Genomic DNA, 72,089 nt, shown 5'->3' with positions numbered 1-72,089 from the left:
TTGTGAGTCTGGCAGAGACGATGAAGACACTCAGACTGAGAAAGAATGCCGTGAAATACTCACTTTACAGGCACTTTACCAATACCTTGATTTTTGCTGTAGTAGGTAAGATTGCTTGTTTTATTTATCTTTTTCTGTTTCAACAGGGTTGAGGAATATTATTCTATGTTTTTGTTTGTTTTTTTACACACTCCTTCCTTGATATTTTAGCATCTGTGATATTTATGGCATGGACCACAAAGAAATTCCAACTAGCAGATTGTCCATCTGTGAGTATGATAGTTTTCCTTGTTTACTGTGGAGTGTATTATTGCGGTTTCAACAATGTGGTTTATGGCTGAGAATGAACATACACAATAATGTAATATGTAAATGGCCTGCATACCCTGTGGTTCTTAAGTGTAAAGGAGGCCATCATTAGTAGAATAGTGAGGGGCTATTGAGAATGCACTTCAGTGGTTCTAATGATGACCTAATAAACGCTGTTCAAAAAAGGAAGTTTATTCCAAAAAGCTGGTGTTATTTGCCAGCACACATTTATATGTTTATTGTCGTTTGTCAAAAATAGCAAATTAACCTGTTGTGACCTTCCAGGTGTCTTGTCATTAACTGTAATGTGTTGTACAGGACTGGATGGAACTCTGGGTAGACGATGCTTTCTGGAGATTCCTGTTTTCCGTTATCTTGTTAGTTATCATGTTCCTATGGAGACCTTCGGCAAACAATCAGAGGTACTGTGGCGGTAGTTTGCTGTTGATTGCTTTTGGCTGTGATGTGTACCAGAGTTGTGTTATTAGGCATGTGTACTATTTAAGGAGCGGAGCATATTACCTGCTGCTTTCAGTATTGGCTGTAGCTGACATCGCTAGTTCCTCCCGCATGCAGTTGTGTTGCTGCTGTACTGAAGAGCATGGGGACGCTGTAGTCTTTCAGAGTAACCTGGAACAGTCCTTTTTAATCCCCTATTGACTCGTCTAGGAAACAGTCCATTCTAAAGCTTTTGAAGAGTACAAACAAGTACTAGTAAATAATAAAAAATTATTATCTGCAGAACACAACTCCATGCACATGATATACTAACTAGTCTTGTGAAAATTGACCAAAAACGATTCAGGCAAATGTTTAGTTTTGTTTTTGGTCCATTTATTTTCGGCCAACAAATCGTGTTTCCTGTCCTTTCGGTTCGGATGTAACTCAGAGGGCTTTTTACATACGGAAACAAAATTTGTTGCCAAGCAGCCAATCGGTAGCAATAATTATTGGACCACTAGGGAAGAGGGCAACTCCTGCTCCGACCTCATGTAAGTGATGTCATTTTTAAAGAAAGTATATTGATGTACTCACAGACAGGGTATTCTTTCTTAGTGGGGCAGTTAGTGACATTAAACTGTAACTTTTAATATCAGTATAGTCAAGTATGTTTAGTAATCTACATTAGCAGTTACATATTACTTTTATCACTGATGTTATGTGTTTCTTTTCAGATACGCTTTCACGCCTCTGATGGATGATTCTGATGATGAGGTGGAGGAGTTTCTAGTAACAGATCATTTGGGTAAGGTGACAAATTTCAAATCACATCAAGATTACTTGCCAAATCCTTCAGCTGATGATTAAAAAAATATATTTTTTCTTCTTTGTAGCTGAAGGTATGAAATTAAGAGGATCAAAACCAGAATCCAATGGGACGACAAATCCTACTGCTGCTAACACTGTAAGTATAACACTGTTTAGGTGTTCATTGAGGTAATTAAAAAAGAAAAAAAAAAAACAACAAAACCATACAAATCACAATACATTTCGAGTTTGAAATTGTGTTCATGAAGGGCAAACAGGGCATGACCACGCCATAACTACCCCAGGAATTATGAGTGTGCTGCTCACTTCAGAAACTATATAACCAAACTCGGTGCCTTAAAGGCAGCACATGCATTGCATTTGTAAGATGTGTGTATTTCCAGTTATTGTCATCCACTTTTACTTTTTGCTCAGATTAAGAAACTGAACTCGGAGATTTTAGGGTTCAGTGAAGCAAGTACAGTTTGCTTTACTGATTTCTGGTGTTTGAGCAGGCAGTCCAACTGCAGTATGACATATTAGTTTCGCTACCTGAAACTTGTTTTTTTCATTTTTAGGATGAAGATTTGAAGTGGGTAGAAGAAAATATCCCATCCTCCTTTGCTGACATGTAATTATACATATATATATATATATATTATTTGCTATTTATTCACTTACATTTATAATTGGAGTCTTTACATTCAGTTATTGAGAATCCATTTGGTATTCCCCACATGCCCATTCACAAAAACAGTGCTTGGACTCCTGGAGTTATCACAGAATGTGATGAATGTTTAAACCTTAATGTAATTGTTATTACATTTTTCTTTTTAGCGCAATGCCAGTATTAATGGACTCAGATGAGGTGAGTTTTTGCGTTTTTAATAATTTTATTTTGGGTGAAATGTACTGCGGTAAAAAGTTGTTCATGTCAAGAACTTTATTTTGGGAAACCTGAAAATTGAAGCCATTTAGCTTGTTTAATGTTTCACCTTGACCTTTTCCTTATAAAAAGGTTGTGGTAAAAGAGTATTGTAAATCAGGGCAGTAAGAGGGCAGTTCTCGTATTGCCTATTTAACCCTGTATATTCTTTCATTCAGGAAATCATGATGACCAAATATGAAATGTCCAAAATTGAATGATCTCTGCAGAGACTGTCAGGAGTTATGGAACCATAAAAACTTCACTGAAAGTCCTGCATTTTTCTATATATCATCAGTGTTTGAAAAGTTTAAACTCTATGGTGTGTTTAAAACACTATAAACTTGAGTGATCTTCCAAATCCTAACTTCCAAGAAACTTCTTTGTGCCGATGTTTTTTTTTTTTTTTTTTGGTACGTTTCCACAAACGAAAAAAAAAAAACGAAAAGAAAAAACTCAAGCAATCAATGTAGTATTGCATGATTAATGAAGAAAACATGATGTTCTTTTAAATAAATGTTGCAGTAATAGGAATGTACAATGGATGATCTGAATGTAATTGTGTGGTCACTTTTACAATGAAGGAAAGATAACGGGCATATAACAGGTAACCAAGTTAAAACAACCCATATAGTGTAAAAAGGCACTAATTTGATTTTTTCCTGTTTTGGATTTGTATCGTTTAAAGGGGTTGGGAGTTTTACTTGTACTCAGAACTGCCTGCCATTGCTTCTAGTGCTGCACAGAAGCATAGTTGTTTCTCTGAGAAAAAGTGCAACTCTTCCTCGAATGTTGTATTGCATTCATAATATATTGTTGTGCTCTTCTTTTTGTATTATTTAAAGATAATTATTATCTAGGTTTTTTTTTGTGTGTAAGTAAACTTTTTAACATATTCATAACATTTGCAACTTGTATATCCTTCCATACATGCTTTCTCTATTTGAGAGCAATAATACCAGTTTAGTTCATTTCAGAGTCCCGAAATCTGTGCTTCTTATTTTCACATCTGTTTGTAAATGTGAATCATAATTCAGACAAAACTTTAATTTGTGAAAAAAAATAATAAAGTACTGGGCATAGCCAGCTAGCTTTACTTTAATAGATATGTTAAAGGTGCAAAAACGCAGTTTTGTTTTTTTAATAATTTTTTTTTTTTTAAGCAAAGAAAACCGTTTACCTTCTTTTACGTAAAAAAGCAAGATTCCGCTTGCTCGCTTTCCCACTGGATGCTGTCTATCTTCTCAAAGGCGGCACCATAGGGTCTACTGTGCGTGCGATGCTAAATGCTCATCGCAGCCTTTGGGGTCAGTAGCCAAGCATCTGTGTCGTGTATTTCATACAGAAATTCTCAGTAAGTGGAGACTGAGGCTAAGTAAAAGAACAGCTGTGGAAAAATTGTGACTTGGATTAATTCATTAATGGTAGATTTAGGACTCCTATGTAGGAGTTCTAGAATAAGACTACAAAGTGAGCTCTAGATGCCACAGGCTGCAAATCACAACGGTTACCCATTTGTAATCTCCAGTGGAGATAATTTAAATTTATTGGAGTAATCTGTGTAAGACCATAGCAAATTAACAAGAATAAACAAATTTAAGATGAGACACCTGCCAGATGTATTTGTTAACACAGCCCTATGGTATCCGCTCATCTTCTCAATGCTTTATGATTTTGTAATATTAAATGTATTTCAGCGTGAAGAACTTTTGTTATTTGTGCTATGGGGACAGAAGATAATAATGTTTAAATTATAAATTGTAAAATGTCCCTAGCACCAAGCTGGACTAGTTGCTGATACTTTCTTTTTATTCTAATTTTTTAACTTTACAAAAGCTTTTTTTTCTTTGGCACACTCTGTATTTTTTACATACTTCTAGTTTTACCATTCTCTGTGGTAAGCGCCTGCTCACACAATCATCTTATTTTCATATTTCATTATTTTGCACCGCACAGGTTTATTTACTAAAGAAGAGTTAGCAGGAGTTTTGGTCTTAACTTACCAACTTCACTATTCATTACGAAGGGCCAACCTCGGCACGTTTCTCCGGCAAACGGCTTAAAGTTGACCTTACTTAATGAGTGTTTCAATACTGGTAGTTCTTTCTCACACACTCACTCTCTCTCACTCGTGTCACAAATGAGCATGTGTTGTTGAGGGGATAGACTGTCTCAAGGCAGGAGATTCTGGAGAACTTAAAACAAGGAAATGGCTATAAGCTTTTTAAGTGTATCTTACTATACATTTATGGATTTGTAGCTGGAGTACTCAAAATGACGATTCTCAAAAATGGCTCTCGTGCCCCTCTCATGCGAGCATTCAAAATCCGTATCACTTATTAGATCTGGGAAACTGACCTTTTATACAGAGCCCAGAGTATTATAAAGTTTTACTCTACAAGTTCAGAAATGTTTTCAAGTTGGCCATTTTCTTGTATTCGTAATGTAAAACACTATTGTTTGGGAGCCTTTTCTAAAAAAAAAAAAGTGAGTATTTGTATGTTATGTTCTACTTAAAAAATGTATAATATTGCTTCTCTGCAGTGAAGTGTTAATCACATTATAGAAACTGTTAGGAAAATGACTGCATGTATATAGCATAATCCTTCACAACACTCCCTTTATAATTCAGTACCATTTCAACCCTTATTGTGCGGTGTCGAAAACTGTTTATATGATGCTCTGATAGCAATGAAATGAAGATAACCTTCTGTAACATGTCATAGCCGGATAAGATCACTTGTGTGAATGTGAACCTGCCGCACACATTATCCTGTTATATCTTACCTCAGAAGATAGAATCATTACTGTATGCTCCCTTTTATTCGCATTTTGTGAAAATAAAAGTTGGCCGTTTCAAGCCTTTTTGACACAGTGGGGTCCTGCAGATTTTGTTGGTTTTATAGCATCTAATTGAACTATCCAGTCAGCTGGTAAAACCCACTTTTTTCAAACTTTGCATCAGAATCAATTTTTATACATTACCTCGATTGTGTGAAACTAACCATAGTTGTGTGGCTTGTTTGTTTTTTTTAAAACACTTTTTCATAGCATTCATTGGCAGCCTTTTTGTCTTTTTTGTTGTTGTACATATTGTCATTCCCTATAACCTCTGTGTTTTTATGGCATTTGGCTTCTAGGCCCTTGAAACAAAATCACCAATGATTTACATTTTTAAGGTTTTTCTTTGTATTATTTTTAACACATTGTAAAATCCAATTAACATACGGGATGATGGCCGCTTAAAAATAATACAGAGAAAAGAAATGGTGTTTTTTTTTTTCTTCTTTTTTTCTGGGTACTGCTCGTTGATTGTGCCATTTACTGATAAATCAAATTGGTAAATCTGATTTACGAAAATAAAAAAGGAATACATTCCTTATGGAATACCTGTGTGAATACATCACATTTACATGTAATAGGTATTTAATGTCCTGTACAGAAAAAGCAAATATCTGTAACACCTATCGTATTTATGGTATTTAAATTTATTGCTGCTTCTTTAATTTAAATATGGGATTTGTCATTGTACCTTACCTGTAAATACAAAATTCCTGAATATAATTTGCCCTGTTCAACTGTTAAGTTTGGTATGTTTACGTTTTTTTTATTTTTTTTCTTCATTTCTTTAAATTGGAACAAAATTATAAGAAGTTTCATTGTCTAAAAAACAAGACGTTACCATGTGAAATATGTTTTAACAAACCCATTTATAATACTTATTGCACTATGCTTATTGCAGAAGAAACAAAATAAAAGTTAAGTCTATAATACTTTATTTAAATTAAGAAAATGCACACATTTTATAATCAAAAGTGCTTTAACTGTTCAATGCTTTGTTTTAGCTTTTTACTAGAAACACAATGGAATGTTAATTTTGAAGAAATATCATACTTGAAAATGTCTGTGTTACTGTGCCTTAAAAATACTTATTCTGACTGAATAAACACAAGTTTCTAAGTATAATCTGAGTTTTTTTTATTATTATTATTATTATTTTAACGCATTGCATGTCAGCAATATAGTCAAATAACCTAAACATTTTATAATTGTGAAATCACTATCATCAATATGTCCGCTTCCGGGGCCCATTTGTGGACTTAAAAGTCCTAGTGCTTCCAAAGGCCTGTAAAGGCAACCATTCTAAACCTTAAATATGCTTGTTATACGACAACCCTAAAACCTGTCAAACTCCCTGCATTTCGAGCTCCCTCTGAAGAAAAATGAATCTATTAAAAAAATCTGATCACGGAAAAAATAAATAGTCATTTTGTTCATTATTCTTCTAGTGGTGTTTATTTTGAAGTTGAGACTTTTTGCATGGTTACATTCTTAAGAGAGGTTATTCCTGAAATTGGTGAAACTATTTTGCTCTGCTGCGGATTACACCCTGCACCTACACTTCTTCACCTTTCCCCCCCCATAAACCACAACAACAACTGTTAATACAACCTTTTTGACCCGACAGCAGCATGTATCGAACACTGCTTGGCACCATAGGAAACGATTGTCATTTATTGAAAGTATTAGATATCCTCTTGTCCACAAAACTCTTCGAGCTCAGGTTCTTGCAGATTTTACTCTTAACTGTGTCTTTTTTATTTTAATACATTTCCTTGTTTGAATAAAGAGATGCTTATACAAAACAGTGCTGTTGGAACCTGAAACTGTACTGCAAAACGATAGCGCTCCTTTTCATCACTTATTCTGTAAGGCTGATCCTGATCGTTCGGAGTCATTCCTGTTCAGGTTTCTCCTGATTATGAATAATTGAAATGTGTCCTGTTTTTATTTTTGAACCTAGCAGTACAATAGTTGTGGATGGATAAACTGTTTTCCTACCCACTGATTCAGCTCCTTGGTAATCAACACATGAAACACTAGATAGCACCTGCCAAACCTGGGGTCATTTGACGCAGTGGCGGGCTAAGCAATGTATGACCATATAGTGTGACAGAAATTTCCAATATAAGCTTTAAGTGTTTTTTGAATAGTGTTTACTGGGTATGCCCTGGATTTTTGCTTTGTATTTGGTGGCTGCAGAGGTAGGTTATTAAGACCTGGGATACTTTCCTTGCTCACCCAACCTCAAAATCATCACTGCTGGCAAGGGATATTTTGTTATTTACAAAATAGCGGTCAAGTAGAATGTAATCCAGTGTTTTAATAAATTGTATGGTACTACATACACCTGTAGAGGGAGCCAAAAGCACATAGAACAGACTAAATTGTTCTTTGGAATGGTTAAGAGACATCCTAGGCTTGTACTAGCTTGGTTCTAGACCAGTCTTAAAAAGCAAGCTCAAGAGATCCTGCATCTTTCATTTTAACGGTCACATTCCATGAACCATACATTGTTGCAATGCAATTGATATCCCCATCTCTGATCTTCAGCACAGTTTCTACTCGGTGTACATGAATCTCTTTAATGGAACAGCCATATTTTGCTTTGGTCATGGCTGTAGCATTTACTGAAATATATAAAGGTTTCTATGCAGGTGTCAACGTTTGTGGGGCGCCACTATAGCCCTCTGCAGTCACCCCCAGAGCTATTGCTACTATGCACGTCTTCTCTGCTGAGAATCAATACATGAAATTGTATTCTGGCTCTTGAAAGGATGTGTGGTCCAGGGGTATAAATGATACAGAGACTGTCCTGCATACACACAGACCTCTGCAGTGTAAATAGGATCTGGATCTTTGCTGGAATTGTGCACCTCTGGGGGTACTTTAATACTACATACCACCACAGAGAATGAATGATAATGGTAGCTTTCAAGAGTTTCTTACTGGCTCATAATTATTATTATTATTTATTGTTTTATATAGCGCCATCAAATTCCGTAGCGCTTCCTAGACTTGTGCATAAGGCCTAACATAGCATCATTCCGGATGCGTTTTTGTTTCTTTTTTGGTTTATTCATTTTTGGACAACGCATTTAATTTCCTTCCATTTTAGAAATGTTTTATTTGCAAAAAAATGTGTTGCTCAACAATAAGTTTCTCTGTCTGTGCCCTTGCACTCTCCCCCCTAGGTCTCTCTGTACCCCCTGCGCTTATCCCCTTAGTCATTTGTCTACCCATTCCTCACAACATTTTCTTCCTTACGTTAAATAAAAGTAAAAATCCCAGGGGTTCTGTGGACCTCAAGCTCCTAGTTTGAAGTTGTTGTCTGTGCTGCTGCTGTGGAAGCAGCGCAAGATTCCCCAAAAATAAAAACCAGTGGCTTGAAAAGGAACTAATGTTGCCTTACTCAGCTGCCCTAAAATATAATAGAATCCTTGCTTGGCCACAGAGGTTAAAGAATGGCATGAAGCCGTGATGATGATCGCATGACATTTTTGCTTTTACTTAATGTAAGGATAATTTGATTTACTGAGAGGGTGGTGGGTATGTGAAACAACCTCCCAGCAATAGTACCTTGCAGTCCACAGAACCCCTCCTCTCTATTATAAGTTGGTGTTTGGGCTGAGATTTTGAAATAGATTATAAAAAGTTTAGTTTTAGAGTGATCGGAAGTAGGATTTTTTTTGTATAGCTATCGCTGGTGTTGCAATGGTTTTCCCTGTGTGTAACCTCTTGCAGCCTGGCCTTGTTTCCTGTGGTTATCATTTGCTTAACACTTGAACCTTAACCACATTTTCTGGGAACATTGCCAAAATGCCAATCACAGCTTGTTTAAGCATATGTGACCTCAACAAAAGTAACATCTTCTTATTTACTGGCAACCATCCCAGAAAATGTGGGAGATGGAGGAGGAGAGATGACGCAGCTACAGTAGGCAAACAAATGATCTTAATGAAATTTTGGATGTTTTGCCATTAATTTTCACCTATTTCACTGGGGGTCCTTCTCGTTATCTAAGATTTGTACAAATGCACAAAATTGATAAAACATGTTAAAAATAAAGTCTGGACGAATCCAAATGCTCAAGTCTAATGCTTACCTAACTTAACTGATACGTTAAGTTTGTATTTTGATATATGTCCTTAAAGTAACATTGTTTTTTCCCCCAAGGATAAGCTAATCAAACTATGCGCATAACTGTAAAAAACATTAAAGCAACTGACTCATCCTTAACCTGTTAGGAAGCTGTCCCAAAGTTCCTTTACATGCCCTAACAATATTCCACCTGTATGGTTCATTAAATGTACTGTGATCAGATCCTTTATGAAACACTTATCATTTACCACTAAAAATAGTTTGTAAAGTATGATAGGAAGACATATTTTAATACAGCTTGTAATTTGACCACACTTATGGGAATCATATTCCACCAAAGGAGTCATCAGCAATATATGCACGAAAGAGCATCTTTATATCAGGTTATCATAGTTACACGTATGAGTAGTACCCTACAGCTAAACACAATAACCAATGGTCTCTGCAGTTTTACGCTTGTAATATATAACTATGTAGAGGAATTCCTGAGTGGAGAGGAATTCAAAGTTATCCTGGAGACCACAACACATGATAGACTGACCACTCACCAAACTAAGAGTCCACAGGCAGCCCCAGTGAGTTTTTTCCCCCACAGTGAGGGCCATAGGTATAACCCTCCAAGCTGTGTTGAGGGGCCTCCCTCTCTTCGTATTTATTCTATTGTGGATATACATGCCTGTGCCTCTGAACACGTCATTCCACATGGGTGACATTCTAACTCAACTATGTGCAGTTATTTCTGGAGCTGATATACCATAATTGCCCTTAATTTCACACAAATGAACCAGTGATATCACAAACACCTTGCATCTGTCTTATGTAAATAATTACAAATTCATTAGCATCAAAGGATCTGGGGCTGGACTGGGTTTGGCTTGTCGGCCCTGGCACTTTAAGGCTCACTCGTACATTACATGTTTATACTCACTCAGAGTGTGGCCGCACCAGACAGCACTCGATCTGGTAAGTATGGAAAGCAGCAGGCCAGTGGTCCAACACACATGTTCCCAGTGTGCCACATGGCCAGTCCAGGCCTGATGGATCCACTTTGGGCTGCAGGGGCCTATACACCCCTGAGAAGGGCTGAGCTATGACACTAACCAAATGATACGTTATTCAAGATGTATTTGTCCCTTCTTGCGGCATAGGCTCCATCGTGTTTGGTCCTTCAAAACGTACAGATTTTAAATAAAATTATGCAGTTTACCAAATATCCTTCAAAATGAAAATAAAATTCCAATAGCTCTCTTGTAGAAGTCTTTGGTGGACACCTCTCCTTCAATCACTGTGTTAGATATAACTCTGGACATTTTGGTAACAGAATATTAATAAATGTGTGGCATCTTAAAGAGCACATCAGGAAACGGGGATATCAAACTGTTCTAGCAGACTACAGCTCTAGGATTGCCGTTGTGATCATGTTTCCAAACACATACAACATTCTGCTGAAACACAGTAAACAGTAGTACGCTGTAAAGAACTCATAGGAGGCCTCTTGTAAATGACCAATATTACAACCAGAAAGGTACTGAATGGATGATCATTGGTCCTGCCTGCATTCACATTATAACCCTTAACAACCCCAATGAGCAGTTTTATGGTTCCTGGCAACCTAACTATCCCACACATCCTGTAATCCGGTCTTCCTTTCCCAGTATCCTGCAGTTCCAATACTGTCTCAGGATCTTATTTCTATGGCACTTGTAAAATCTTCTTCAAGTTATATCCTTAACCCATGAAAGTTATAATGTTACCCATATATTATATTCTACTGCCCATTTTGTTGAGTATTTTATCATTCGGTAGCAGAGGCACTTTTATACTCGTGTCATTCTCACATTGAATTAAAAGTAAATGTTTTGATGAAAGGTGCATAGGCAAGAACAGTACTCTATATACAAATGCTAGAAGAATAGACCCTCTTTAAGTAATGTATTGGTTTGTCTCAGTCTGGTTAGTTTTGTCATACCCTTTTAACCCCTTAATGACAAAGCCCATACATGTACGAGCTCAAAATGCATTGTTTTCAATGGGTTTTGGGACCGCCCATTGTCCTTAAGGGGCTAATTGATGTACTGTGCTTAAATTGTTGAAGAAAGAAGGAGAAGAAAGAAAAAGAATGGATAAATCTACCATTAGCCTCTATAACTTCTTTTTTAAAAAATACCTGCCTAATTTCTTTATTGCGTTTGCAGTTTATCTGCCAGTGATCATACATGCCCAAAAAGTGCTTTCTGTTGTAATTTTGGCAGAAAGTTTTCAGTCTGAGAAACTGATTGAAAGTTATTTAGAGTTTTGCTCAATAAAAATGGTAATTCCTGTAAGAGGTATATGATATGCAATTATGCATATAGAACCCTAGTAATAAAAAGAAAGTTAAAGTATTTGCGAAAGTCAGCTAATGGCAAGACAGGAAACCACAGAAATGTCCAGGAAGTAATTGGCTACAAACAAAAATTCAAAGAATCTGAAATTGGGAACATGTATCCCTTCTGTTTTATAGTGTTTGTTACGATACTATTTACATCAAGATGCAAATACATATACCAATAAACAAGCTATTCAAATTATACTTATTTGATGAGGTTGGAGATATTGATATAAATATTATATATTGGAAGTTGGAGGCGCCCCCAACTTGTAATGTAATGGTAATCACAACTTAACATAAGATATATATATATATATATATATATATATACCTTCCATGTATTCATTCCAGGGGTGCAGACATTTTAACTTCCCGGTTTGAGATAAGGCATGATTTTTTCTCTCCATTAGGTTATCTGTACCCTATTGTAAACTATGATTATGTTGATTGACACAAATTAGTTATAGTAAATTAAACTAACAACGCAATTCCATAAAAAGGCTGTGATTCCACTATCCCATTGCATTTCCCTAAGGATTATTTTTGTCTCCTGGTGAATGTTTATATGTATCAACTACACATCTATTACACAACTGAAATGTATAATATTATTTTGATACATCAAACAAAATATAAGTAAATGATACCCAAGGGGTAAATGATACCCAAGGGGATAAAACATGTACTCATTGTCTACTGGCATTAGGACAGAGGGAATACAATCAAAACCTGTTTGGGAATAATTGCACAGCTTCATCTTAATATAGACTATTTGTTGTGCACCACAAATGGTTAAATGTGTGTATCTTGCCATGTAACAAAACTACACTATGTGTGATACACAAATAGAAAACATAGGAACTCATTGAAATAACCCTTTCTGCTCATTACATGTAATTGAAATACTTTATGCTCAACAGAGGATAGGCTCCTATGAATGTGCATTCTGTCTTTTCACTGCAGTCTTTCTGAGCTGAATTCCAAGGATTTATGTGAACATAAGGAGCAGAAATTTGCTTCTCACTTTAGTGAAAGGGTTGCTTTAGAGATGAACGGGGATTGTCTACAGACACTGGCTAGTCTTTCTAGAGGGAATTCTATTTACACCTTCTGAATGTTTCAGGAAGGAAAAAAAATGTGGGAGGGATAGAAAGACACAGTAAGGTAAAGACAGCTACTTGGAGGTGTTGACAGCACTCCCTCAAAGCTGTTCTCAGCAGCAGTATTGGGATCCACTATAGACCTGGTGTAGATGACTTCTGATTCTCCAGCATGATCAGCTTAGATCCTAATCAGTAGTCATGCAGTTTGATTTGAATGTTAATGCATGCTTTTGAAATATTTGATTGAGGATCTCAAAGGACACTAAAGAAGAAAAAGAAATATCTTTTTTTTGGATTTCATCAATTTGACTTATTCTTGCTCTGTGGACCTGTCAGCATGACCTCTGGAGTACAGTACACTGTTCTTCTGTTCCTTTGTCTTATAGCCTTCCAGGAGTCTAAGGCTGCTCAGGTATGGTAAGGCAGATCCACTTTCTGACATACTTTTTTATTATAAATGTTATGTTTTATGTGTAGTTGACTTAAAGGGCAGAATACCTGTAAATTACATAAGGTTTAATCATCTACAAATAATTTATTTCCTGCTACAACTTTGTTGATGAACTCATCCTTATTTTTGTTCTGTCTAAAATGTATTTTTTGGGAGCATCTATCTTACCCTTTTAGCAGACTTTCTTTGAGTTTATGTTGACAGTTTGGTATCACTTTAAAAATGCCTAAATTATTGTATTTCTTAGAAGGGGTTCTTACACTCACTGGTAAGAGAACTCTCTTTCAGTACTGTGTACAATGCTGGATACCCCATATCCAAATGTATAATGATACCCTGGGAGTGCAGGGAAGTGCTACCAAGTATAACTAGTCTGACAAAGGCAGAAAAGGAGTGTGATAGTAACATTTTAATACATAAAGGGATTTAGTGTGCAGGAGAAGAAATGTTAGGGTAAGGCATCATAGTTTAAAGCCAGAGGGTCAGAAGCTTAGATCCAACTTAACAAAAGTAGCACTTGAGAAGGTGGTGTATAGGTGGGAAGGTGGGAATTGACTTTCAGCAATTTGGGAGAGGGTAACACACTGAGGGGACAGATGCATGGATGGGATTAGGTTAATCTTATTTTCAATCAGTGTGAGTTTTTGATTGATAAATGCTGATTTAATATCAGATGTAAAAGCATTTTTGTTCTTTTGCAAGAAATAGTTAATTACAGACATATACCTTGATTATATAAAACATGGATGAGCAGCATAAGAGCCTTGCATTATTATGCATTTTAGCGGATTGCTTGACTTAGGTGAAATACATAACATGACATTGTTAACAGTGAAGCACAACAACCTACTAGTATGTTTCAGTCTGTTAATTCTAGTTTTGTCACACACCTTGAATATATTGGGGCTATATAAAGATGATAATAATACTAAGAATACTAATAATATGCACTTTAATGCATTCCATTGCAGGAGTTTGCAGAATCCCTCCATATGCATTTGCCCTCATTTGCCTGCACGTCACCCCCATCTATTTTCCATGCACAAGATCTTGTGCACATCTCCATTTTCATAATATAGTCACTGCCAGTCAGCTCCAGCATTGGCTTAGTGAATGCTGCAGGCAGGGGTCTACCCAGACCCCACACAAATGAACAGAAAGTGCTCACATTGATTTTAATGGGAGTGCTTTAATCAGCCAATCAGTGACTGGAATCACTGGACCTCAGGCAAATGTTTCTAGTGTCTCAGGCAGTATCCTCAACAAAGTATGCATAAAGTTTATGGACTCCAAGACTTCAGTAGGTCTCCTCTAGGGGAGATCCGGCCCACCCAAGGCTTTTGCCTAAGTGGGAAGGAAGGAGCTGCATATCCCTTTGGGAGAGTGCAGCCCCAGAAAACACATATATTGGGGACTCGGCTCCACTGTCCTACCACTGTTTGGAGCACCGACCACTCTTTTTTTACTGGCACTGTAGTTGAAGTCAAAGAACACAAATCCTTGGGCTCTCAAAAAAAAGAAAAAAAAATGCATCATAAAGTACTTTAATATAAATGAGATATTAACCTATATATAGCATAAAATGTATCTTAATATTAGGAAATTAGCACACCCACTGATAAATGATTTGTGTCAATAATGCATTTGCTTGAAGAACGCAATCAATGCTTTGTCACATGCAGATGATGTATTGGGTCATTTCACCTCTTGTGTGATATACACCAACCTCCTTCCCCACCTTTTGTTTCTGTAACTCTATTACATGGTTATGTTCTGTTTAACAACTGTGCAGTGTTGCAGAAGAATGATGGTGTTATATACCGTAATTAAATATATATTAATTATATATAAATTACATAATAATAATCTAATCATAGCAAAAGTCCAAAAGCTTCACCGACTTGATGCTTAGTTTATAATCTGACTTTTTTTTTAGATTAACCAGATGTTTTTACTGTACAAAGGGGGAATTTACAATGTTTTAAAAAAAAAACACAGATGTTCAAAACAATTCACTTCTTAACACTAGGTTGCAGCTTTAAAGTATCAAGATGATTTCTGATGCATCTCATCAAACCACAGCCTCTCTGTGTTTTAGGCAGATATAATAAATCATAATATAACATCCACAAGATGCTCAGATTCCTCTGCTTTGCACATATCTTTTTTGGCTTTCTAGCTTCAAGAAGCAAGATTCCAGAACAGCCATTGGTAAGATATCAACACCATACTACCTAATAATGTCTACTGATGTAGATCAAAGTACAACACCCCCACAAAACCCTTGGAAATATCACAGTGCAGTAAGAAGTATGCCAGTATGCGTTAAACATGATAAGAGGACTGGGGTGCTTTTATTCTTTATCTTTTTCTTTCATTTTATTTGAAAAGAAAAATTCTAGAAAATTGAGGATCTCTTATCCTCTGCTACTTTAATGGAATATTTCTGGCTCTATGGCTGTCAAAAACAATATATATACCCTACATAGAATAGATTCCATGGCTTCTACTTCTAACATCATGGCTGTCCTTTCAGAGAGTATATTTTGAACAGTAAACCGAGGTGCTTTTTTTGACAAGGTAGTGTTTATAATGGCCTGGTACTCTTGGCAAAGCTATGCACTGATGAAGTTAAATATAGGTCTTTAACAGAGGGTTCATTATTAGTGCTTTTCTGGATGGCTAGGAATTCAGTTGACTTATTTTTTTAAATGTATTTCAAATTCTGTACTTACATATTTAAAAATAAAACAGTATGAAGTCATGAAAAACAAAGACATGTTTATGTCAGTAAACATACTGAGACTGGAGTCTCACGAAGTAGACCAACCAGCTCTAGGACCTTGGAATATAATAGTTCTTTGAGTTATGTTTAGCACTTAAATGTAAAGCACCAGCACCCAACTCTATTTACGAAATCTTTGTGGAAGAAGGGATCCCGTTCAAAGCCGGGAAACAATCAACCAGTAAGCCTAACATCCATAGTGGGAGAACTGTTTGAAGGAATGTTAAGAGATACAATCCAGGACTTTGTTTCAGACAACAATATTATTACACACAGTCAACAGGGATTTATGGGTAATAGGTCATGTCAAACTAACTTATTTCTATGAAATGATAAGTTTCAATCGATCAAGGTAATGCAGTGGATATAATATCGTGCTACACAATAGACGTACTGGATAAGAAAAAAGTATTCATACTTCGATAGGGAGCTGGTTGAAAGACAGATTACAGAGCGTGGTTGTAAATGGCACATTTTCTAGCTGGAAAAGGGTCTTAGGTGGAGGACCTGTCCTGTGGCCAATTCGTTTTGATTTATTTATCAATGGTTTGGATGAAGGTACTGGAAAGTTAAACGATGTCTCAATTTTTGCAGATGGCACAAAATTATACAAGGTAATAAAGTCTCAGCAGGAAGTTATTTCTCTACAAAGGAATTGAGACAAAATAGGAGAGTGGGCAGTTAAATGGCCGATGCGTTTTAAAACAGATAAAAGTAAAATTATGCACTTGGGTAAGAAAAATAAATCTCAATTATGCTCTTAATGGTTGTGTGTTGGGTAAATCCTCTGTGGAAAAGGATTTGGGTGTTCTTGTTGACAATAGACTCTGCAGCTGGGCACAATCTCAGACAGCTGTTGCTAAGGCAAAGCAAGATGCTGGCATGTATTAAAAAGAACAGGTTTAACAGACAGATCAGAACATGATTTTGTCTATTTATAAATCATTGGTAAGACCGCATCTAGAATACACAGTGCAGTTTTAGGCACCGGTACAACAAGGAGATACTGGAAATAAAAATGTTTACAGGCCTACAAAAAATTCAAGGAATGGAATATTTCAGATATGAAGAAAGTCTGTCCAAATTTGGATTGTTTTCAAGTATGTTTAAGGTCAATGCAGAGATCATTTTCTAGATTGGAACAAAGGAGCCTTCGTCTAAAGTATAGAAAATATTTCTTTACTGGTAGGGTGCTAAATAGACTTCCATCTGATGTAGTTTTGGCAAATTCAATCAATATATTCAAAAAACCTTTGGATGTTTTTCTATATATGAAATGCATAAGGGGTTATCACGAGTGAAAAAACAAGGTAAGGATGAGTCACACTGCCTTGGAGTCAAAGAGGATTTTTTTTTCCCTTTGAGAAGATGTTAGTGTCACAATGTTTTTGTTTTTTTTGCATTCTTCGTGATCAACTAATATTTCGTAATAATAATATTTTGTGGATTGGTTGGACATAATGGACTGTATGTCTTTTTTCAACTTAAAAATTAAATATGTAACTATGAACCACCCACCAAGATGAACTTGTGAGAAATGAAATATAAGCTGTTGCTTGATGACCTTATCAATATATAGTAAAGTGTGTGTGTGTTTTTTGTATATTTGGTCTGATTCCCATGCTTGATAAGTTCTATCTCTCTTTAAAAGGTACAAAATGGAATGTGGTTCCAATAAGGTGTGGACTCCAAATAGATTTGAAAGGAGTGGGTAGTGACCAAACACTGCTCCACAGGTAGGGTGACCACATTTCCAGATTGCCCAGTGCAGGCACCACTAGAGGGTCCATCACAACACTACTGCTATGAGGAGGTGAAATAGAAGAAGCAGTGAGTATGTTATGTGCTTACTGTAGCAGGGCTGGAGGTTAAGTTTCTTAAAGCATTAAGTGTTTTTAATGGGCTATTGTAAATAAAGAACTTTTGGAAGATACCCTGCCGGCCATTCATTTGTATCCAGCAGATGACCGGTTTTTAAAACTTTGAAGTGGTTTTAAAAGTTCCAGCAAACCTCCAGGATTCCTAAGATACAGGCTATCTTAAAGGCGCAGTACCTACTACAATCTTGTGAGTGTGGCACAACTAGTGGGGGCTGTTTTAAGCCTTTTAAACGTTATTGCACCATTTGTGTTTTTATTTGGTTTTTTGGGTTTTTATTCTATTTACAGAGTACTTTTAAAGCTGTATCCCCAGAATTTGTTCTGTTTTTCCATATATCTGTTGTAAGGGGCTTTTTGAAGGAAGAGTTCTTGGGGAAGCTACCACATATGTGTTCCGATGAATGAATAGAAGGGTTAAAAAGCTAAGTACCCTGTTTTTATATTATCTTTCATTCTTGTAGAACACAGTTACAATTTTATTGTAAACCCATCTACTGTCTGGAGCAGTCTGGTCAGAAGCGGTCTTTATGGAACCTCCGACGTGGAAACAAGGCCAAGAGACTTAACTATTCATAAAAACACAGGAACTGGGGGGAAGAAAAATTGCAGCAGGCGCTCTAAAGTGACGAGTCAAAATTTGAAATATTTGAATGTGGCAGAAGGCAGTTTGTTTGCTGAAGGCAACCTACCTGCCTAGCTCCTTAAAAAAAGTGTACCTAGAAGGACAGGCAGCCTAACTTACCTGAAGGGCCACCCAGCTTTAGAGGGCCATGAGGTTGTATAATCAATGGATGTAGAAAACCCCAAACAAGATAGTATTGTTTTCTCCAGCAGATACAAAAGGAAAGCAACAGTAGCATTCCTAAAAGGGGGCGGGGGTGGCGGTCCACCCTGGGTGCCACTCATCAGGGGAGTGCTGCGACGGTCATCTAATGCAGGCCCGCAGCTTACCCTAATGGCACCCGCACACTGTGAGAGAAAACACTTTTCCCACACAGGTTCAGGCTCCACCTGGGCGGGAAAAGGGTTTCTTCACACAGTGTGCGGACACCACAGCAGTGAGTTGCGGACCTGTGTTAGGGTGCCGCCCCAGTAATGCTTGGCTGGCCCTTGGACCAGTGAAATCTGCAAGAGAGGTAAATGGGTGTGGGAGAGTGAATGGGTGAATGAATGAAGTGAGTGAGTGTTTAGGGGCAGAAATGGGACAGGCGGGCTGTTTAGGGGCAGAGGCGAAACGGGCAGGTTGTTAAAGGGGAAGAGGTGGCATAGGCAGGTTTTTAAAGGGGCAAAGTTGGCACAGGCAAGCTGTTTCAGGGGCAGAGTTGGCACAGACAGGCTGGTTTAAGGGGCAGAGGTGGCACAGGCATGCTGTTAGTGTGAGTAAGTGTTTAGGGGCAGAAATGGGACAGGCAGGCTGTTTAGGGGCAGAGATGGCACAGGCAGGTTGCTAATAGGGCATATTTTAAACAGGTAGGCTGTTTCTGGGGCAGAGGTGGCACAGGCCTGCTAAAGGAGCAGAGGTGACACAGGCAGGCTGCTAAAGGGGCAGAGTTGGCAAAGGCAGGCTGTTTCAGGGCAGAGTTGGCACAGGCAAGCTTTTTCAGGGGCAGAGTTGGCACAAGCAGGCTGTTTCAGGGACAGAGTTGACACAGACAGGCTGCTAAAGGGGCAGCGGTGGCACAGACAGGCTATTTTAGGGGCAGAGGCCTACCACATCAAAGTCTTGCTTAGTGTATAGTGATAGGAGTTAAGGTGTACCACCATCAATATCTGGCTCAGTATATAGTGATGGGGGTTATGCTGTACCACCCTCAATGTCTGGCTTAGTATATAGTGATAGGAGTTAAGCTGTACCATATCTGTTCAGTAAATGTTATTTATTTTATTTACATTAAAAATAAATTAAATAAGTTTAAGTATTTTTTTTAGATTCCTAGTTTTTTTGTGGGGGTGCTACATATAGGTTCCCCCCGGCGGCAGATACTCTAGGTACGGCCCTGGCCGAGTGTTTTTAAAATGTCTAGAATAAAGGAAAACATAGTTTAGACAACTATAGAATTCTGGGCTTAAGAAATGCGTGTAGACAGATCACATTATGTGGCAGATGAAAATGTACTGACCGTACAAGTAAAAGCGTATATTGGAAATCAACATTTTTTCCATAGGTATTTCCAGGAATAATGTGAAGATCAGGATTCTTTTCAGAAATTCCAAACGCTAGAGTAACTTCCAGAGAAATTCTGGAATGCAAATCTTTAATGCATATGTGTTGGCCTCTCTAATTAACATCAGATGCTTTTAAGTATTAAAACTAGACTTGTGCATTCGTATTCGGGCAGACATGAAAACGAACATGAAGGGTGCATTTTTGTTGTTCAGGCCGAATTCCAAACATATGAACATGGCGGCGGCAAAACGTATACGAAGACACACGACACGAAGTATCTTTGTGTTCATCTTCGTTTACTAATCTCCCTGGTCCCTTCCCCATCTATCCTACCTTATCTACGCAGCATTGGTCCTCTGCCAGTGGAGGCACTTTGCAGAAGACCAATAGACTCACTCGTACGGCCCTTTAACTCCTGACGGCACAACTTGGCCTGGGGAGACCAGTGGTCTCTCCCGGCCAAGTTGCGGCACCAGGATTTTAAAAGTCTGTACGAGCGACTCTATTGGTCGCCAGCAGGGGGCTCGTCTGCCAGCAACCAATGAAGTACAGGTGCACTTCATTGGTAGGTGGCAGAGGAGGCCCCTGTCAGCGACCAATAGAGTTGCTTGTACGGACATTTAAAATCGTGGCGCCAAAGCTGCTACGCAGTGCGTACCACATTGACCCCGTATTAACCCCTTCTACAAAAAACGACAAAAAACAAAGAAAAAAACTGAACATGAAGAATGTACACAAATATTCGCCCTAACCGAACACAGGAACGGGTGAATATTCGTGGAATACAAAGATTTTTCCCCCCATGAAGACAAACATGAAGACAAACACAGGGAGTTCTCCCCCGCATCAAATAAACAAACAAAAAGGCAGCGTTTAAAAGCCACTCACTGGTGCCCGCTGCTTCACTGCTGAGCGGCGAAATATGATGTCATATTCCGGCGCTCAGCAGTGGGCACCGCAGCAGTGCAGGAAGACAGAAGCCTCATGCTCCCGTCGCTGGACCTCAAGGTGAGAGAACTACAAATGGGAGAGGGTAGATAGTGAGTAGGGGGAGGGAGAGGGGCTAGAAAGTGATAAGGGAGGGAGAGGGTGTAGAAAGTGATAAGGGAATGAGAGGGGGTAGATAGTGAGAAAGGGGGTAGAGAGGGTAGATATTGAGGAAGAGAGTAGTAGGGAAAGGGGTCAGAAAGTGACAAGGGAGGGAGAGGGGTAGATATAAGTAAAGAGTGTGAATTAATGTGTGGATGCATTGAGTGAGTGAATGAGGTAGAGCATGAGTTAATATGTGGATGAGATGTCCGAATAAGGGAGAGCATGAGTTGTCTGAATGAGGGAGAGCATGAGTTAATATGTGGATGAGTTGTCTGAATGGGGGAGAGCATGAGTTAATATGTGGATGAATTGTCTGAATGAGGGAAAGCATGCGTTGTCTGAATGAGGAAGAGCATGAGTTAATATGAGGATGAGTTGTCTGAATGAGGGAGAGCATGAGTTATTTGTGGATTAATTATCTGAATGAGGGAGAGCATTAGTTAATATTTGGATGAATTGTCTGAATGAGGGAGAGCATGAGTTAATATGTGGATGAATTGTCTGAATGAGGGAAAGCATGAGTTGTCTGAATGAGGAAGAGCATGAGTTAATATGAGGATGAGTTGTCTTAATGAGGGAGAGCATGAGTTAATATGTGGATGAATTATCTGAATGAGGGAGAGCATGAGTTAATATGTGGATGAATTGTCTGAATGAGGGAGAGCATGAGTTAATATGTGGATGAGTTGTCTGAATGAGGGAGAGCATGAGTTGTCTGAATGAGGAAGAGCATGAGTTAATATGAGGATGCGTTGTCTGAATGAGGGAGAGCATGAGTTAATATGTGGATCAATTATCTGAATGAGGGAGAGCATGAGTTAATATGTGGATGAATTGTCTGAATGAGGGAAAGCATGAGTTGTCTGAATGAGGAAGAGCATGAGTTAATATGAGGATGAGTTGTCTGAATGAGGGAGAGCATGAGTTAATATGAGGATGAGTTGTCTGAATGAGGGAGAGCATGAGTTAATATGTGGATGAATTGTCTGAATGAGGGAGAGCATGAGTTAATATGTGGATGAATTGTCTGAATGAGGGAGAGCATGAGTTAATATGTGGATGAATTATCTGAATGAGGGAGAGCATGAGTTAATATGTGGATGAATTTTCTGAATGAGGGAGAGCATGAGTTAATGTGTGGATGAATTGTCTGAATGAGGGAGAGCATGAGTTGTCTGAATGAGGAACAGCATGAGTTAATGTGTGGATGAACTGTCTGAATGAGAGAGAGCATGAGTTAATGTGTGGATGAGTTGTCTGAATGAAAGTGTGAATTAGTGTGTAAAAAGTGTTTGTGTGTATCATAGATGTATAATTGTGGAAGGGCAAAGATGGCACTAGCAGGAGGCTTGAGCCTTGGGGACCAAGATGTCACAGCCAGGGACAAAGATAGCACTGGCCGGACTGTTTGGGGACAAAGTTGACTTGTGCTGGGCTATTTGGGGACAAAGATGGCAAATCTTATGTGTGTTATCTGGGTGCTGGTCAGGTTCTATGTGGGCAGTGTGGACGCCAGGGGTGGCTTTGGGGTGTGCAACCTGTGATCTATGCCTGTAATTTAGGGGGTTTTAAATATACCTTTACTGCTGTGTTTTATGTGAATTCCAATTGATCTATACCTGCAAAGCTGGGTTTTTGTGTTATTCTGTAGATCCAAATCTGCTATGCTATGTTTCCATACATTATTATGTATACCTGCAAATACAGGGTTAATATGTCTTATTCAGTTTATTTGATATATACCTTCAGTGCTGAGATCACAAGTGAATTTCAATTGATCTGGGTTTGTGTGTTTATCTATACCTGCTATCGGCAGCAGGGACTAATATTTATATATATATATGGGCAGCAGGGGCTAATAAATGGGTTTTAGATATTTGGACAGGGGCGCAATTTCAGTGCTTGCCATAGGCGCTATTTTCAGTAGATACGCCTCTGCATATCATACATAATATTTGATGTAGGTGATACTGTATGAAGAAATAATTTTATCACAGCTTTAATTTCTGCCAATCTAATTCTCACTAGCATCAGTAAATGAACCCCAATAATAATTAAACAAAATATTTGAGGTATTTTTTTTAAAATTGCTTTGTGAAAATCTGGAACTAATCCATTGCAACATACTTAGGGAGGAAAATATTCTTTTGGTTCTATTACTATACTATTTTTTTCATATTGCTGCTTAAATAGGCTTGCCTCATTATTGTTTTGGTAAGAATTCCCTGTGAGCTTTCAGATGGAAACTCCAGTCAATCTATGACTGACACAGTGAAATGGTTTGTATTATTTAGCTTTTTCATCAAAGGTATGATACAGCCAATGGGAAGTTTGCCAGAATACCTAAAATTCCATTGTAGTTTAAATTCTTCTATCCCAGTGCTGCACAATTCAGCTTTGTATCCAGTGAATATCTTTTTTTATTAAACAAAAATCCAAAGCAGACGTTACACAGTTATATGGTTAAAAATGTTACCACTTGTGATCACAGTCCCGTGTGCTATATGCAGTATTTGACTGTTTACGTGTTTACACTAAGTAGTATACATTTGCCAGGGTTAATATATCAGACAGATTAAATTGCCCTGCTGCACACAATCGGTTAAAATAAATTGTACTTTGATTTTACCAGGGCCTGTTTGTAATGGATTTTAAGTTCTTTATCAGACTGAACTTTTTATACAGGGACTCCTGAAATAGGACTTTGCATTTAGCTTTAATTAAAAAGTACTTATTAAATTGCATTTACCGTATTTGCTCGATTATAAGACGACCCTGATTATAAGACCCCCCAAAATCTGAATATTAATTTAGGGGAAAAAAAGCCTGAATATAAGACGACCCTATAAGAAAAAAGTTTTATAAGCAAATGTTAATTCATGTAAACTATTTTTTAAAAAATAAAGCTATGATTGAGAAAAATATTTTTTCTTTTTATTTCCTTTTATTTTCCAACCTGCCCCCCAGTTATGCACATCTGCCCCAGGCTTGCCACTCTGCCCCAGAAATGCCTTATACCCCCTATATGCCACTGTGCCCCATGATATGCCTTTTAACCCTCTAAAAGGCGTGATAGGCCTTTTAACCCTCTATATGCCACTGTGCCCCATGATATGCCTTTTGACCCCCTATGTGCCACTCTGCCTCCAGAAATGCCTTATACCCATATATGCCACTCTGGCATTTAGGGGGTTAAAAGGCATATTATGGGGCAGAGTGCCATATAGGGAGGTTTAAGGCATTTCAGGAGGCAGAGTGGCGTATAGAGGGTTAAAAGGCATTTCTAGAGGCAGAGTGGCATTAAGGGGGTTAAAAGGCATTTCATAGAGCACTCTGCCTACAGAAATGCCTTATGCCCCCCATTTAACACTCCCCCCCAAACTTACTGGTGCTTCTGACTCCGAGTCCCTAGTGTGTCGTCGGGGCAGCAGGTAGACATCTACGCAGAGCAGCAGGGGTTGTCTGCGTCCATCACGCATACACCTTCCGGCTGTCAGAGAGAATTCCCCGCACCGGTGCAGGGAACTCTCCTCTCTGACAGTCGGTGAAGGTCTGCGTGATGGACGCAGTCAACCCCCACTGCTAACCGCATTTCCTTCCGACTACAGCAGAAGTTGCCTACACGAAACTCGTAGACGCCTACCTGCTGCCCCGACTACATGACTGTGGAGTCAGAAGCACCGGTAATTTTGAGGGGGGGAGTGTTAAATGGGGGGCATAAGACAGGAGGATCCAGGTCCCCTGCAGTGCTGCGGGGCATCTGGATCTTAGTCAGACCTCTATTTGAGGTCTGATTATAAGACGGCCCTGATTATAAGATGAGGGGTATTTTTCAGAGCATTTGCTCTGAAAAAAACCTCGTCTTATAATCGAGCAAATACGGTACTTGCATCTTTATTAGTAGATGATTCACGTTTTACTTAGGCTTTGCCCCATTGTGAGCCTAAAAGCTGAATATATATGTCCAAGCACAAGGCAAGAAGATTACTGGCACATTATATATATATATATAAAAAAGAACATAGGCCAATTTAGAGGGATCACAAAAGATGTAAGCAACAATGCAAACTAATGTTTTATTTGACATACAGCCTTGTTAAAGCCCATCTGCGCTCAACATCTCATTGTCTCAACATCTCTTTGGCTTTGTCTGATGTGACATGGATCAAGCAGCCAAATAGGGGAAAGCTACCAGCCCCAAATAGAATTTAATAATAATAATAATATTAATAATAATATTAGCAATAGTAGTATATAACCATATTTTGCTTGCCTTTCTGTCTTTTCTGAAGGGTCTGAAATGTTCAATAATAAATATTTTTAGTGCTGAAACTAATAATCTTGTTTATTGTACTAAATTATATTTGCACTATTTATATGGCAAACATTTGTATATTGCATAATTAATTCAATAAACCTAAAATCAGTAAAAATGATCTTTTGAACAGGGTCTTTTGAAAAAATAATAAACAGATGCCTTGGTGGGATACAGAGTACATTTAATTAGGATCCTCGGGAAATTAGACACATGGAAAAACTGAAACACTGAAAATTGTTCTTTTTTATTCCTAGAAGTTAACTCATTGCATCATCTGAGACTTACAATAAATTGGAAGTTTCTACTCCCATATTGCTTATAAAGCCAACAGGGAATAGCCATCTGGAGTGTTCATGGAAACATTAATTTAAGCAAGTGTCCAACATGACATTAATTCAAGATGTTAGATGTTTCATTTAAGGCTACCAATAAGCTGTTCACGCACTGGATGCAAATCTGAAAATAAAGGATCCCTGGGACTTGTATTACACCCTTCATTGGCGCTAGTCCAGTCACATGACAATTTTTACCACAAAAAAATTCTTCATGACTCCATGGGCTTCATCACTCCATAAATGAACAACTTTTAATTTGTTATGAACTCTTTTGTAAGCAATGAGCTAGTTTATTCTTAAAGGAACCCAGTCATCACTTCTAGTAGTAGTAGTGCATTCCAGAGCTTTATGGCCCTTACTGTAAATAATGTCTTACTCTGTTCAAGATGGGGCCAGAATTTGTCTTTAGGTAATGGCCATTCTACATTATTTGTCCTGCTGTAAAGATTCAAACCTTAATTGATCCTTGGTGTCACTTCTTTTTTTCAATTTCATTTTTCTTTTCGATTACATCTTTTTTATTTATGGGTGCTCCAAATCGAACTGCATATTTCAAATAGCACATGTTTAACACATTAATACTTTGTTAGCCTCAATCTCAGTATAGTCTAGAGTTCCATCGTGAATCCTTTAAGTAATTTACCCACTATTGATGTTATGCTCTCTAATGTGTTGGGTGTTTTTCTAATCTGCTTTTTAATAATATGATAAGCAGTGTGCCAGAGGATATACAATGACAATCCCTCATTATAAAAACAGTGGCTTTACAATAACCTACTTCTGTAGAACTCTTGGGTGAATGCCATCAGGACATGTGGCCTTATTCATTAACATTTTATGTAGGTGCACTCTGGCCTGTTAGAGATTTATCTACTGAGACTGAGGTTTTATGAAGGATTTTTTGTGATGGTGCATCACGTGCACTATTTGTGTAAACAGAGAAAAACAAATGATGCATCCCCATCTGACTTTGAAAAGGTACAGTTTCTATATTACCGAGCTTGATTGCATTTTTTATGCTACAATTTATAAATTACGTATATGTGGCTGTCAAGTGGATGCACATACAAGCTGTTTGGGGGAAAGATAGCAGAAGTCGGCTTTTTGGGGACACAGGGAAGCTGTTTGGTAGCAAGATGGCACAGAAAAGCTGTTTTGGGCCAGGCAAGCTGTTTGGGGCACAGATGATGCAGATAAACTGTTTGGGGGTACTGACAAAATATGGCGCATACAAGCTGTTTAGGTCACTAGACAAGCTGTTTTAGTGTGCTGGCAAGCTGGTGGGGACAAAGATGGCATAGGCATTCAGTGTTATCTCTACATTATCAGCAGTCCCAGAGCAGTCCTGACCTCTGACTGGCTTCAGCGAAACTTATGGCATATGTCATCTTTTAACCCCATAAAAGACGATTGGCATGCCAAATAAGTCACAGAAAAACACTCAGTTAACGACAATTGATGTGGCTGGGGATAAAGAAACTTTGAAAGCGATCAATGACCACTTTCTTCGTACAGCTGAAAAACCCAGGACGCCATTTTTGGATCTGAGTTAAAAGTACTTGCCACCTCCGTAGCATCTTTATTCCAGAGCTTCGCAATCCTCACTTTGAAGTTTAAACCATGCATTCTCCAATAATAATAAACATTCACTCTAACTTTGTACTTTGATATGTCTTCAAGCATTGCAAAAAAAATAGAATTTTAGCTTTAGCTTTAAATCTAGATTTTGTTTTTGGTGCCTTTTATGGAATCCTTTTGAATAAAGTTTGAAACTTAATAATATGAAAAACATCAAAACATGACATAATTATGGAGGCTTTTAAGACATCTCAGTTACCATCATTTATATTTTGTACACACGGAAAGAATGTATGCTTGTTCATTTAGGTTTTCTACCAGCACCACCTGGCATAGACAGATAACCACTGCTACTCCAGATGCTGCAGAAATACAATTTGTGTCCTCCTATCAATAAATGGTATGTCTGTACTTATATAGAGCGCCTGCTGAAAATCTACATGTATTTCCATAAACACGCTGAAACAAGATTTAATCGTCAGTCTACGGGTTTATGGTACACAGTAACATAGAATTTAATGGCAGGTATGACCCATTCGGCCCATCTGGTCTGCCCATTTTTCCTGATCAGTAATCAGTCAAGTTCAACCGGCTTCTATCAGTGTAGCATCTCTTTAAATTGAAGCTGTCACTGTTAGAGTTTATTAATAATTTATTAAAACTACCTACTGCCAAAGATATATTTAGGCGGGGTGCTACCCTGACCCAGGGCAATGACCCCAGCAACCCCTAGGATCTACCTCCACAGCCAAGGTCCTTTCTTCGGAGTGTAAATGTGTGATTAAATGTCTGTTTTGGGAAATCTCCCTTGCATCTAGCCCATTGAGCGTTAGCAAACCAGGGTGCCTAATTGGCCAATAGGGTGATCTGTTCCCAGTTTTCTGACAGATGACCTACTGCCCACTAGGCCTAAGTATAATCAGCCTAAGAGATTATACACCAATTCCTATAGTTTTTTTTGTTTGTTATTGTAATTGCCCTGGAGATATTTAGTTTAAAACTTAACATGTAGAAAGATGAGATCAAAAAAGGCTGCATGAACCAATCAACAGTCAACAACAATACAGAAGAAGTTTGACACATTTTCTGTCGCATCCAACTGTTTAGTTCACCAGGTAGACATTCCCCTTCTCTATTACATTGTATGCAGCTTCAAAAACACTGCCTTTTCCAAATTTTAATGAGTATCAGATGTTTGCCTGTCATATCCACAACCCAAATGTAAAATTTATGATATGTCAGTATTTCAGTATTTGTCAAGCTTCTTTTTCCTGTTTCCTCAACTCTTTGTCCAATGTTCCTCATTCTCACAAGTATTGGTTTAAAGTTCCTAACCACACATGTCAAATTATTGCACATCTAAAGGAATTCTGCTGAAAGCAATATTATTACTTTGCAAGAACAATGTTGAGAGGCACTGACCTTTCATATTGGGTAAACATAATACACCGCAAAGCATGATTTTAATGTATGATAATAATTGCTAATTCAGCTTACTACAAATAAAAGGACACAAAAAATCAACAATCAACCAAAATGAAAAAAAAAAACACAACAACTGCACAAGATGAAAAGTGTATCGTGCAGCCTAGTGACAATAAGTAGGATGTCACCACATATTGTGATGGCTTTCATTCAGGAATCCGAATTGGGTAAACTTGTGCACTAAGACTATTGATGCCTAGTTACAGTTTATGTTTTTTTCAATGGAAATATCAAAGACCTTGAAAGTTATCTATGTAGTGAAAAGTTGCTGTCTGATGATACGTAGCCTATCATACAAGGAACCCAATCCTATATATATATCTATATATATATCTATATATATATCTATATCTATATATCTATATCTATATATATATCTATATATATATATGTAAAGGCTGTTCACAGCTTGTATTTGTGGGAGAGGTTTTAGGGGGTAAGACCTTTAGCATCCTTCAGCATCCTCCTCTTCAGGGCGTTACGTTTACGTTCTTCCCACCAGAACCCACCCTTGGTTCACTTTCTGTGCTCCCCTAAATTTCTATATTCTCTCTTTCCTATCCCTCTTCCGTCTCGTTTCCGTGAGGTAAGCCCCTTTCCTACGTACCTGAGGGGGAGTTTTCGGGGTCTAGGCATCTAGTCACACCCACTAGGCATTTCGATATACCGTATATACCAGCTCCAGTTTTATTTTTAAACAACCTGTACCTTGCAGGAATTAGGACATGTATTAAAATACCAAGAGCGACCTGACAAAAGTAACTACAGTCTATAAACATCATGATAAAACTGTTGAAATTCCAACAACAAAAGGAAACTATTTGAACTCAATGACTTTGATTTTTGTAATCAGAAATTCATGTTCAGGCCTGTTTTGTCGTAGTTGGCGGCTTTAGGGAGCTGTCAGAATTGAATATGCAAATAGAATAGGAAATCCCAAATTTTAAATCTAGGAAATATGCAGATATCAGTTTTATGTTATGAGGATCATAGAGACAAAACGTTGGTTAAAGGGACAGTCCAGTCATCATAGCAGAGCCTAATCTCTCAAATGCATTTGCCTTTTTTCTCCACAATCCATCAATTGGCTACTGGGCCTTTTTAATCTATAGGAGGGAATACATATTATAGTATTTAATATTTAATATGTATAGTATTTTAGTATTTAATATTTAAGTAGTTTAATATATATTCTTTGTTTGTGAGGCTACATGGGACATTAAACTGTCTCTTTAAGGTGTTCAGTTAAGAGGGTGAGTTAAATAGGCATATGCATTTGGAGACGAAATGGCTAGAAGGGCATTTATCAAATTGGTGCTGTTTATAAGTAGCGGCCACCGCAAATATAAAGGCAGTAGTAGAGAGTATACTCTGTTGCAAAATGAAGTGGTCAACGGGAACCTTATGTTGTTCGTAACACAATGGATATGAGTTAAAAATGCATGGTTTGCATTTCAACTCTTTGAGTAAACCCCACATAAATGTAACTGTTGTTGTTGTTGTTTTTTTACAACAAATCAGGAAGACGAGAGTTGTGTTTCAGCATCCTGACTTCACTATATATTATAAGGGTCTAAATCCTGGGAGCTTCTTAAAAACTTGGCTTGCAAATCAGTGGGATTTTTTCAGTCGGCTTACATATTGAACTATACATTATACAAGGCCAGCTCAGCCCTTCACCTAGAGAAACTTGCCAGTGTTGGCCCTTCATGATGAATTGTAAAGAGTGAGAGTTAAAAATCTCCTGCCAACACTCTCTGTCGGAACAAATCCATATTTTCTTAGAGAGGAATCTGGGACCCGTTTTATTGAGGAAATCATTATTTCCGTTCTAAGGTTCATTGGGGTTACATAAGAATAGTTCTGGACAGTGGTTTGACTGCTTAGAGGTTCACCAGAGTTCAGGGTTCTACTCAAGTAAAGTTAATTCAAAACTTGCTGTACTTTTTAAAACAGCATTTAGCACAAATAGAATAAAATGCTGTTAAAGGATTATTACAAATCCTACAAAGTTTATTAGCTCCATCTTCATTTGTTTTAACGGTCTGGATTTTTTTTTTAAGGCTAATAAATTTTAATTTTGTTATTCCACGGAGCTAAATCCAATATCATAATAACTTACGCAGTATAATGATGAAAACATGTGCTTTACATGGGAAAATCTCCAGCTGGATGGACAAAGGAAAAAAAATATTAATGGATATTTTAATATTTTTTTTAGCCCTGCACCATGAGAATAAATAACTTGCTTTAGACTTTCCATTTTCTGTGTTTATACGTTAAAATAAAAAATAACCATAATGTGATGTTAAGTAGGAAGTAATAGTGGTGACCATAAGATGTCTTTGATTATATATCCGGGACAGTTCCAAGTATGGTGGCCACTATTCTCCATGAGGAGGGGTGCGGATCTGAAGGAAGCGGGGGCTACCATTTAGGAAGATTAAACAGCTGCTTAGGGCCCACACTGATCTAAGGGTCCTTTAGAGGGTGAAGGGGAGACCTATATTAGTTTGACACAGATTCAATATAAATGCATATGGCTGTACTTATTTATTTAAAATACATTTGGGGACATTAGTTTACATATAATTATTATTTGTATTACTTGTGATAATAAGTCATTTTGTTAAGGGCCACCAAACACCCCTAAGTTGCCCCAGATCTGTCGAATGAATATTACTAATTTATATTGTTGGACAATAGGACTGGTGAGTTGTTTTTGTTTTTTGAGTTTTTGTTTGAAAATATCTACATAGCTGAAGATTTTGAAGATCCCCACCACCACTTGCAGGTAGGCAGGATGGAAGCGACTGATAATTATATATTAAAAACACAATTCTGAAGGAAAATGGAGGCAGCTAAGATAAAATAATTCTGGGGGGTGTCAATGGAAAGAAAAAGGCAGAGAGGGGAATGATACCATGAGAGGAAAGAGGAGAAGCGGAAAGAGGAAGAAACATAATGAGGAGGAGAATAGAGCAGAATACCTGGGTGGTAAATGGCCCTTTGTGTTATCATGGAAAATTTGTAAGCCGAAAAACTGCATTTATGTTTAAAGTACCGTAATTCACTACTCACACGAGCTGACAATGAACCAAGTAAAAATCCCAGGCCTCTCTGCAGGTCTTCATTAAATATCCCTTTTATTCCTGTAAATATAACACCATGCATTGCAACTTTTATTCTGCTTCCTCATTCATATTTGAGCTTTTCCATGCTGTTAGCATATGGTTTAAGCATTTAAATGTATCCTTTGTTACAAATCCCATATTTTCATCTAAAATTAGTAGATCTATATCTCTATCATCACTGATTAAATAAAAAGAGGCTTTGCCACTACGTTCTATTGTGTTTCAATAAATGTTTAGAGCACGTGAAGATAAATCACTGCCTTAGCAAGTGGGTTTTAAACGTAATCTTATTTTTTCACTTTCTACCTTGAGTGACATTTTAAACGAACGGTGATCTTGCGTTTCAGTTTTACGCTGTTGATAGGATTCCTGCTGGTTAAAGATACAGGGATACCCAGTTTTTTTCACAAAATCTAAACAAGTTTTGATGTCAATGTCTTTACAAGAAATGTGCAACATTTGGCCATAACAATATTGTTGAACTGCGTCGAACCAAATCATTCCATCTATTCAAAATAGAAATATTATGTATACATAGTAGTGGCTGACCAAAAAGTTACTATTGATTTGTGAATAGAATCTAAACCTTCTCATACAGATGTAGGCATCGGACTGATGTACTTAATACGCTTAGACTTTTGTAGGTGAGAGTAATAATCTGATGAGACTATGCTAGAAAAGCTACTTTCTTAATAGTGGCTAATGCTTATTTAAAGTTGAGGAAGTATTTAGGAATTACATTTATTTTCAGTGGTAGAAAACTCTTATGTGGTTGTTTGGCCATTTGAATAAAAAGTAATTTAAAAAAAAAAATAATAAAAAAATTGTCATTGTGGCAAGATCACACCCTTGGCAGATTTTTCCTTTAAAAAATCTGGAAAGTTATCCAACAATCGCAGATTTCCCTTTTAGCTTTAGTGTTATGTTAGAAGTACAATAGGCTTATGAAACTATTTTTACATTTCAGAAAATATTTGAATGTATTTATGGCAACTTTGGGAGACTTTTTATGTTTTGTCTCTAAAAAAAAAAATAATGTATTTTATTCTACATAGCCTCATTTAGCAGGGATTAGAGGAACAGTAGATTGATGTTGTAGTGTAAAGTTTCACAATGATATAGATAGATAGATAGATAGATAGATAGATAGATAGATAGATAGATAGATAGATAGATAGATAGACAGATAGATGATAGATAGATATAGATAGATTTAATGCTCAATTTATTGTCGCCAGAAGCGTTTTGGACGCACTGTTGCCTCCCTAAAGGTTACTTGCGGGTAATTTTCTCTAAACTATAAATACTGTATGTGTTTATCAACACTGCGGGATTAATATCAAAATATTAACATATAATGCAAACTCAAATATAATCCAAAGAATGTGTTTTCGCCTCCTCAAATATCAATGAGTGTTGAAGTTATAAAGCTTTGGAACTTTATACTATAAACTGGGACTTTTAAAACGGATAAAATATCAAGATCGCTATTGGCTAATTCATTAATAGTGTTTTAAAGGCTGGAGCTGATCTATTAACCCCTTAATGACAAAGCCCGTACATGTATGGGCTCAAAATGCATTGTTTTCAATGGGTTTAGGGACCGCCTATTGTCCTTAAGGGATAAAAAATACATAACAACATTCTGACATATCTGAGCCCTTTTTTCAACATTAAGGCAGCTCTCTGCTTTCTTCTGGAAATTCAGCAAATTAGGTGAAAGATCTTTATTAAGGAGTTGTACCTAAGTAGGTAGGATTTTTGTAACTTGCTACGTAGGTCCTAAACAGAAACACAGGAGCCACAGGTGTTTCTCTCACTAAAATGAAATGTTTCTTGGCTATCGCACCTTTATAACAGGGTGTCTGGTTTCTGTTTATAACTGAAGAAAATGATATACCTCAATGCTGTCATACTTATCATTTTTTTCTTAACCACAGAACTGTCTAAACAAACAGCAGCTACTGGCAGCCATCCGACAGATGCAACAATTCTTAAAAGGGCAAGAGACGCGGTTTGCCGATGGAATTCGAGTCATGAAAAGTAGGCTGAATACTTTGCAGAATGCAGTCAACAAAGCAAACCCAGACCCACAACCAGGTATGGGGCTAATACAGAAGAAAAAATGTATTGTATGGCTACCTAGCTGTCTGACAACACACAAGCCAGATACAGCAAACATGTTTTGTCCACTCTCAACTTGAAATGTGACTGCTGCCAGTTGACGATCGATACTACTTAAGAACGTTAAAGAGGTTCCGTCACCCATCTCTTCTTTGATACATACGTGCGTCGGGAAGGGAACGCATAACCAAAATGTATGTAGGCAGCAGGAGGCATAATATGTCTAAATATACAGTGTAAACTTTACAAACCTATACTACCTGATTAAACATTTCCATATTTTCTTTTGTAACATCCTCAACTACTTGTACTATCTGTAGTGAAGGATCCAGGAACTGCTACTGGATGTATGTGTACAAATGTACCAGACATACACCAATGGTTTTCATTCTGTATTTTAGTTGCTTGTCCGGCCTTGGAAACCCCTGTCAACGGAAAGAAGTTTGGCTCCAAATACTTGGTGGATCATGAAGTGCATTACACATGTGACCCCGGATACCAGCTCATCGGGTCCAGCAGCAGACTGTGCCAGAAAAACGGAAGTTGGACTGGGGATATACCTCACTGCAAAGGTGCCTGATTTATGACTTAATGGAGCATGTGACTACTAGCCTTAAAATGATCCAGGTCTGCAGTTGATCTCTGTGCCCGTGAGAGCAGCAACATAAGTTTTATATATAGAGACTAGAGAGAGTGAAGTGACTTCAGACATTTTTAAATTAACCATACTGTAGTGACAAATTGCAGGAAAAAGTATGTGAACCCTTTGAAATTACCTGGATTGCTGCATAAATTGGTCATTACATTTGAAATGATCTTCAACTACTACTGTTACAACAATAGATTAACACAGTGTACTTTTACTAACAACACACATTAACGCTTTTATGTCTTTATTGAACACTCGCTGTAAACATTCACAGTGCAAAAGGCTAATAACTTTTTCCAAAAGCTAATTGAAGTCAGGAGTCAGCTAACCGGAAGTCCAATCTACAAAATGAGATTGGACTAGTTGGTCAGAGCTGCCCCCAAGTTTGCCATTGACAAGAAGTATCGCCCGATGTGAACCATGCCTCAAAAGCGATCTCTGAGGACATAAGATGAAGAATTCACCTGCATAAAGCTGGAAAGGGTTACAAAAGTATCTCTGATAGCCTTGGTGTTCATCAGCCCACGGTAAGATAAACAGTGACAGTTCAGCACTGTTGCTCTAGCAGTGGGCGTCCTGCAAACTTGATTTAAGGTTATTAAGAGTCCTAGAGTTTTAGGTAAAGAGATAGAAATCCCTGGAACATCTTTATCTACCTTAAGTAAAACTATGAACAAGAAAGGTGTTCACTGGAGGACACCACTAAGGAAGCCAGGGCCTTGCTATAATCGACAGAATTTCCTGCTGCCCTACTTGGAACTCATTCTGCTGGATATGGCTTCTGCTGGGCTTGTGCCTCCCTGGGGTTAGAATGGTATAACCCCAGTAAGGTTTTTAACTCTTTGCACAGCTCATCAACATACATGACTGCACACGTTTCCGTGGTGTCACACCTCGGTGCTGCACCTTGCAGGGGAAATGACTTCTCCTGGTTCCCTTTGCCTTTTAGTGAATGCCAAGAGCATCTGTTCATGGATCTCATTCAACTACAGAGCCCATTAGTCTGCAGATGATAGGGGTAGAGGTGAGAGACTTTATACTGAAGAGCCGTCAGACGTGCTGCAGTTCTGACTCGAGCTGGGTACACTGATCTGGTAGCACTTTGCTGGAGAAACCACTGCTAAAGGTGGTTACTGGGTGGTCTACTGGTTTAGATTACGTTTCAGTTAGCATTATTGTGTAAGTGTTATTAGTTGAAACAGACTGTGTTTTGTGTATTGTACTTAGTTGAAGATCAGATTAAATTTAATGACAAGTAATAAATAAATAATAAAACCCAGGTAATCTGAAGGTAACTAAGATAAAATATATTCTTAATAAAAACACCTGTCTTCAAGCAGGATCATAATTGTGATATACCAGCAAGAAAACCTGAGATATTGTTAAATCCCAAACCCGGGCTTTTGAAATTGGGTAACCAGGTAGCTAAAATGTAAATCCATGAGAGTTAACATAATGCAAGAGTGTTTGTGTATATTACATTTTGTTTTAAAACAACTGAGCTTTTCAACAGGGTCAAATATAGTTTCAAACGTTTTGTTGGAGTCATGATTTTTGCAACTGAAAATTGTCCAAAATGTGATCATATAGAGAAGTGGCCTCTCAAAATATCAGCACCAAAAGGGAGTGGTGTTATCATAAATTGTAATTATTGAGTGAGGCATATATTATCCTTCCTTCTGTAATTATAGGTTTTATCCCAATAATTCTGATTTCTCTTGTGGTAAGAGGGCTTTGTATGATTTTTGTCTAAGCATCCGAAACCAAAATGTTCCAAGACTGAAATTAATGCGAGGGATGGCGACTGCGCTGCAGCATTGATTAACCCATTCAATACCAACCACATACATGGAAAAAAGCAAAAAAAGACACTATGCTGCCAGCTGATCTATTGTAAGATCAGCTATGTAGCATACTGGACAAGTGGCTGACCGTGATCAGGTACCCCCTCCCCAAATTAAAAAATGTAAGAATGTAAATATATATTGATTTATTTACATAATTTTATGTTTTGTATTTTAAATTTAAAAGATGAATGGTTTGTGTTAATGTTCTACAACTCACATCACCCTCTACTTGAGTAAAATACTTAACAGAGGTACTAAAAGTGTGGCATATTTGCGGACATGTCTATGTTCTACCTATATTTAGCTTCATTGGCACAGTATTGGAACTCAACCCATTCACGCGTGCTTACACTTTGTTGTGTCATATATGGTTTGCTTGTTCATATCTACATATGAACAAGCAAACCTTACCCAACTAGGCACCTTACTGCAAAAAAAACACTTATGCAGTGACTCACTCATTCACTTTTTCATTAACATAATTCCTTCCTTCACACAATTATTCATTTTCTCACACATTCACACAAATCATTTATACATATTAATTAATGCATTCTCACAATTAATTCTCACAATTCATCCACACATTAATCCATTAGTTATCTCACTCATTCACACAATTCATCCAAACATTAATTCATTAGTTATCTCACTCATTCACACAATTCATCCACACATTAATTAATAAGTTCTCATTCATTCACACAATTCATCCACACATTAATTCATTTATTCTTTTACTTATTCACACAATTCACCCACACACCATGCATTCATTCTCTCATCCATTCACACAATTCATCCACACATTACTTCATTCATTATCTTACTCTTTATTTATTTCAATATTCTTACTACCCACCTTTCTCACAATCTCTCCCCCTTCTTACAACCTACTCCCTCTATCTACCCTTCTCCTCCCTTTCTCATAATCTCTTCCCCTTCTCACTATTTACCCCCTCTCCTTCCCTACTCACTGTCTACCCCCTCTACTACCGTTCTCACTATCTACTTCCTCTTCTTCCCTTCTCACTCTCTACCCCCTCTCCTCCCCCTGTGACGTCATATTCTGGCACTCATCCTGAAACACCGTGACCAAGGCCTCGCGCTCCCACCACCACAGTTAGGGCAGCGGTAGGGAGCAGAGGAGACCAAGGGGGCCGAGCGGTTGCTGAAAACTTTTTCATGTGTAACCGCTCAGTGTCCCTTTCTCCCCTCCTCTCCCTGCCGCCTGGGTGCTGTGCACCCTGTGCACCTGCCTCGATGCGGCCCTGGCCTTGATGATGGGACGACCGCATGGCACACCTGATGCCATGGCGCCCTGTGCGGCCGCACAGCTCGCACACCCCAAAGGCTGGCCCTGCATAGCGCCCAACTTTAACCCCTGGCGAGGGGTAGAGCTAGACAGGTAACGCTATTGCTCATGCGCACAGTTCTGCACGTGGACCGTATGCATTCAGGGTTGGGGGTTGCTGTCCCCAATCCTGCTGAGCTCTACTTTTCCTCCTTGTAGGAGACAGAAAGGGGATGTGATATGGTAGGGCTGGGCCGAGCGTATTATATTCTACAGGCCTGGGAGACTGGGCATCATCTAACACCTCTCCACTACTCAGAGATGAAAGACACAACCCCAGAACCCTGCAGAAGCAGAATTTCATCCTTAAATGAGAAGCTCAGGATAACATTTTGAGCCTGCAAAATGTTTAGGGTCTATTATAGTGGAAGCTCAATAAGAGGGACATATGAAATGCGATTTTAATGGCAAAACCTGTGCAGACTTCAGCTTTCCCAGGTCTACGGGACACTTTCTTTTTCTAAGGGTAACTGAGTAGCATTTGGCATGTCCGTTCCCCACCTATTTCCCCTTCTACTAACCACTTATTTAAGACTTTTAGCAGTGCCTCCACATGTGATTAGCCCTGGTGCCCCAGGTATGAATATAGCACATATGCATATATCATACACATATACACCCAGTTGTGTCTCTGTGATAAACACAGCACTGTGCCAAAGTCAACATGTGAAATATATTTTTTATTATTGAATACATCGAACTTTTAAATTATCATTTTGTCTCTTAACAACCCAAGTGATAAATACTGAATTTCATTACATTTTAATTAGATCATTTATCAGCTTTCTGTTCCCTCTTGACATGATGGGCTGTGAATGTAGTTTATATCCCAAACCTTTAATTGTATCCACCAGAATATTAACTTCAAGTAAATATGGATTCAATTATACTAATTACATGCAGATTTCCTCACTTCCTAATTTATGGTTGGTATTTAAATTAATTAAAGTATCATGATAAATATATTCGCTTTTCTGTTTTGGTTATCACAAACAGCAATGACAAGGACCTATTTAAAGATGCAGTTCCACTCTATTGAATTTAAAAAAAATTTAATACATGCACCATTCCCTGAATAATTATTTCATCATGAAACACTTTGACTTGTTTATATTTTTTGCCAGAAATGTTTATACGTTCGGCCAGCTAACTTTTTGATCTTTTTGGTACCATCATTTTCCACAGTCACATACAATGGGCAAACAGGGGATAAGTTGTTTGTCACATAACAATTTGGTCTTAGAGAAAGAAGTGGTTAGGAATACCCTGCTCAGACAAGCGTACATTCTATGACTTATACAAACAGCTTTAAGGAAAACACAATAGGTAATATTTTGTGGTCAACTGCCCACTGAGAATAATTCATAACCAAGAAAACAATTATTTTCATGCAAGAGTGCTGATGATATATAAAGCAACCTTGTCTTCTCAACATATCCACTGAGACCAACAAAGATTTTTTTTAAATGTATTTTTCTGCACAATGCATAAACTAGTGTGAAATGAAGACACATTATTTAGCAAAGGGTTATAGCTGATCTAAATAAATGTTTCATTTGTGGTTTGGTCTTTGGTGGAATCAATGGTGGAATCCATCAGTAATCAAAGGAGTAAATGATGTATGACATTTCAAGAGAAAGGAATGGCGTAGTCAGTTCTCATCTCTTGTTACATGATATCTAATGTTTATAGGTAGTGGTGATCGTGGTGATAACTTTGGTTGCCAGGTATAATATGTAACAGCCATCTTGCACACACAGTTAGAAGAACATGTGCCTATGCAGGAAATTCAGACCTGTATTCGGGACCTGGAAAGGAGAAAGAAACTTTGTATTAGCACAGAGGGCTTATTTTACCCATCTAGGTCTCAGTTCTTTCTACAGATAAGAAACATAAAGATGTCTTTATTGGTATTTCCATTAAAAAAACTTGGCAAAGTCCCAAAGCAGTAAATTCCCTGCTTTTGCACCACCTGTGCTGCGTTCTTTGTAAGCTTTTACAAATGCTATCTAATTTCATCTTTGGGTAGCATGCCAGCCCACCTGTGCCCAGTCTACAAAGGAACAAAGAGGCACAGGTTAATGCTCTTGACTTTTGTTGAGTAACTTCATGGTCTGGTTGTTTTTAGATATTTAGAATATGCTATTGATGGTGGAATGAATCCATCTGTTAGCAGGAGAAAGAGGAATGGTTTGCCAAGTGGCATTTATTGGCTGTATGTTTATAGACATTCTTATTCCACAAGCAGTCTTAGCGGAATACAATATTCTGTCAAATATAGAGAAGAAAATAAATGTAAAAATAACAGATGTCATTTTTTTGGGAAGTTCAAATTGAAAAGATGATATTACTGGGTAAATTCTAATTCACCTTGATTTTAAAGTGGATCTGTCACTTTACAAAATCTTACATCTTGCTTATTTTCAGACTTAATACACGTGAATGCTAGGCTAAAATGAGCAAAATATATGCATTAGAAAAACACCTTATGTGCATTAAATTGTTAAATTGTTGTATTAAAGACGTACCGGTTCTGCTTAAAGTTTATTCCAGGTATTTACTTCCTTCATGGTGAAAAAATACTGTCTCAAATGGAGTTAGCAAAGAATTCTCTCCCTTTGCCCCTTGATTTATGATGTCATACCATCGTAGAATAACTGGTCTGCAGTGCTTTCCAGTACTGATTTAGCTATCTTTTAGCTTTGTTGTTTTATATCCTTTCATTAATATTAAGTTTAGTGCATTACTATACATAGCCCACTAATGAAATGTATTTATGGCACGAACATACAACACAGCATGTACAGAGAGTCAGACAAAATATCCACCAGTCATTGACTAGGATGACCATTTGGCTCTGTTAGCTTCAACAAATATAAAAATATATTATGGGTTAAATTAAAGTTACTCTTGTTCTCCATGCAAGGCCAGATTAAGGTGTTTGGGGCTCTAGAACACTTATATAAGAAGGGCTCCTCTTTTCTTGCACCAAAGTATTATTCCACAAATTGTGGTCTATAATAATAGAATAATTACACAAAAATAAAAAGCTCACTTTTATTTACTTTCCTTGTAATGGAGTAAAAATAAAATTAGTACTGCACTTTGTAAAGAATAATCCATGTTCCCAAATCCTTTAAATGTACAGTATATTATTTTATTTACAATGCAGAAAAAAATCTTATTCGGACATCCCTGAAGTCTATAATTCTATTTTAATAATAATCTGATGTTGAATAAAAGCACATGGGTGTTACATTAGGGTACAGTAAACCTAAAGAAAGAGACAGTTTGCAGTACTGAAAATCAAATGTGTTCCCCAAACAAAAGTTTATTATCTATTTTTTTATAACCACGATGAAGGCCTGGCAGGAATTTGCAGTTGAACAAAGGGAAATTTGGTCAACCTTTACTTCTACATTTCAATCCCGTTTGGGGACTTTTTATTGGATTTAGGCTTCCGAAAGACAATGCATTTTTGTCAATATTCAAAAGTAATTCTCAAAAGAAGACCCTGTTTGTGCACTAAGAAGATCAAATTAATTGTTTAATCAATACGTATATTTGCAGATATCAGCCAATGTGGCAGTCACCCCTGTTTAAACGGCGGTACCTGTGTGGAGGGAAACAACCACCAATACAAATGTAATTGCCCTCAAGAATATACTGGGTCCAACTGCCAACATCAAACACAAACAGGTAATGCTACACAGGACTCAAAATGAATGTGACTATAATGTTGGCAACTCAAATCTGTATAATAATGGTACCTACGTTTTTAGATAGCAGTAAACATCAATGCATTTGGAAGATTCAGTATATTAATTGTTTTTACAATCTGTGCTTCCATTTAAGCTCCACCTGAATGGAGTGTACCCAGCGATGCAGCTTTTAACCGTAAGCCACGCTGTGCCAGGGTAGACCGCGCTCAGCACTGTAGTTGCGATGCTGGCTTCCAAATGAATGGCACCCCTGACAACAGCATTTGCCAAGGTAGGTGTTTGTACAAATAGCCAATGCAATGTATGATATTGTGGCACAGCCAGGACTTTCATCAATATCGATGCCCTAGGTGGATGCCACCACAAGGTTATTTTCTATATAGAAAGGAAATGTTACAAAGGGGTACCCTTGTTTGCCTAGGAGGACCAGGTCTTCAGTGAATCATGGGGCTGATCCTGGGTACAGAATGTGATTTTTTTTAAGGAGGACACAGCATATGAAGAAAATCTGTAACAAGTTGCAGTCAATTTAAGAGCACAGTCTCTTGTTAGTATGAACCATAACTGTTTAACCAATATCTTATGGAGACTCAGGATAACCCTTTTCGTAGTTAACTGGGATAGGCTCTACATAATGAATACAGGTTGTTGATTCTGTAACTCTACCAGAAACATCTGATTTAGTGTTTTCATTACCTGACTTCTACAACTATGCTGTTCCTGAACCTACAGTGTAACCATGTATTCTAATCTCTACAGCCCTACAGAGGCTTGCCATAGCACGTGCTTTCAGTAACCGCACACAACATAACCGTGTGTTAGTACAGGAAGTAGTTTTCTATCATGCAATGATTTTCTGAATGAGGCCACTCATTCATATATTTAGGTTGGGCAATGCCCTAAGCCTGAACTAAGGCAGTAACCCAGCTGCCTACCAAACCAACCACCATCACTGCTACCCTATTGAGCTCTGGACCTCCACAGAAGAAAGTGCAGCATCAGGTACAGCGTACTGTGATGGATGTCCTTGCTAGGCTCAGACCTCCATAGTGTAATCCATTGTTGGGCGAGCCAATTGAGCAACCGTCTATTGGGGATCCCAATTGTCCAATAAAATGAACTGCCTTGTGTTTTGCAACGGATGGGATGTGGTCCCCCTAGACCTGCTTCCATATGCCACATTCATATTACCAAAAAAAGGGTATTTTTGGCACTTTTAAATAGTTAATTATTATTAGCCATATATTATATGGCTGTTTTTTTACATGTTGGAGAAGAGGATTTTCTATCTTTAGCAGGAGGCACCTGTATAAGGAACATAAGAATGCAAAGGAGAATGGCGTCCTGGAGAAAGGAGCATGATGTCAGTTTAGAAGCATATAGTGTCATATGTTTTTCATGTTTATGAAAAACTAAACTGTCTTCTATTAAGTAACTTCCTCCTAAGAAGGTGACATTTAGAAGGAAGGGAAAGGTAAGATGTCTTTTTGTCTGCCCCCCAAATAGTTACATTCACTTTCATTTTCCAATAAGAGTTAAACTCATCAGTTTATGTTTGCTTTATCTGACCTGCGCAAGAAAAAATTAGAGAAATGTTTGTATACAGACACTGTGGTTATGGAAATGTGTTTCCTTCGCAGATGTTAATGAGTGTGAGGTTTATAAGGTGGAAGGAGCCCCACGTCTCTGTATGCACAACTGTGTCAATATTCCTGGTTCATATCGCTGTTCATGTCCAGCTGGGTATAAGATGCTTGGAGATGGAAAAAGCTGCGAAGGTGAGAGTTTTATTTCATAAACAATGACATATTTGGACAACATTACTTTATTTATCCATAATTTTCCTCATATTTTTTTCTAAAAGCAATGATAATTTGATTTTAGTTGTTGTAGGAATGAATGTTGCTTAAAAGTTGTTTCTTTGCGGTTAATTAACTAAACAGTATGTCACTGTGAAAAATGATGATACATAAAGTATCAAAGTACCGATCATGTGTTATTGTTCATCTGAGACTGTATTTACCTAATTTTTAGACCTGCTAAGGAACAGATGATTGTTATCATGTCCTGATATGTAAAACCATAGAATTCAATAAGAGGGTACTTTCCTTTTCACACAACTGTATTTTTATAGGTTTTTTTTACAGAAAAAAACAAACCTGAGATGCTCCTATTTATGACAATTACGTGGAGGCTAAATATCAATGTATATCCACTGTCTTAAAAGAAAGCCTGCCTATTATGTCTTGATTTGACCTATACATGAGATAAATGTCACAGATAATCAACTAAAGAGCTGTGTTTTTTCGTAATGCAATAATAATGTAGCATAAGACAATGATTATAAAAAGATAATCTATACCAGTATTGCTCCAAAAGAAGATGGAGCCTTTACTTAAAAATTACGGCTTTTATTGGGCTAACTTAGAAAAAGATGCATGTGCTTTGGGGACCTCAAAGAGCTGTGATTACCTCTGAAGAAGAGATCCCTGAAGCTTGTGTAACATTTTTCTATATTGACACCAATAAAATGTATCACCTTAAACTTAATAATTACTGCATACTAGGATATACAATTTGACATCAAATGTAAATTAATAGGAAAACATTTAAATTTGTAATCAATCTGATAATAAAGTCCAGACTTTTCTATCAAGGTTTTTAACTATAATGTCAAACAAAACATGCCTTATGTCTCTTTTTAAATGCAAATTCATATTTTGTATATAAGTCTATTGTGCTGCAACACAAATTGCTACTCTATAAAGGTGAGATGATAATAAGTCAAATACCTTGCTTTACCCACAGATATTGATGAATGTAATTCTGGAAATCACAACTGCACCAGAGGATCCATATGCATTAATACCGCAGGGGGGTTTCAGTGTGTCTCTCCAGAGTGTCCAAAGCCCAACGGAAATATCAGTTATGTGAAAACATCACCAATGTGAGTAACATAAATATTGATTAAATATTGATTTTATTGAGCAATACATAAAATGCCTCCCAAAATCCTTTGCACTTTTGCGCATAGTATGATGTAATCAACAGAAGTAAGATGGTATCAGGCCACTGATCCACTAATTTGTTTTCCAACCCAGAAAGATGATAGAATTTCAGTAGGCAGGATAAGCCAATACCCAAAGTACCTACTTTTACTGTCACCTACTTATTTAAAGGGTCACACGTCTCTTTGAAAAGAAAAAAATGGCTAACAAGCTACTCCCAACAATTTGCTTAAGACTTGAACTTTGTTATTATCTATCCCATGCTTATAGGACATTTAACATATATATGTCCCCCTCACAGTCCCCCTCTTGGAGGGAGCACCAGCTGCATCCTCTAATGTTCTGCCCCTGTGGATGTGTCATATTATTTGGTTATATTGTTACTGCTGTCTTACTAAAACGTATATTATTTGTTTTCTTTCTTAGCCAATGTGAGCGCAATCCATGCCCAATGGAAAGTAGGTCATGTCATCATGCACCAAAGACCATTTCATTCCACTACCTCTCTTTGCCTTCAAGCCTTCCCACCCCAGTCACCCTCTTCCGCATGGCAACCGCGTCAGCTCCTGGACGACCAGGACCAGACAGCTTGCGTTTTGGAATAGTGGGTGGAAACAGCAGAGGGAACTTTGTAATGCAAAGATCAGATAGGCAGACTGGAGAACTTATTCTAGTTCAGAGTCCACAAGGCCCTCAAACCATTGAGGTGGATGTAGACATGTCGGAATACTTGGACCGCACATTCCAGGCCAAGCATCTTTCAAAAATCACAGTGTTTGTGTCTCCTTATAGCTTTTAAAGCAAATGGAATGAGAGACTGTAGAGTTACTGAGTTTGTCAATGGGAATGGAGCACATTATGTTCTATAATGGAATGTGTGCCTCGCCCTACAAATAACATAGCTTTTACTGCATTATTGAAATGTCTTTTTCTACTCTACTGTGTATTTGGTCAGAGTAATCCCAATGCTTTAAAGCTAGCGTCAGAGTAATTTGAAACACACACTTTATTGTATGTAGATCCCAACGAAACACAATATCAATATCAAATTATATGTATATATATTCTGAGTAACTAAGCTTCGTAAAAACACAGCAAGAGATTGGGATTGTAAATTTGTTGTCTCTAAATTTTGTGAGAACATCATGAATACCACGAGAGATATTTGAACCATCTTATATCTATGTAGTTAACGTAGTACACAATTACTGGACGCTGGATGACCTTATAGTCCATAGAGACACGCCTAAAAAAATGAAGAAGTGATGAAGGCAGGTTTCAACTATCCTTATAAACTGGGCAGTGGTAATACAAAGAAATAAAATTACTGGTATACGGAGTTTTTCCATCAGAATTTACCATCAAATGATTTTGCTTGATCATGCAAAATGACAATATAAAGAGAGCTTTAGTCACATAAAAGCATGATACCTACATTTAGAAGTCAGCGGATTTGGTTGGCCATACCTCAATGACGGTCCTTTCAAACAACATTAATATAATTACCGTTTTTATCAATGTGAGGGTAAACTACCTGTTTGGCTAGGCTTTGCATGGGTACTTTCCTAGAGACCCATATGTTAAGGGGTTGGATAAAAGGAAGTAAGCATGTCATGAAGTTTTTTTGGTGCAGATTAAAGAGCAAGTTTATACTATGTAAGGAAATTGAAAAAAGAGCACCCAGTGATTAACATTCATTCTAAACTTTCTATGCAGAAGCAGGCTTTTTCACAAATGTCCAGGGCTCTTTTTTTATGATAGAGTATATGTATATGTATATATATATATATATATATATATATACCTTATATATATATATATATATATATATTACATGCTTGAGCACACTCAGTCTATATAGTAGCTTGTTTCAGTTGCATCGACTAGTTGTGTAGAAGTTAACCCTGTGATAACAAATGAATTACCTGAGACTGCCTGACACTTAATAAGAACTAAGTTAGTATTCATCGTACTAATGCTGCTCACCTTACATCTAAACAGTGTATTTTACACGACCTACTTTCACATGTCGGTGGACCAGAGCCTGTTAAAACAGGGATTATTATATAAAATAAGAAATCCCATGGGTTTGTATGGCAGGCTGCAGACCACAGGAAATACTTTGTCAATAATGTAGGATTTGTGGGATGGCAGTCCTGGTTTACATGAATGAATAAAACCCTTCTTTTCTATTTGTGTCCTAGAAATGTATAAAAATTGACTGAGTTGATATAACATCCAAAGATCTAAAGCGTTTGTGAAAATGTCTTCATTAACCTAAAGAGACACATCATCTTTTAACGCCTTAGCAGCGCTAATGATTTTGATTCTATGTGTTCAGGTTTATAAAGAGGAAGAAGCTAGACTACAGTTCTGTCTCCACAACAAATTGGGGCACCTGTGTTGCGGTGTGGCTAGAGGTAGGAGGAAGTGGCCAAACATGGCAGGCAGCATGGCCACCACACCTGAAAAGTCACCATGCAACATAAGAGTTGCATTAGAGGTCTGTGCCACAACTTAACAGCTCCTTGGGTCGGCCAGGGGAGATCAGAGGGACTCTATAACTGGCCCATGATCCCCACTGCCCACTAAATCAACATGATGGGACATTGCACACAAACTGTGACTCTTGGCAGGTATTGAATACATACCTTTATGGAGTTAAAGCCGATGCAGGTACTGTAGAAGTTTGAAACTACTGGCAAAGGATTTATCATTCACCGTGACAGCTTCTTGGAATTTAATTTTAGAAACACAGGCTAGACTGGGGAGGTGTTAGTATTAACTATGCAGGGTAAATGGCTTTAACTGGCAATCAGATGCAAATGTTATGCCTTAACAATTTGATTTGCATTCATTCGAGAACCTGCAGCTTTATGTTCTGGATTGTATAAATGTAAATACATATACAGAGCTATGTTTCAAAACCATTTGTCACAAGATTGTGTCTGAGGTATGTACAGTAATAAACACCTTCCCATAAATGTACACTGTGTTTTACTCTGACTATTATTGGATACTTCATATCCCATTCCAAAAGGGTGATGTCTAATGTATCTTATTCTTGATTCATTTATGTTTAGACAGAGGTAAACGTTATTTTGTAACTTTATAAACTTGTGTTTGTTCTAATAGGCCAGATGTTGGCTTCTGAATACCCAAATTCAACCCATTATATAAATAAACACCAACACATGTTCTGTGTGACATTAGGCCACAACTTTCTTAACCTTTGTTGACCTTTCTAGAAGAATTTGAAACATATCAGGAACATATTAAGAAGGCCACATATACATCCTACCAATAACGTGTCTTTATCCAACACGTGAAAATAAACTAAAGTCACTGTGGGTGGTAGATATGGGTTTGTAGAGTGATACGGAACACAATATGGACGGGACTAGGTGAGGCTCACACTTACTCATGTTCATCTGTCTCCCGCAGAGCTACTAAGAAAGACTCCGGTCTTATGGGGAATCAGCCGTAAATATTAACAGTTGCGGTATCCACAACTGGCAGTAATCATAAAAAATGTGTTTAGCACTTTCCATGGCCATTAAGAATCTACACTTTTACACAAAAATATTTAACCTTTGAACTGACATATTATCGCACTGCTGTTATAGTGAAATACATCTTGTTTGTAGATGGGCTTTCCACAAATGAAGCTTTGTAGGGCTTGGTGATCCCAATTTTAGCAGCAGAAACATTTCTCATGGTGTTTTGGAGTATTATTTTTTTATGTTTCCCTGGCATATGTTCTACAGAAAGCTATTTGAGAATATATATCAACGATAGATTTTAAAGCTGTGCTAAATCTCATTTTATGAGATACCTCACTTGGTTTTAATGGTGGGTTGTTAATTCATGGTGTGCGACTCATTTACAAATAGAGATCATGAATTCTAGACTGTGACTGCTACAAAAACAAGATTCATTCAACAGAAGACAATCCTACTAAATGACTTAATGAGGTAAACAGAGCATTAGTGTGTCTTAAATGTTACATTTCAGATCATAGCAAATATGTCTAGAATCCACAAAACACATCTAAAGAAATAAAATGCACTGTAGAAAGTTGAATTAAATATCCAACACGTGCACATGTAAAAACACAGTACACCAGAGTCAATTTACTCTATAAATGCCTACACAAGAGCTGTATATAAAAAAGAAGCCGCAATACTAGCAAATTATATGCCACTGAATCAGGGATAACATCCCGGCATTTACACAGAGAAGACAGGTGATCAGTTCATGGAGAATGCAAAGCTTTTCAGTGGAGTGAATAACAGAATTATTTAATACAATGACTTTTTATCATTTCATCATTTTCTAAAATTATTTTTTGGAGGTTTACTTTGATTCTTTAGTAATATTTGGGAAGAGGTTCATAGTGGATAGCGTTGGTGACATCCTTTAATGTAGGCGTGTGGCACCCGTAAATTTCATTATGAATACATAATAATTCAGTGATCATTTCTATAGAATATCTGTATGTTTTCGACTTCAATGGGGGTAATATGCTAGCCCAGATACTATGATGGTACCATTTTTAATAAACCGGGACAGTTTACAAATAACTATATTTCCTAAGTGTCCCTCTTTGAGGAACAAGCCATATTTATGGTTTAGGCGATAATTTACAAATTTGCACAAAAAAACTCACTTAGCAACATTAAATCTGTCTGTTTTGGGCAATAATTTTGCTTGTTTTCTTAAAAGTCATAGCGATGAATACCAAGGGTGTTCCTTGTGTATAAATTTATGTGCCGCCTGACAAAAATAGCAGCTGAGACTTACATATCTGGCAAGATATCTAATGTAATGGAGAAATCCCCACCCTTGGACGGTGTGATCACCATATTGAGGTTGTTCTGTTCAGTTTAATGCCAAAACATGATGAAACTAATTCTTGGATAAATAATTGTCATTCAACGATGCCAAGAGAAAGAAAACCCCCAAAAGCATAATTCCACAAAATGTTAAGACACTGCTTGAATTGTTGTGATTATGCAATAGTTGGAATGGAAACAATAAAGGATCATGAAGAAACCAGAAAAATTACCAGAAAAATTTTTTTTTACTACTTAGAAATAATACGTGGTTTTCCAATTTTTAGGCAGAAAAATGTGTTGACTGTGGAAAGTCAATTTTCACATTGTGTTCTTTCAAGACACCTTTCTCTGCTCCAATAACACCACTTTTAAGCATTATGATATTATTTTCACCGGCACAATTATCTAATTTATTCTTGTGGTGGAGGCAGGGGGTGTCTAGGGGGCAGGGCCGGCCCAAGGCAAAATGCTGCCTGGGGCAAATTTTAAAATGCCGCCCCCCCTTATCTACCCTTCCTCTCCCTCCGTCCCTGCCCCCCCCCTCCTGTACTTACCTTTCAGCAGTCCTGCGGCGAGTCTCCCTGTTCGGTCTCGGTGCCGGCTTGTAATGCTGAGCGCCGGAAATCTTCCGGCACTCAGCATTACAAGCCGGCACCAAGACCGAACAGGGAGACTCGCCGCGGAGGAGAGAGAGAGGGGCGCCGAGCGGGTACTGACCACTCGGCGCCCCTTTCTCTCTCTTTCGCTTAAAAAAAAAAAAAAAGGGCTTGGGGCGGCAAACCGCCTGGAGCGGTTGCCCCACTCGGCTCCATTGTCGGGCCGGCCCTGCTAGGGGGTGTATTTACTTTACAAGCAAAGTAATCTAATTACGATCTACAGATATGAATGACTTTAAACAATCTCCTAAACTGTCATGCTAATTTTTTATCCTACTGGCCGATGATGTAACATTATGGGCAAGCTTGTTTTCAATCCGAAAGCCCAACCTCAAGAGGTTACAGTTGCCCATTCCATGTCTGACACTGCCGGTAAATGCACCAAGCGCCTTGGATCCCTCCAAGCACTTTTTATTTTTGCTTGCACTAGCCCCAGCCTGTTCAGAGGAATGATTGTTTATGATACCAGAGAGGCTAGAGCCCAAAATGGCAGGACTTTTTATGCTATGTGTGGCCCTGTTTTTTCTTCACTGTGCATGTGTTTTTTGTTGATTAAGGTTTTATTTTTAATAATCAAAGGGGCACATTTGGAACTTTTCAATCACTGAAAAGGCCACTGGACCCCTTATGATTTGGGATTTTTGGTGGGAGGGAACTGTGGCAAACCTTTTGGTTGGTGCACCTGCCTCAGACAATGTTTCCAGGGGACCAAGAAGATCTGGCCCTCCTGCAGGCCTTCAGGCCAAGGAGGGAAGGAAGAAGTCGAATATCACTTCGCTGAGTGCAACTCCCAAAGAAGAAGATCTGAAGATCAGCTGCCAAATGGTGCTTACATATATTTTCTGTTGTTCTAAAAATTGAATATATTAATAGTAACTACTAATAACAGGCCTTGACCAAATAAACCTCCGTATTGCGAGACACTGTCTAAATGATGTCACTGGTAACACTATGAATCAGACATTTGCTGCTGCATTCTTTTTTGCGTTTTGTCATTCTGCTTGTTTCCTTTATTTCTGCATTTCACAGTTAACACTCCCCCAAACATTCCTGTCTCCACTGCCATTCTTACATGCCTGTTTTTACATGTCCTTGCTTGGTTTTAATATATTTTACTTCAAGCCTTTGCCATAAACCTAACCCAGATATGGGCTTTACATGTTCCTGCTGAAAATCACTGTATATATATATATATATAAAAAATACTTATATATATATATATATATATATACACACACAAACTGGACACAAGTATCGGGACACATTTCCTAATTATTGAATTCAGGTGTGTCCCGTTGCCACAGGTGTATAAACTCAAGCACCTAGCCATACAATCTGCATTTACAAACAATACAAATAATGGGTGGTTCTGAAGAGCTCAGTGAATTTAAGCTGGTACTGTGATTGGATGCTGTTTGCAATAAGTCAGTTCTTGAAATGTCGTCCCTGATAGACATACATATGAAAATGGAAGTGAAAATGTTTAGGAACAGTAGCACATAAAGAGAAAAGACCACGGTCACAGAGCGGGATCAATGCATGCTGAGACAAATGGTGCGTAACAGTCGTCAACGCTGAAGAGCTCCAAACTTCTACTCTCATTAAAATCAGCACAAAAAGCGTGCGGCGGGAGCTTGATAGAATGGGTTTCCATTGCTGAGCAGCTGCATGCAAGCCTCACATCACCAAAAACAATGCAAAGCGTTGGATCGAGTGCTGTAAAGCTCCTCCACTGGACTCTGGAGCTGTGGAAACATGTTCTGTGGAGTGACAGATCATGCTTCTCTGTTTGGCAGTCTGATTATTATTATTTTTTATTTTTATAGCACCAACAATTTACGCAGCGCTTAATACAATACATATATACAAGGGGTATGAGATGAGATTTGACACACATTAGGTGGAGAAGGCTCTGCTCGCAAACATACATGGGCAAGTCTGGGTTTGAAGGATGTCAAGAGAACGTTGCCTGCCTAAATGCATTGTGCCAACTGTAAAGTTTGGTGGAGGAGGGATATGGGTCTGGGGCTTTTTTTCAGGGGTTGGGCCGTTTACTTCCAGTGAAGGGAAATCTTAATGCTTCAGCATACCAAGACATTTTGGACAATGCTGTGCTTTCAACATTGTGGGAATAGTTTGAGGAAGGCCCTTTTCTATTCCAGCATGGTCACATGTGCACAAAGCAAGGTCCATAGAAACATGGTTGGATGAGTTTGGTGTGGACACCTTTGGGATGAATTGAAACAGAGATTGTGAGCCAGGCCTTCTCATCCAACATCAGTGCCTGACCTCACAAATGCTCTTCTAGATGAATAGGCAAAAATTCCAACAGACATTATTAATGTCTATGTATTTAGAATGCAATGTCATAATAGTCCCTATTGGTGTAATGGTCAAATGTCCCAATACTTTTGTCCAGATAGTGTGTGTGTATATATATATATATATATATATATATATATATATATATATATACACAGTATACTGTATATGCCCCATATAATCTTCTATATGTTATAAAAATATATATTTTATATTCCCAGTGATAATAATGTTTAATAATGTACTAAGGCACATAATCCCATAAAGCATTATATTTTTGGATTTATACTTTTATTTTACACTGCTAGGCAAACTAACCCCTCAGCTATTTTATTATAATCTTTCTATAACAAGTCCCAGTGTTTCCACTGCTATCTTAACAAATACCAGACATTCTTCTGTAATGGAAAAAGTAATTTCCCATTACTTCATACAGTACATGGCTGAGTGAGGTCAAAGTGCATCTTTTACAAGACAAATGCAGACCTTATTTTGAAATTCTAGGCGATGACCTTTTTGGACCTTCTAGAATTGTGACAGTGATATAATTTCATTTAGCTAAAAGCAGTAGGTATAGGAAATGCCTTTTGTTCATTAATTTTTGGTGTAACTGGGGTGGCCAGGGTCACCTTTAACCAGGGGTGTGTAATGGTAAATGTACATTTTGGCACACTTAAATTGAAGGTGCCCCGCATGATTTCTTTATGGCTGTAACAAGTAAATGGGTCCATGCCCCAGATCCTTCTATATGAGCTGACACTGAGGCTATTGAAATATTAACTCTTTAATAGTCTGTCTTACAGATTCTATGTAGCAACTCATCAAATAAGTTAACCAAATTACTTTAATAACTGTCCTTGCCAATATTTTAACATACACTAAATTGAGTAACATACACTTAAACTGAGATATCAATTATCATAGCAAAAAGCACTAATTAGGAGTCTTACATATCATCAGATTAATGTACAGGATGAATGAGTCGGCTCCAGACTGTGTGCAGTGGCGGAACTACCGGGGTCGCAGGGGTCGCGACTGCGACCGGGCCCTGGAGTTCTGCCAGTCAGGGGGGCCCAAGGGGTGCCGAGCGGTTGCTGAAAACGACCGTTCGGCAACTCTTGGGCCCCCTGACTGACAGAAATCCAGGATGCCTCTGCTCCCCGTCTCTGCAGCTGCTCTGCTGCTGCTGCCGCCGCCTGCCTCAGGGCTGCCCAGACTAGCGTGAGGCGTTTGTCTCGGGTGCCAGCGCTTCACACTGATGTCATATGCCGGCGCTCAGCAGTGAAGCGCCGGCACCCGAGACAAATGCCTCACGCTCCCAACGGTAAGTGACCTACAAAGGGGGGGTAGGGAGGGAGTGGGTAGATCGTGAGAAGGGGGGGTAGGGAGGGAGCGGGTAGATCGTGAGAAGGAGGGGTAGGGAGGGAGAGGGTAGATCGTGAGAGGGGGGGTAGGGAGGGAGAGGGGAGACTGTGAGAAGGGGGTTAGGGAGGGAGAGGGGAGACTGTGAGAAGGGGGGTTAGGGAGGGAGAGGGGAGACTGTGAGAAGGGGGGTAGGGAGGGAGAGGGGAGATTGTGAGAAGGGGGGTAGGGAGGGAGAGGGTAGATCGTGAGAAAGGGTTGGGGGCCCTTAACAGATTCTCGCACCGGGGCCCTGAGGTTTCTAGTTACTCCCCTGACTGTGTGATTCTGAGATTTTGCCTTTTCACCCTTAGATCCTGATATCCCACCAAGAATCACACCAAGGACCCTGAGACTTGGGTCAAACCTTGAGAGTTCCCAGGTATGCTGATCTCTATGAATGCATATGGTCAGAGAGCAAGAGTAGAGAATCTGTATTGACGTAGGTATGTGGTATAATCAATTAACAAATACACTTGCTTAAATTGGCATTCAAGTAAACTAACTTTATAATAAATTAGATGTGTCAGAAGGTCCTTATTGTATTGGTGCAACCAAACAAATGCACCTAATGGTACCCTCTAGTGAAATGTATGCAAACTCATGGGCTTTGATGCATACTAAGGTTAGGACCTACTAGCTGGGAAGGGAGATCCATACAGAATCATGAACCCTGCATTATTCTGGGCTAGTTCTACTAAGCTCCATAGTGTGATCTGATGGCTACACTAAGATTAAAGTGCACTCAATCAGATATTAGTAATAATTTTGATGTTTGCAGAGAAACAGTGTTATATGGTGGTGTGGTATTATCTAATCTGTGTTTTTTATTGGAGCCATTAAATACAGATAAACTGACTTAAGAAAAACAATCAAATACTCCTTTATGTTAGGGAAAAAAGAATTTAAGTGGATGTTGCTACATTCCACGTGACCACAGATATCAACCTTGTATGTGTAGCTTCAGTGCTACAGAGTTTCACACGCACATGCCACATAGCATTCTGGACATAAATTATTTTTTTTATTATGTCATTTTATAAAATAATGAAGTCTACTGTCCCATTAAAAAGGATAATTTTGTCGCCAAGGCTTATTTGATTTGATGTATATGTGAGTGTGTCTAGAGTAAACATTCATTTCCAGATTGGATCCGAACTATGCTCCTTTCCTAAGGACTTTTCCCAGGAAATGTATCTGGGCTTTGCCCTTGTACACAAGGTTGCTGCTGTGAGGTTATTACTAGCAATAAGTTCTATATTTACCAGTATATCAGCAAATACTAGTTGGATAGCAATCCTAGTCAAGATTCAAATGGTATATCAGTCTTTATTACTTTACTTGGGCAGTGAGGGCAGCTGCAATGAGGTCTATAATGTAAAAAGTGTCCCCTTTACCAGTACTGGACCATGAAATACACTATATGGACAAAAGTATTGGGACACCTGACCATTACACCAACAGGTTTTATGACATCACATTCTAAATACATAGACATTATTATGAAGTTAGTACCCCCTTTGCAGCCATAACAGCTCTTCTGGGAATTTGAGTGTCTCTGTGGGAATTTTTGCTCATTCATCCAGTAGAGCATTTGTGAGGTCAGGCACTGATGTTGGACAAGAAGGTCTGGCTCGCAAACTCCATTCCAGTTCATCTCAAAGGGGTTTGTTGGGGTTGAGGTCAGGGCTCTGTGTGAGCCAATCAAGTTCTTCCGCACCAAACTCATTCTGTATGGACCTTGCTTTGTGCACTGGGACAGAGTCATGCTGGAATAGAAAAGAGCCTTCCCCAAACTGTTCCCACAAAGTCCAAAATGTCTTGCTATGCTGAAGAGGACATTATTAATGTCTATGTATTTATTATGCAAAATAATTGTCATAAAAGTCCCTGATGGTGTAGTGGTCAGGTGTCCAGTGTATGTTTGACACCTACAACAAATAGTTTTAGTACTGAAATTGGCTACATCGTATATGAGTTTGAAGCTCAAGTGAGTTCCTGTCCACAAACAACCTTGTCTAAAACATCAATCCTAAGTATATGCATTGACATATGGTTGAAAGATATTCAATAAAGTGTATTACTTAATGTCCATCTCAAACAACCCCAACCAATCCCATCAACCCCGCACTCTATTTATTGAATATCTCAACCCAAACTCTGTTTTAATTCAGGATTCTCACATCCTCACCCATACTTTTCTTAGTCACAATTTTCTAATAAGTTACCACTCATCCTATTCTACACAACCTTGTTTGATTTCAGTCAAGTATTCATTAAACCATTTGTTTGTGGGTGAGCCGAGCATTATAGCTCACCAGTTTGCTATATTTTATGAAAGTCTTAGGCTAGTAAGCTTCTTCTGCAAGACAGGCTGATTTGGCCCGGTGTAACACATAATTCATGTGGGGAGAATTTTTTGATGTCACTCCGTGAATTATTATGCATTGTGTAGGTTGTCATGTAGGCTGCAGTGGCATATCCAGGCCTAAGCTGATCAGCGATCTTCTAACCGGCCCAGTTATATCTCTGCTCCCCAGCATTGGCCTTTCATAATCCTGATGAACTAAAAATTTCAGCTTGCCTGCAAACTCCTGTTATAAAGAATAAAAGCCGATAATCATAGAAGGATGAAAGGCATTTCTAAGGATTTATTCTGGAATGCACGATAGGAAGTTAAAAAAAAATATGGGTCATTTCTCAACCCATTCGACCCCTACATCTTACTTTCTTCACTTATGTGAATATGTGAAGAAATGATCGTTCCTCGTCAATGACGAGATAATAGCACTTAACGCAGATGAGACTCTTTTCCCAAACCCCACTCTGCAAGGGTGACTGAAAGGGAAGAACCAAGAAATTAATATTACAGGAGCTTGTGGAGCCAGAGGTTGCCTTACAATTACTGTTATTACATGAAGATTTACTTACCTACATGGACAGTCTCCACAATAGTTATTTGCTTCAGAAAAACAGAACTGTAAATCTAAATGTCAAAGCAATATTTCACTAGTTTCCTGGAATTCAATCCCACCTTCAGTAAGAGTTGTATTTTTCATCCCTTCCCATAGACGTGTTTTTGCCTGCTTCTGTTTAGAAATGTGTCACAAATTGAATTGCACATAGCAAAGGGTTATTTCATTGTAAACATGTTTATCAGTAATTCCAAAAATAAAAATAGGACGTAGGTATAGCAAATGTATTTGCTTTTTTAAAGCATTACTATTAGATACCTTATGGGCACGGACGGAAAAAATTGGTATATGATTAAAATCCAGAGGGGAAAGAAAGTGGCAAAGGTTATATGTGTTTGATTCACTGCCACTAATCCAAAAGACATGACTAGTGCTAGAATCCTGACTGAATCTTGGTCAGATTGGGGTTTATTCAGTAAAGAACAGTGGCGGAACTACCGGGGTCGCAGGGGTCGCGACTGCGACCGGGCCCCGGCGGCAGGGGGGCCCAAGCCAAGGGGCTGCCCGAAATCGGGCAGGGGCGTCCAACATGCGGCCCGCGGGCCAAATGCGTCCCGCGAGACCTCGAGGTGCGGCCCGCATAAGATCGGCAGCCAGGGCAACCGATCTTACGCGAGCCGCACCTCAAGCCCTGCTACTTACTTGTGGGAGGGTCTTCTGGACTGCACAGAGGAAGCGGAGTTCACATGACATCCTACTTCCTCTGTGCTTTAGCAGAGAAAGCAGAGGGAGGCCGCGGCATCGAGGAGCTGCAGTGCAGGTAAGGGGGTGGGGAGGGTGTTTGAATGAGTGTGTGTGATTGAGGGAATGAATCTGTGAATGAATGATTATATGAATAAATGAGTGTGTGTGTGTGTGATAGCATGGGTGTGTAAGTGCTGGAACCTAGGCATGATGGGACTGTGATTGCTGTTAGCATGTACTGGCTGACTTGGCATGATAGGAGTGTGATTGCTAACAGCAATCACAGTCCCATAATGCCTAGGTTCCAGCATTTACTGGATGGATGTGTAAGTGCTGGAACCTAGGCATGATGGGACTGTGATTGCTGTTAGCAATCACACTGCTATCATGCCAAGTCAGCCAGTACATGCTGAAACCTGGCTAGCTGCCCCCCTTGTGTATTGAGGCTGCAAGCAGTATGGGGTCTGCACATCACTTACAGCCACCCTATACCAGTGTATATTGGCTGACTTGGCATGATAGGAGTGTGATTGCTAACAGCAATCACAGCGAGCACAGTCCCATCATGCCTAGGTACCAGCATTTACTGGTTGCCTGGGTATGATAGGAGTGTGATTGCTGTTAGCAATCACACTCCTATCATGCCAAGTCATATTGCTAATTTTGTCCAATTGTGTGTTACCTACTTTTATTAAAAATGTGAGTTTTTATTATTATTTTTAAAGGTGGGGGTCATTTTCGGTTTTGGCTAAGTGAACCCTGAATGTTTTGGTCCAGAATTTTCATTTTAGTTCATCCCTAGAATAAATCTAGGGAATACTGAATTTGTAGTCGCAAAACTTTCTAGGCCCAGAAATCAGTGAGAGGAAGAGTAAAGGTTTTGTGTCATTTTACTTTATTTTAATCTGCATATTTTATTAAAGGCCATATTGTTTGTCACAGTGAAAAATGAGTGCGGCCTGCGTACGTATACAATTCTGATGAAGTGGCCCACTGCAGAAAAAACTTGGACACCCCTGGATTATGCCCTTTGTACATGCGCCCCTTTTTCTTTGATTTTTTTACAGATATGATTCAATTTGTAAATTGTTGGGTAAAAAGCATGTTTTTTTGGGGGGGTGAGGGGGTGGGGGGGTGGGGGGGCCCTTAACAGATTCTCGCACCCGGGCCCTGAGGCGTCTAGTTACGCCCCTGGGAAAGAAAGTTTTCCTACTCACCAAACTTATTTTGAAAGGACAACACGATTGTTATTTCTTATCTTGTATACTTCAGTTGCTGAGATTTGAGTCATCTCAAGTCTTTCATGAAGCAATGAAGCATAAGGAAGCTGGTGAGATGAAACTCAGATAAGCTACCTGAAACGTAATCTTTCTAAAACTGACCTCAGCATCTTCCCTCCTTCCATCTCCACTACCTTAATTCTCTACCACCATTAACAACACTACCTCTCCTACTAACCAGGCCCGATGCCTTGGGGTCATTCTTGACTCTAACCTCTCCTTCATCCCTCACATTCAGTCCCTTGCCAGATCCTGCCGCTTGCACCTAAAACACATCTCTCGCATCCACCCATTTCTCACACAAGAATCCACAAAACTCTGGTTCATTCACTTATCATTTCCCGTCTTGACTACTGCAACACTCTTCTGGTTGGCATTCCACTGTCTCAACTCTCTCCTCTGCAGTCTGTCCTAAATGCTGCTGCTAGGCTTATCTTCCTTGCACGCCGCTTCTCTTCTGCTTCCCCATTCTGTGAAACCCTCCACTGGCTCCCAATCACTTTTAGAATTAAATTTAAAATCCTGGTACTAACATATAAGGCCCTCCATAACACTGCTCCTCCATACATTTTTGCCCTCATGAGCAAATACTCTCCTACTCGATCTTTACGTTCTGCCCATGGGCTAAGGCTCTCCTCCTCACGTATCACCTCTTCCTTTTCCCATCTACAAGATTTGACTTGGGCTGCCCCATATCTCTGGAACCTACTTCCATCAAACCTTCAGCATCCACCCTCCCTCCTAATATTCAAGAAACTTCTCAAAACCCTCTTCCTCAGAGAAGCCGCACCATCTTACCTGCTAGAACTTCCCTGCCACTGATACAACCCCACACTACCTCTCACCCTTTGTCTGTGCCTTATGTTTGTCACCCCATTCCCTCAAGATTGTAAGCTATTCTCCACCTAATGTATCGGTTTGTCTTAGTCTGTCAATTCTCGTCTTGTCATACCCCTTGAATATATGTATTGTATTAAGTGCTGCGTAAATTGTTGGCGCTATATAAATAAAAGATAATAATAATAATAATAATAAACTCCCAAGTATCCAGCAAACTTCAGACTAGAGGACGCGGGCGGTCTTGTTGGTGTTGCGGGCGGGAGCGGGTGCTCTGGCACTGTACCTGCGCGTCCCGGTAATCCCACGCAGTCCCGCAAGGCTGCCTTCTTGCTGCTTCCTTTCAGTGTCTCCTGTCTTGCTCCGCCCAGGAACAAAATGGAGTCACGTGATGTGACGTCACTTGCCGTGACTCCGCCATGTTCCATGTTGCGGAGCAAGAGAAGAGATGCTGTGAGGGAGCAACTCAAGGGCAGCATTGCGGGAATGCACAGGAAATCTGAAGTTCAGGTAAGAAGGTGGGCTTGATTGGCCACAAATGTGGCAGAAGTGGGCGGGAGTGGAACACCCACATTGCGGGAGCGGGCGGGAGTGGAACACCCACATTGCGGGAGCGGGCGGGAGTGGAACACCCACATTTCGGGAGCGGGCAGGAGTGGAACACCCACATTGCGGGAGCGGGCAAAAAATCAGCGGGAGCGCAGGGCTCTACTTCAGACCCCATCTTTACTGTAAAGAAAATCATTGTTCCTAATTTTCTTCCGAGATGAAACAATGTATTGGTCTTTAGGTTAGAGCCCATGAGCTACATATTACACAAAGTATACAATTTCAATTGAAGATTAAAAGTATCTCCATTCCTTTGTCTTGCATGTCTAGGTATATCAATCCAAATATTATTACTTAGGATTTCAGAAAAAAATGCAAAATGCCTTTAATTACCGGTATTTATGATTTTTGTGCTTAGTTTTGTGCATAGTTAATCCAATTAATTATTGTACTAATCCACACATAGTTTTCTTGATGAAAATCCAGTAAATTGTAATTTAAGTAGATTTTTTCCCACTGACTGGATAAACATTAAACATCGTAAATGTTTCTTTTTGACGTTCTCAGTAATATTAGTACAGAACAGTTATACGGTAATTCTCTTATACCAGATAACTTTAATTAGTTATGGCTTTGATCACAAATATATCCCCTGTAAACTGTTTTTTTTTACTTTAGTTATCAAATGAGGAAAGAATGAACGTATGTTAGTACATTGTAGCTCTAAAACCTTTAATTCGAAGATTTCTTTATTTGATTGCAGATACCTGTTGATGAAATGTGCTGAAGGCTTACTTTGTGGACTTGTTTGTACTCAAACATTGTAAATCTAGAGAATTTCTAAAGAAAAAAAAACTATAAATTTAACTTGTAGTAGATACTTGTAGTATCTTATAACTGCATTGGCTATTTAAAATATTTCTTCTAACTGCATTATTGTGCCAAACATAATCTTCGCCGGTCGCTTGCAATAGTTTGTAATGGTCCAACAAAACAAGACATTGTATCACATGAGCTTGTATTTCATAAAGTCTAAGCCCTCTTCTTCAGATATGCCTTTTTACTGGAATATAAACAGTATGAAAATTGACCATCACTTTTATAGACAGAAGATGGAGGAATCTTGCTTGTCTTTTTTCATGACATCCATCAGTACCCCCCAAAATTATAGCAGTTCTGAACTTATGTTCCTGGCAGCATGTAGGCATACAATTACAGGCGACCATCTATTATAAAATGAAACTATAACATTAATAAGTAATGGCGGAAAAAAGGGGAGGAAAAGTTTGGAAAAATTGAGTAGCGTAGCAAGTAAGGCACCAGCAATACAATTGTAGGAGCAGTGGGATTTATTCAGCCCTTTTTTTGCAGGCATTCATATGGTCTACATGGACAGGGTGTAACCCCTATGAATGTCTTGATTTAGTTAATAAACCCTAATTCTTTCACTGTTTTAGATGTATAATGATATAAAATCCCTGTGTGCACACATTATGTTAGTTGCCTCACCAACAAGACGTCTCTCACCTCCCTCAAGACATCTCCTTACCGCTGCCCGAGGATATTCCTAGATCAACGGGGACCATTAAATCATATTTTACACACACACAGATCAAAAGAACCTGCATAAGACCAACATAATACTCACATTGTTTACAGCTGTAGTAGTCATTCTAGTTCAGATGCGTAAAACTCAGTCCTTAAGGGGTGATCTGGCCAGATGTTGAAGAGTCAAACAATTCATGTTGCATATCACAGAGCTATGCGAAAAACCTGGTGAGCCCACTTATCTCTGGCACAGGTTTACAAATGCGCTGCTCTTTATATTAACCAAGGCGTGAGAAGGAGATATATAGACTACATTTCCAGGGAGAGAGATACTTTTTTCTCCACTTGAATAGAAACAGATTTGGGTTGCCACATTACAGATAAATAAACGTTTGGTTGAATGTTTTTTAATATAAAGTGTCACAACATGGACTTTTTGTATGTGTTTTGTATGAGTCTCTATGAGGTTTGGGAGAGGATTGAGCCAGGTATCTAAGAAGTTAATCTATTTAACCGTTCTCTAATCAGGATCAGTGACGTATCCTGGCCTAGGTCGACACGTCCAGGGGCGGCACGCGGCATTCTCTTGGACGATGAAGTCCCCAGTGTCCTGCCGAACAATGGATCGGTACCAAGGGAGATAGCTGATCTCTCCAACCAACCTATTTACACTATGGAGGCTGTGCTGGCTTAGCATAGCCTCCACATACTTCATTTAAATATGATGTCATATCCTGGCGCTCCATTTCTTAAAGGCAGACAGCGGCTTTTGGCGTACCAGAGATCGACAGAGGTGGAGGCGACTAGAGGACGCTGCCATAGGTCGGGCCTAGGAAGGCCACCACATATACCACTGATTAGGATGCTAAAGTTGCTAACTAATTTGCCATTGTTAGGTTGTTTTGTACCAGACATTGTGCTATCACCTTCTATTATCAGAATTCTAAGCTAAGCTAAGTGCTATCTCCCTGCATCTCAAGGCTACCTGTAGGTCTGCATCAAAAAATCCAAGTCCCGCATTTCAAAGTAAGTCGCCCAATATTATAGTTTATTTTTTTATAAAGTGCCAGTGAACCAAATGGGAGGATAAACAGCTTAATGTGGTCCGCCACCTGTAAGTCTGCCACACATAGGCTGAGCACTCTCACCAACTGCTGCAACCATGCAAGGTTTATATTGGGAGGCTTACCCCAGGGCTTGGAACTGGAGGCATCTTAGCACTTGATTTCCCTGAGGCCCCGTTTCATGACATTAGTAGAATGTGTTTTATTGATTTCCTAAAAAACAAACAAAAGAAAAACAGCAGTTGACCCAGGCGCTGCACTGATTTGGATATTTATTTTCTGTTTCACTCCATGATGTCATTTGTACAGTATTTGCACCTTGTTTTGTTTGTTGTACAGGACTAATTATTATGCAGTGTGTTTGTAAAATTATATTACTAGGTCATCGGGGTAATTAGTAGCATGAAAGCTGCTACCTTAATGCAGGCATCACTACCCATTTGAAACATTTTCAGGAAAACTGGTTATAAAAAGAACAGAATAGGATCAGCAAAACAATGACTGTTCTGACATTTTGAAGACCACCTTAATGTGACGTTTAACATGTCTGCAAAAGACTCACATTTTACATATTACAGCCGCTCAGGGTTGTTTTAATACTCATTCCCTGTTTATAAGTCACAATGATTCTCTTAAAGCATTAGTGAAAGACCAAATAATAAAAGATAATTAAACCTAACTGTGAAGCCCTCTTTGTCGTAAGGGGATGATGTCATTACTATTTTCACAGCTGCATGTTACGAGTACTCCCAAAGTGAATGTTTGTAGAAAGGCAGCTAAACGTTATAGCCTCAAGGAAATTCTTACATTTTATATTCTCTTGATGAAGGGTATCAGCTCTGGTTTTTTTTCCGAAATTTTAAGACCATCATCATAAATGTATATCCCTGTCACACATCCCATTACTTTGCTTATATTATCTGTAAACAGGCAAGTTTATTCCCTTAATTTCTTAACCCTTTGAGTGTCACTTGGGTTCAGACAAACATCTCTATCAGAAGTATTGATTTGTTTGTTTGAACAGATGGGTCTATTGTTATATACAGTAGCCTCATTTTTAGCGAGGCTTCTGACGAAGGATAAGACCGCTGACAATCTGTCAGTGACTGATCTGCACTGATCTCGCTATATTTTAAAAAATCTGATCCCTGCTTGCAAGCAGGGTTTAATACATGGAGCAAATAGCTTACTGTAGCACCTAGTTACAATGGAAACATGGTACCTGTCAACATATACACACACTTTTAGTATGAAAGGACATCTGAGCTCACATGACCCATAGCTAGCAAGTGTAATTGGGGAATGTGTATTTTAAGGGTTTCTTTGGTATAATTATGGCACATAACCAATCTTCTATCCGCGCCTATCCTGTATTATGTTGTGTACAGGAATTGTTGTATAGTCTATACAGAAACACATACATTGGATACATTTGACCAACAGGGGTAGGGACTTTGCACACAAATATTTTTTTTTTGTTACTTTTACTAGTTGTTTTGGCTCATATGGGAACATAATCAGAGAGAAATGTGAGAAATGTTTTATTGTTTCTTTTTCTCATCTATATCGTTATATCATGTGATATAATGCATGATGTGCCTTAAACTAGGCATTTATGAATACCCTAAAAATATCTAGGTTTCCGTAGGTAAAGTGTAAACTGAATATTAGCCTGGCCTTCCTAGGGGAAATATGTGTTCCAACCCCTGGCACTCAAAGTGTTAAAAGTAAATTACTTTCCAAGTGGGACTGCAACCAAGCAACTTTTTTTTGTTACATCTTAATATTTTGGGCAGATATGAATATGTGCTTTTCCCTATCCTTTAAAAAGTCAAGATGATTTCATTATGGTTTTATATGAACGCATTACGAAACACTGGTTCTTTTCATTGATACATTTTATTAATATGGTTTTAGGAAAATGTTGGATGACTTGCTTTTCCTTCATTTCCTTCCGACTGAGGATGTACAAGTTATTTTAACTGGCACGCTTTACTTCCCCTCTATACATGGGCATCAGTGTCTTTGCTCATTTCACACGCACACACACACACACACACACACACACACACACACACACACACACACACACACACACACACACACACACACACACACACACACACACACACACACACACACACACACACACACACACACACACTGTACTTCCCAGCAGATTACTAGGTGTCAACAATAGTTCCATCATTTTCAGGAATGTGAGGTAGAATCCAGCATTCATCAAAATATGAGCCAGGTGGTTGCCACATCAGAGTTTAGGTTACCCTTGACAGCAGTGTCAATCAAGACAGATTAAAATATCGTACTGTGTTATTATTACTATGATTTAGTCAAAAAGCTTGATAACATTTTTTTTAAAAAACAACTCATTTCTTAAAGATCATGTTTAAGTGATTTATGCACATGAAAATAATGACTTTAAACCAACGATTAAATGTATTGAATCAAACATTAAACATGATTGCAAACATGGAAGACTACCATGAATATAATATTATTCTTGTCCTGTGAGGTTTGGTGGTAAGGCATGGCGGTAGGTAAAGTCTGACTCCTTACGTCCAAGAATCTTCCAAATCTCAGATGAAGGTACACTACTAGGTCCATAATTTCTTGCAGAACTTGCTTGAGAAAATAAACACCAAAAATATGTTAAATATTTCATATCACTCAGGATTTGAACTTCTAATCCTGGGTCTGATAAGAGGATGTAAATTTTAAGCTCTAGCACACATGTAGCTCTTCTGAGACACATATGTATCCAATTCACATATTTTACTGTACTCTACATGTGCTTCAGTCCTGGCAACATGGCCCAAAATTATTGGAAACTTGATCTATATAAAAGTACTTGACAAGGCCATTCTTTTATAATTTAATTGTATTTACCTTTTGGGTGCCATCCAAATGAGTATGTGGTTCACAAAAATGGCTTACAACCATGTATCTGGTATAATTATGATGTAAATAACCATATGTTATGTGTGTGAAACCTGTGATATATTGTGTGCTGTTGTCTACACTGGCCTTGTGTGCATTTTACATCTACGTGGAACCATGTGCTTGAATTTGGGAAAAAAAATTAATTCCTTACATTATTTGTTTCAGCATAGGTTGGAAAATAACAGGAAATCGATGTATTGTTTTTACAGTAGTGACATCATATGAAATGACTGAAACTAGCCAATTACAAATAGTTTACGAGTACTAAAACAAATATAGCAAAACTCTAAAAAGCCCAACCTAGAGGGTCATTAAAAATGAAAAACTCCAAAGCGGGAAATTAGTACAGTGACACTTATGTAGCAGAGTAAAATGTGTATATTGTATATAAAATATACAAAAGCTAAATTTAAGTTTATTGTTTTTGTCTATTTAACTTCAAAACACAGTAGGAATATTGGTCATCATGCAGTAGGAATATGTCATCATATCAATTTGCTTTATATGTAGACTATTTTAGTGGATGTCATATTTGCTTAAATTGCAAGCTTCGATGCATTTCTCTCTGTTGTGCATCTATCTCTGTATACTGTTTACTTTCTGTGTCTCACTTTTTTCACTGCTCCTCTCCGCATCTCCCAAGTATTTCTGATAATACTTTTATGTGACTTTAAATAGACATACCTCCTAAGTACCCCTCTATTGGACTGAAACACTCAAATGTTGAGAGGTATGCAGTCTTAGAATTATAGAAGTTGTAACTCCCGAAAAACTTAGAGATGGCAAAGCCCAATAACCACGTCAAAGTTATGACTTTTATTTAAAAATAATAATATTACAATAAAATAATAATAATAAAAATTGTTTGGCTTTTTAATAAGGAGAATCTATGAAATTATTTTTTTTTTTTTAAACTGAGTGTTGTGGGAACATCAGCGTTATTAAGCTTTGTCAGATCACAAAAAAAAGTAATTATTTTGAAATATTAAGCGTAAGCAAGTTTTGTTTTATTACGCAACATATTTGGCATCTGAGGATCAAAGTCTTTGTGCCATGTTTCTTGTTTTAAATACAAAACATCATGTTATAACAAGTAACTTTACAGGCATTCATATCAACAGTATTAATCATACATTTTTGGCTTCTACAGTGGATAAAGTCACCCATGTAAACTCAGGGCCAGCCTTAGACCAGATGGAACCCAATGCAAGAATTCTTGCTGGCACCCAACCTTCTGGGGCACCTGAATATATAGAAATTGATGACAGATAAGAACCATTTGGCCCATCCAGTCTGCCCAGGTAGTGGCATATTCGATAATTGTTTTGAAATATAATTGTAACCTTCAACTGAGGCAGCAGGAACCCAGATGTGGAGATTGGACAGCGGAAGGCCAACACTCAGGAGCAGGGCAGTCAGAAGGAAAGATGGACTAAAGTGCTAATAATGTTGGCAGAGACTATAAGTCCCAACAGGCCAGGTCAGGAACAGAGGGATGAACAGGCAAGTAGGCCACAGTGAAGATGTAGGTTATAGCAACTAAAAGCACACTGGACATGAACTAAATCAGCAGAGGCAACAGTAAAGTTGGAAGTTGTATCCGGGTCAGCAACCAAAAGCACACTTGATGGGAACCAAGCCAAACCAGCAGACATGAGTTGTGGTGACAGAAATAAGCCAAGTCAGCAACTAGGAAGTGCTCACCAAATTCACAAGAACTCACCAACTAAGGACGAAGGTAAAATGTAGGACCAAAGTTTAATAGCCGAAACCGCCAGGATATAAATTCAAGCAGGTCCCCTTTAAGAGACGTGATTTATGTGCAGGGGTGTGCATGAGCATTGTGCGGTGATATGACCATGTTATACAAAGAAGGCCTAGTATCGGGCCTACTCGTGAATGATTGTGAAGCTGAGGAAGAAGTGGAGCGTAAATCCTGACCATGTTATGTAAACTGGAAATGGGTTTAGGGTAAAGAATATTCTTGCTTGGGAGCTATTTGGTCTAGGACAGGCCCTGTTGCTATAATGTACCCATAATTTATTTCTGGGATGTTTTCCAGCAGCTTGCTACAATGTATCAATGTAAGATACAATAAATAACACAATAAGACCTCTGCTGGGTTCTGTCCTTGGTTGCATTTTTTTGTTTTGAACAAACACCTTTTAAGTAGGCAGCCATATATCTTGATATTCGATTATTTCTCAATAACACAAAATTATATAAATTGATAGTCTAATGTTGTTTCTCTCTAGGGGCGCTTAAAACCGCGATCACGAATAGCTCATACAACGATATAAAAAAGGAAAAAGAAAAAAAAAAATATAGTGTAATACAGTAAAAACAATGTCACTCCGGCTCAAAGCTTCAATGAATGCACTCACAATGTGGATAAGCTTTTAGCGCGTATATCACAACCACTCCTCGGTGTATGTGTTGATTCCTTGGCTCCACATGTATATAAGACAAAAAAAATCTAATAGGGTGATACCTTTACCATCAATATGTGTGCTATGCAGTAATGCACTCACATTTAGTAGAGAGATATCAAGCTCATCTGGTTTGTTGTCCTGAAGTGGAGCCGATCCTTTGATGAAATTCCTGAGGAGGTTATGCTGGTTTCCACAAGAAGATTTCTTCAATATTCCAGTGTAGATATGGATAAAGTGCAAGTGCACACACTCGTCGGCAACTACACCATATAGGTGTTTACAAAGTTGTCCAGACGTGCTAAAAAAGTACTTGAACAATATAAAAATATATAATAAATAAAATGTATATAAAAATATATTTAAAAAGACAAATCAAGTCCAAAAACCTTTAAAATATATTTAAAAAGACAAATCAAGTCCAAAAACCTTACACTGGAATATTGAAGAAATCTTCTTGTGGAAACCAGCATAACCTCCTCAGGAATTTCATCAAAGGATCGGCTCCACTTCAGGACAACAAACCAGATGAGCTTGATATCTCTCTACTAAATGTGAGTGCATTACTGCATAGCACACATATTGATGGTAAAGGTATCACCCTATTAGATATTTTTTTGTCTTATATACATGTGGAGCCAAGGAATCAACACATACACCGAGGAGTGGTTGTCATATACGCGCTAAAAGCTTATCCACATTGTGAGTGCATTCATTGAAGCTTTGAGCCGGAGTTACATTGTTTTTACTGTATTACACTATATTTTTTTTTTTTGTCTCTTTCCTTTTTTATATCGTTGTATGAGCTATTCGTGATCGCGGTTTTAAGCGCCCCTAGACAGAAGTCAATTTTGTATTCCCCTTTTCAACATTCCGTGGAGAGTGTTTTGTAGGGTTGCAGCTATAGACCCGACCGCAAGAAAGGAAAGTATTTCTTTGTCTTTCTTTATTTTTCACTTTTTTTTACACTGGGTTTCACTTCTTCACGTTCTAATGTTGTTTCTCTGCAGAAATACCTGAATACATTTTATGAAACACTAGTCAAGCCTACCTGGAGAAAGATAAAATCACAAGAAAATTTAAAAAGTTGGCAAAAATACAAAAGTTAAAGCTACATTATATTTAGCTGTGGGAAAAAAACAGTATGTTGACATCGCTGCATTCTCCTTAAATACATGCTCAAGAAGAATGTGTCTCAGGGGCATCTATGTCCTCAAAATTAGCTACAAATCTGTTGCAGAATAAAACATAAATTATGCAATCAGGATGGCAGTATTCTTTCGTAATGTCTTTAAGGTGGGGGAGGGGGCACATGATTAAAATGAGTCAGGAATATTGGTGAGATGATGACGCTCTTGAGTGATCAGGTTCCCTGGTACACTACTGCTTAATGAGATGGTTGGGGAGACCATAGATCTCCCTTGTAACCAATCCAGTTACTCTATGGAGGTGTGTGCCTAATCTGTTCTTTCTTTACTTGGCATCCCATATCATTTTGAATTGCAGTCTGGCATATGATGTCATATTGCAGCAGTCAGTAGAATATACAGCTGCATCTTTAAATGATGATGGGCAGCCAGGCCTCTGTCTAGGCGAGGTCTACAGCTGCAGCCAAACAAAAGATCATGTCACAGAAGGATTAGAAAGGTAAACAGTTATTTCAATAGGAAAAAGTCATCAATGAAGAAAGAAAGCAAGAAGGTTCAATGTGATGTGTGGGCTACAAAGGAACAGTGGGGGAATACTTATACAAAAGTCATCATATGGGGGCGGCTGGTCCAGACGGCAAGTGAACCCCTGGCTGGTCCAAAATTTTTCACCAAGGGCTGGTCTGACATAGACCTAGCCACTTGCAAAGGGTGAAACACAGCAGCGTCATGTAACGTGAAAATGTGTGTAAATATGTGTGCCCCGACCCCTCACTGAGTTCCATATTCTTCCTTGTCTGCTCTTCTCAATAATTGGAATGTAGGGGAGCCATATGTGAATGGATGCATTTTATGATGCATGGAATGGCAAACATTCACAGGCATGCACCATGATTCATGAATGTCCATGTTGTGCAGTAACTGAAGTGTGTACAAATAGCTGTGCTTATTCCAAAAAAAGAGTTCCTGTTTTACCTTAATACAAGTTCTGTCTTGGTGCTGTCCTTGTCACCAATTGGTTGATGCCAGAGGAGGCCCCTGCAGACAACCAATAGATTTCTGCTCCCATTAACCCCTGCAATGCTGCGTAGATAACAGGAGCGGGAATCTGTAGGTTGGCCATCAGGAGTAAAAGACCTTTCCTCGTCAGGAGTTAAAAGGCCGTGCAGGCGACCAATAGAGTCGCTTGCACGGCGCTTTAACTCCTGACACGGAACTTGGACTGTCTCCCTACTCCAAGAGTTAAAGATCCTTTGTTCGTATGGACCTTTAACTCTTGGAGCGGGGAGGCCAGTGGTTTCCCCCGGCCAAGTTGTGGCACCAGGATTTTAAAAGTCTGTACGAGCGACTCTATTGGTCGCGAGCAGGGGCCTCCTCTGCCATCAACCAATGAAGTACACTTGCACTTCATTGTTTGATGGCAGAGGAGGCCCCTGCCGGTGAGCAATAGAGTTGCTCGTACGGACCTGGCGCCAAAGCTGTTGCGTAGTTCGTACCGCGTTAAACCCGTATTAACAAAGAAAAAATCGAACACGAAGAATGTACACGAATATTCGCCCAAACCGAACACAGGAACGGGCAAATATTCATGGAATACAAAGATTTTTTCCCCACGAAGACGAACGCGAAGAGTTGGCCGGCGCCAAAGTCTAATATTTTCTATGCGTGTAAATGAAATCCACTGTTCTTCCAAATTACTTTTTTTTTTTTTTTTTACCAAAGAGTAAAACTTGTTTTAAGGGACGTATGCAACGTAAATTCAGCCACAAGAATGTCAGCTTTCTTTTACTCATTTGGTGAATGTCTTTGTCTTCAAAGACAGCAGTCGTGTCTCCAAAGTAGTTTTTTTACGTTTATCTACGTCCATGGATTCCAAAGCATTTTACAGAATAAATATCAGTTCATCATTACAATTCCTGTACGTGTTACGTATACTTAGGTATGCCACCTGCTTTTAGTACAGGAGCAAGGGGAGGAGCATAATTGTGAGACAGAAGTCTAATTTTCTAGCCTCATCAACTAAAAAAACCTTTCCGTAAAATGTATTGGAATCCATACAAAATGCTGCAGCTTTAATTATAGAGTTTTAGTATTATACTCACTGTACATGCACAGAAAGAATATGGAATGTATATCAATATCTAAAGAAAACGAGAATATTATTGAATTTTACTAGAATTATGCATTACTATGCTATTCTTGAGACATTTGGATAGATGCCTTTAGGGTACCTGACCAATCCAAAAAAGTAGCCTGTGCCTACAAATAAGGCAGTTTTTGGGTAAATATAAGGACACACGTGAGCTGGTCCCTTTACAAGCATCCAGTAATAATTGATCACACATGAGGACCCTATTTTCAGAGTATCGTGCTGAAATCATGCATTACAACACTTGGAATGTTTTAACCACATGGAAAATGTTACAGGCATAAATATGTCATAAGTTTATTTACTTAACAGAAGGGCTTGTATAATGCAGATGTGTAATAAAAGTATTTATAATTCTCCAATCTTGTGAATTCTAGACACACGCCACACCTGACATATATAGATAGTAGGATTTAGTAAA

The 72,089-nt window shown here is 38.4% G+C and overlaps 2 protein-coding genes across 3 annotated transcripts in view; both read left to right on the top strand.

The window, feature by feature from the left end:
- The window catches only part of TMEM87B (transmembrane protein 87B), a 17,132-nt gene extending 12,944 nt beyond the window's left edge, over positions 1–4,188 (top strand). Inside the window, exons 13-20 of the mRNA XM_053459705.1 lie at positions 1–105; positions 211–269; positions 628–731; positions 1,485–1,555; positions 1,644–1,714; positions 2,136–2,188; positions 2,395–2,425; positions 2,662–4,188. Coding sequence (XP_053315680.1) covers positions 1–105; positions 211–269; positions 628–731; positions 1,485–1,555; positions 1,644–1,714; positions 2,136–2,188; positions 2,395–2,425; positions 2,662–2,703 — 536 coding nt within the window. The 3' untranslated portion in view covers positions 2,704–4,188. The remainder of the gene's footprint in view (positions 106–210; positions 270–627; positions 732–1,484; positions 1,556–1,643; positions 1,715–2,135; positions 2,189–2,394; positions 2,426–2,661) is intronic.
- Positions 4,189–12,754: 8,566 nt separating this feature from the next.
- Positions 12,755–45,740, top strand: FBLN7 (fibulin 7). 2 transcript variants are annotated; one of them, XM_053458708.1, is made up of 8 exons: positions 12,755–13,310; positions 34,064–34,223; positions 34,649–34,819; positions 41,668–41,796; positions 41,953–42,090; positions 43,460–43,597; positions 44,628–44,766; positions 45,254–45,740. In XM_053458708.1, exons 1-8 carry the CDS (start codon positions 13,236–13,238, stop codon positions 45,624–45,626), a joined length of 1,323 nt encoding a protein of 440 aa, XP_053314683.1. In that variant the 5' UTR covers positions 12,755–13,235; the 3' UTR covers positions 45,627–45,740. The 2 variants fall into 2 exon arrangements, with proteins under 2 accessions (XP_053314683.1, XP_053314684.1); XM_053458709.1 differs by having other exon boundaries at positions 12,755–13,315.
- Positions 45,741–72,089: the final 26,349 nt, after the last annotated feature.

Source organism: Spea bombifrons, chromosome 3 (assembly GCF_027358695.1).
Source record: "Spea bombifrons isolate aSpeBom1 chromosome 3, aSpeBom1.2.pri, whole genome shotgun sequence".
Classification (NCBI taxonomy): domain Eukaryota; kingdom Metazoa; phylum Chordata; class Amphibia; order Anura; family Pelobatidae; genus Spea; species Spea bombifrons.
This window is presented reverse-complemented; position numbering and strand designations above follow the sequence as displayed.

Bases quoted from the DNA above. Each gene is read 5' to 3' on its own strand.
- FBLN7 (XM_053458708.1), top strand. From the start codon at position 13,236: ATGACCTCTGGAGTACAGTACACTGTTCTTCTGTTCCTTTGTCTTATA. The intron at 34,224-34,648 runs GTATGGGGCTAA...TCTGTATTTTAG, and splicing joins AAACCCAGACCCACAACCAG to TTGCTTGTCCGGCCTTGGAA. The intron at 43,598-44,627 runs GTGAGAGTTTTA...CTTTACCCACAG, and splicing joins AGATGGAAAAAGCTGCGAAG to ATATTGATGAATGTAATTCT.